At 41.1% G+C, this 72,089-nt stretch overlaps 1 protein-coding gene across 1 annotated transcript; it reads right to left on the minus strand.

The window, feature by feature from the left end:
- Positions 1 to 15,152: 15,152 nt before the first annotated feature.
- Positions 15,153 to 57,119, minus strand: T265_12464 (hypothetical protein; the record flags this gene model as incomplete). Its single annotated transcript, XM_009163880.1, has 6 exons — positions 15,153 to 15,267; positions 20,040 to 20,607; positions 28,131 to 29,285; positions 36,943 to 37,615; positions 45,596 to 46,858; positions 56,829 to 57,119. The coding sequence occupies 6 exons, from the start codon at positions 57,111 to 57,113 to the stop codon at positions 15,153 to 15,155; spliced, it is 4,059 nt and encodes a 1,352-aa protein (XP_009162144.1).
- Between the last annotated feature and the right edge of the window lie 14,970 nt (positions 57,120 to 72,089).

Here is a 72,089-nt window from a genome sequence, read left to right on the forward strand (position 1 = left end):
CCCAGGTATACTCAGCTCTAATCAGAACAGAAGGTCTTCAAAGACTGAAGACCTTAAGGAACAACTCAATTTGATCAAATCGTGAGCTCACTTCCCGCAATTATTAGCTCGCATTGGTGATCGATGATTTTCTGAGTGAAAAGTCAACACAAAAGTCAGGGGATCAGTTTGCCTCAATGCTTTCTGGATACCTAAATTCCGTCAAAATTAGACCCACTGACGGAGCGAATGCATTATCCACCTCCGGCTGATGACTCAAAGGTTGGTGCGTAGGGCGTCACATGATAGGCGCAAGAAACTAGGAAGAAAAGTGGACACATTTACCAAGATGATGCATCAGCCATCCGACAAACATGATAAGCTCCGACAGATGCGATGGAGTTCATGTTCATACGATGTGTCCTTTGGTTTCCTGTCCAACCTTTACAAAATCCCATTTTTCTGCATCCATGACTAGCCAAATTACCTGTGTGTGTCGAAAGGTTTTTTGGGGAATAATTTTAAGTGGAAAACATAAGTGGAAAACAAAAGTGCAGCCGGCTTGCTCCACTTAGATTAGAGTAGCTGGTCAGATGACATAGTCCATAGGGCCAGAGGGGGACGGAAAGACCTATGGTGCTTCATCCCCAGTTAATTAACTTTATTCTTGCTAAAACTGAGTTTGTGCACCATACCACTAAGCTCGAAAATTCACCGTGAATACTGTGAAAAGTTACATTGGTTTGCAATACAAAAACCACCAGTAATCCCTTTTTAGGCATTCCAAACAAAACTATACAAGCGCACACAAACGAAGCAAAGTCCTTGGTAGCATCCCCAGGAAATTGGTAACTCTAATTCGAAAGGGATTCAGCATAAAGCGTGGTGGGAATAAAGGGGCCGTTGAGGAATTCATACAACAGATCTTTGAGAAAAAGGACAGAAATTTTACGCAGATCAGTTCAGTGTTGGGGTGTGTTAACTTGATGCACACGACCAGAAGAATATTTGTTACTGCTTTCCTTCGGTCCATTGACATTTAGGTGGGTTGTGTATATTAATCACAGGCAAACATGAAACTCTACTCCATATTTATGACAAACGGACACCTGGTTTTATTAAGTTTCATTGTGAGGATCAGGACTATATTCAACTTCGCTTTAATGAAACATTGGCTGATCACCCCCTTACCTACATTTCGTCATGAGGGTTAATAGATTTCCCACACTCCTTGGCACAATCCTAATCTACTTTCATAGTTGTCAGTTGTTGGTTGTCAGTTCAACGTCACTAGATGTACAACGTCAATTCAGACAAGTGGTGGACCGTACTCGTCGACGGGGACAGCTAAATCACTAGCAATGAAAGTTGTGTGCGCGATTGTGTGTACACCCAACACACCACTCGTCTTCCAGAAAACATGGTATCTAAGCTTATCGGCGTGCCATAAAATTCTGCACAGTTGCCACGTGTGTATCTGGGAGACAGGCACAGAATTAAAACCCACATTCTCCAAGCGATGTAAGCAAATGTCGCTTCAGGCGGATACCTGAAGGAATGAACAAAAGACCCGATGATTAGCAACAACATATGGCGTGCCTCTTTATGGCTCAAGTAGACAGGTAAACACTACTCCATACCTCGTCGCAAAACGGGCGTCAAACTGTGAGTGAGGCAGTGGTAGATTATGCCCCAGCAGGTAATTTGAAATTTCACGGTTTGTAGCCCCAAGAAAACAAGATAGAAGTAAACGGCTTTTCCACCCGCCAAATTTGTACGATTTATTTTCTGAATGTCTTATGTCAGTGTGTCACACCAGCCACAAATCTCGATGGAGTTCGGAAGGCCCAATTTACCACCGATCATATCACAGAAGGCAAAGTTTATAGTCCCGTAAACTGACAAATGATAGAATGTTGAAATAATCTCTAAGCCAGGTGTTTCTGGTTTAAGGCAGTTTGTTGTTATTTTGGCATTTCCTGTTGGTTCATGTTTAATTTGAAAAAGATGCATTCGATAAGACCCTCCTCATCCACCATCATACACTCCTTTATTCTTTCACGGAACCAGCGTAGTGGTAACGTAGCGATATACCATGACTGCGTGATTCTACTTGCGGAACTTTGCGAAAACTGGGTTGGCTTTCACCAGGCCACCTGTACGTCGGAACGGTGAAATTCCACGCATCAAACATCTGGGGGACGTTAGGTAAAAGCGACTTGGTCTGTATAGGTGAATCCAAAAAAGAGAAAACTTTTAGGCCATTTTCGAGGGTTGACACGACTATGAAAGCTGCCTTAGGCAAGTGGAAGATGTCGTACACCTAACCTTACTATCAGCCTGAGGGCTTCATTTCCTGCGAGTAGTTAAAAAAGGACAGCTTCTAAGTGGCTCCTCAGAAAAGTTCGCAGGAACCACAATCAACCACTAGTGACCGGTTGCTACCTTACGGCCCTAAGTCACTCCGAAACGCGCATCCAAGCTGACCAGCTCACCTCTGTGGGGATTTCTGTTCGATTTATTAACTCACGTAGGCCTATCGGACTGCCCATGAGTAGTCAAGTGATTTTGTACAATTTGCATCCACATCACATTCCTTCGGAAATACTTTTTTCTGTTCCGAAACTGTCACAAGCTGTGACAAAAGGAGACCTACCATCACATTCTAGCTTTAGTCCAACTGAAGCTCATCAGCAGTGCATTTTTAGCTCTGAATCGACCGCTTACCAAACAGCCGGCCTTCCATTTAAGAGTGTTATCAACACTGCACTAGAAGCCACACATGTCAGCCTACAAACAAGTTAATCTTTGTGGATGGTGATGTAAAGCAGTCCACTTAAGACGTTCTTGAGTGTATGCACAAATCACACCAATCTCCCCACCTCCACAACAAGTTTTACAGGAACGCTGTACACAAGTCCACTTCAGTTGAGAAATGATCTCTCTCGAAATCTGTATCGTTTCTAGTTTTGCATACAAAGGGGCCTATTGTAACGATAAAGGTTAGTTGAAATAAGTTTAGCTAAAAGTTATGCACATCCTAGTGAGAAACTTTCTGAATTCAGGGGACAGAATATTTAAGCTTTAACCTAATCCCCTAGAGAGTTTGAACGTTAGCGTGTTAAGTTCATGACTGCACTACTCAAAAAATGAAGTCGAGTGGCCCAGTAGATGATCTAGTAGGCCGAATAACCACCCACTCTGAATCTAACCACCTAATGTTTGAACGTTAGCGTGTTAAGTTCATGACTGCACTACACTACTCAAAAAGTCGAGTGGCCCAGTAGATGATCTAGTAGGCCGAATAACCACCCACTCTGAATCTAACCACCTAATAAGCGGCTTAATTTTTTCGCTGAGATTAATCCGTTAGCACTTCGGTTAGCGAGGTATCAAACTTATCACTATTCTGGTTAAGATGAAACCATATAGTGTTGTTCACTGATCTCAAGGATCAATGAAGCTTCAATCCTGCTGATCACCCAGTGGATGATCTAGTAGGCCGATTAACCACCCACTCTAAATCTAAACACCTAATAAGCGGCTTAAGTTTTTCGCTGATATTAATCTGTTAGTACATCGGTTAGCGAGGCATCAAACTTATCACTATTCTGGTTAAGATAAAACCATATAGTGTTGTTCACTGATCTCGAGGATCAATGAAGCTTCAATCCTGCTGATCACAAGGGAACCCCAACCCACTTCATTACTTGGTTATGGCTTTAGAGTCATCCACAACTGGATAGACCCACTCCTCAAAGTACTCAAGTGAACTAGGTGTTCAGTGATGTGGATACCTGTCAGATCAACTTCTCAGTTGAGGGCCAAGAAACTGGGCGGGATTCCGTTATCAAATTAATGAATGTATAGTTCGCGTGAATTTTCATTGCTGAATTTAGATGTACCAAGCCAGTATTAGGTCCTTTGAATGTAAAAAGGCTTCCGGATAGGAACACAGTATGCAGATCGTTTTTAAAACCAAAGTATTGTAAAGATGTGTACAATGTGCACTAATAAAGCTGGCAGAAAGTTAGATCGGAATCACACAAAACTAGCCTCTCCGTAGGCTGCTGAAACATAGCGAGCTGCGTCCCACTTTTTTTCCGCGGCTTCTGTCACCAGTCTCTTGCCTTGCTTGGCACGTTTCCTGGTACTGTGCTGCCAGAGTTCGTTATTCTCCTGTTTGGTACTCACTTCAGAGCTTTCTTCGTCAGTGACCTGTAGGTTTTCCGCACCGGTCACACCAGAGTCTGCTACAACCAGGTCTGTTGACGCAGTTGCTCCGTGCTCACTTTTCGGGTTGAAAAGCTGCTCACCGCGATGCTCTGACTTCTTTCTACTGAAGTCGACATGTTGGGATTTGGATTTGGGAAACCGACCGTTATACACACCGAGGTCCGCTTGTTTTATATCGTAGTAAGTGTGAGACTGCAGCTGATACTTTGCTGATCCATTACCGTAGTGGATTCCATCCATATTTTGAACGCTTTTAGTCATCGACCGGTAGTTTGGTGCTTTGAGAGGGCGTGAACTGTAAGTCATTAGCTTTTCAGCCATCAATTCATCCACGTTTGAGACTGTGTTTGATGGGGCACAGAGCTGAGAATAAGTGTTGTGCCTCATGTTCATTGCCTGTGGCTGTGATCGAGAATGTTTGTGGGATATCTGTATGCCTGACCCTGGAGTGGTTGACATAGCGGCCAACGTATTCATGTGTGTCAACTGAATACGATCGGACTGTTGGTGCCTCAGTTCTGCAACTGGTGATCCCATCATTGCCAACGGGCTCATCATTGTATGAGGTGACAGTCGGTAAACTGGTAAGTATCGATTGGGAACCTCAGTGGTGACGAGACCCAGGTAGTCCAACGTTTGGTAATCATCTATGGAGGGAAAACAAGGGAAAAACTTATGATACACATCATTTTCACATTAGGAATGCAGATGACAGCATTAAACAGGCTATGTAAGGTAGCCCATGTCAAAAGAATGTCTAAACACGCTGGTCGCAAAAAAACATACATTGGTCCTTCAACCACTGTACTGCATATTAACATGTATCAAACGTGTTCACATAAGTACTTAGAATACTGTGAGCTGGGATTTCTTCCCTCGAGTAACGTCAAAGCAGAGCAGGACTGAAGAGCTGTTTCATCCTTATTAGGTTTTATCAGCACTGCGTGCAACGCGAATCTCTCCAGGAAGATTCGAACTCGTGACCTCACACTTAGCAGTAGCAGACCATACCGCTAATTTATGCCTTTCCCATGTGCTATCGAACGGCACATTTCTATCACAGGTAATGCACAGTGAAATATGGAACCAGTGTGTTACTGAGCACAATGTAGCCGCCTGCATTGTCAGACTTAAAAGCCATGTTTATTCATCGGGCAAATATAATATGAGTTAAGTTCTCATGAAGAGAAAATCTGAGAAGTGCATCCGAAAGAATGAGCTGATGTGCGTCGATAAGTGTAATAAGTCTTCTGGTTCAGATGTAAGCAAGAACATGAGGAGATCCGAAAATTTTATATCCATATGTCTGTGAGAAAAACAATCCGCAGGATATTGTACAACAAAGTAAAAGCACGGCTAAACGAATGCCCTACCCAGCACGTCCTGGATACCATCAGAAAAATAGTGTGATAAGCCAACGCGAGCTTCACCATTCCTTGTGGCAACTTGTGGTGAATAAGATATGTTTCAGTTCCAGGAAATTATAACAGTACGCGCCCTCGATGTGTCAAAGGTTACAAACTCATAGGCTAATCTGTGATCACGCATGTAACAAACTAGACAGCAGTAGTAGAGATTTGCAAGAAAATTTGGTCTTTGTAAATCTGACTGGTTTTTGCCTAAAATATTTTGAGACTAACTTTGTTCTGTGTCCCATAACAAATAATGCTTCAGAAGTAGTAGATCAAACGTCCCAAGTGATAGTAAAACAAAACGTTTTTTTTTCATCAAAGTTCGATTTTCACAACAAAAAAAATGCAGTGCTTTAGAATTTTCCGCCTGATTTTTCGATGAGTATTGCTTAAGTTGTACGGTTATTTTGATTAATATTACTGTATCTTATAGCCCCAAAGTAGTTTGGCTAATTTGATTTCCGATTACACGACGCGTGGGTTGTGGAAGCGACGTTTTACTTTCGGTGGGAGGAGAAATTCACGGATGAACGCAGAGTTGCACTATTGAACGTAGGGTTTTTAGTCCCTACCATGTTATCATCAAACTGTTTTTTATTCGCTAAATTTGGCTCCCTGATTTCTCGTCGGCATTAATGGCCTGCCTGTGTGGTAATCGTTTCTTAATTCTAAAAAAATCTACAAGTATCCAGTAGACTGACTGCTATTGATGTGCACATCAGCAAGTGATATCAACCGGCCAATGATAATACACTTTTTCCTATTCAAGGAAGCTAAGGGTTGTTACTGAAGTTCTTACTGACCAAGACAAAATCTCTAGAGATGTCCGTGGGTCGGTTAACTGTCAGCAGTGACATTTCACCTAAGGTAGGGGTTCACAACCACTCGGTGGGTTTTCCACAAGATTCAGCCCATCAAAAGATGGGCTTTCTCTACAGTTTCAGATGATTATCATGGAAGCAGACGTACTAGAGAAAGTGCAAGCCTCTGATCACATGGCCACTGGCTTCACAAAGGATGGTTGTGCAAACATTTGTTCCAGTAGCAGAAAGCAGAAAAGTGAATGGATAAACTATATTATCAGAAATTACTTCCAGTATACATGATAGCCCATCGTTTAAAAAACAAAAAAAACCGCCCGAATAACCAGTGGTTTTACCAAAATGAATCTAAAAATAACGCTTGGCCTGTAAAATGTGTGCACAAATTGATTGCCATCATGACTGGCTACCTACTGATTAGGAGCGCTTTGGTTTTGTCCACTGAAGTCTGTTTTAATCATAAATTCCTTTCGTTGAACAACAAGTTTGTAAAAGAGGAGGTTTTCACTAGCCTCTTCTGAACAACCTCCTACAACATCGACAACCACACTATGAGCCTGATTCAAGGATTCTCAATCAGAGGCATCCACTCAAACCTTCTGGCCAATAGACCATGAACAACCAACAGTTTGGGTCAATTCTCTAAAGAAGAAAAGCTAGTGTATCTGATTTTATCGGTTTCTATTGTGCCAATAGCTCTAAAGATCCTTATTAGTTGGGAGATCTGTCACCTTTGCCTGATTATCAAGATACCGAAACCCATTATCCACTTTGGTCCCTGGCAGTAATTCCGTGTCCCTTCCAGTCGCTAGAGTTCTACCACACAAAACCGGCCGAGAAATTTGAATAAAGCTTGCATGCCGCAAAAAGGTAAGCCATTTTTGGAAGCATTCTTCTTTCTTACCTTTTATCATTTTGTGAGGAAGTGAGCCAGTAGCAGCGATTAAAAGAACATCTCTTCCGAATGCCGGGAAAAGAGGGGCAATCGGAAGCCAAAGAGACACCAAATGAAGTTGACCCGCCAAGTAACCCATGATCACACTAGAATATAAGCTCACGCAACAAGTGGTTGAGACAAAACTATCCAGCAAGCAATCAAGGCAAACATTTGGCCTTCAGAAGCTGGAGAAATGCGGTGGAACGTCCATCCTTTCTTTCGGCCGGAGGCATCGGAATACCAAGGGCTTGCGCACAGGCAAGCCCTTGGCTTGCCTAAGCAACTAAGGATTACGTGGCAATCTTTAATCCAGGCGATAAATATAGGATCGCATCTGAGAACTATGGTGTGCATTCGAGTGAACGTTGGCCCGGATTTCGGTGCAGATTTCGCCCTGAGCCTAGAAGCGCGGTGCAGCCCTCTCACCCTAACAAAGAATGGTGAACAGTGCTCATCTCACAAAGTTTCGAACCGCCAGTAGTTTGAAAACAACCTTTCGGCTGATTAGCAGAGTCGTTAACTTGCAGGTTACTGTGTCACTCATCCTTCAGTCTCGGAATCCACATAAGGTGACCACATCGTGACTGGTGCAGCAAGTGAAGCCAGACTTCTTGCACTCTTTTCGTTTGTCGGATGTTGATAGCCAGCTCATTTTATGTTTCGAAAGGATAAGAGTAAATGAAATGCCCATCCATTTGAATGGATAAGATAGACTAAATTTGACAAGTTCGGTCTGGTATTGCTTCAAATGTTAACCCTTCAGTTTTCAGGAAGCAAAGCATCGAACATTCTTCAATCAAAGTGCTTTTCTGAACAGATGAAAATTTGAGCAAGGAAACTTTCCTGATTTAAGAGCTGAATGTATTTCTAACTGAGGTAATCGGCTTCCAGGCCATAGATGACCTTTGTTTCTGGATACAGTCAAACATCCTAGTGAAGGATGCGAATTTGGCAACCGACTTCTATTACTATGATTTCCCCCTGTAAAAGAGTTTTCGACTTGCTTAAAGCTACCATGGAATAATTACTGCATCCGCGTCAAGACTAATTTAAATTAGTTCTGATATGTCGAAAACGCAGTACTCGTCATTAGAATCTATTTAAGTCAGGGGTTCTCAGAACGGCGGTAGAAGGAATTTAAGTAGGGATTTCAGCTATGACGGATGGCATAAATTCGTAGGCGAATGTCCATGGTCGGTTTATTAGAATGTCGAATGCCATTTTGTTTCGCGTCCTCCACGCGAGGGGGTATTGTTGCGCCAGTTTTCAAAATACAGTCCAAATTTACTTTTGCCTAAAGTAGTTGACTTGTGTGTGCGAACAAACCTAGATGGTCTAGACCCAAACACTAGTAGTGGACTCGTAGTCGCAGCACAGCACACACCTCTGACGGTAGAGGTTTTTTTGACTAATCGCGTCCTCTTAGTTATAACTGGATGGTTAGGTTAGTTTGGTCGCAAATACTATTTGCCCAGGGTGGGCCTCGAGAACGCCACTGCGAGTTCAGTGCGTTACATGGCAGTAAGAACTCGTCAACACTAGCTGCACACCTTCTTGGCGCCAAGACACCACATTGTTTCCGAGAATGGCTATGCACTAGCCCTATCAAGACAAAAAATAGTCTTGGTATTAGCAACTTGAGCTTTCTATACAACTTATCTGGCGGAGGATATTCTTAGTGTAGTCAGTATGATTATTTGTTTATTTATGATTCTTCCCTTATTTTCAACCAGACTGTATTTCACAATTTGAGTAGCGTGAACTATTTTGAGTGAAAGCGATCTGATATCAGTCCGCTGGACACAGTCATCCTACCGGCTGTTTGGATTGATCCTTAAAGGCATGACACTAACCCGAACCTAATATCAATATTCTCCCGAATAGCGGTATATCTACGAAGAGTTCAAACGGTCAGTCATGCCCGACGGGAACCCTGTACAACAACCCGGAAAAGTGCTCTTCATCTGCAAGTGTCTTTTTAGTTGTGATGCTTTCAAATTGAATTAGTTGCTGATTCGTTTATATTTTATTGTCTATTTGTTTAATTTATGCTGAAGGTGGCAAAGGAGTCTTGCATAAGAAGCCAAGAGGGACGCTGGCAAAAAATGTTAATGGTCAGCTTTTTGATCATTTTAAAAAAAATAGTTTGTTGGCTCAGGTTTGGCAGCATATATTTTCTTACAAGCAGAGTAAGTAAGGCCTGAGATGCATAACATAGTTGATATTATCATCCTAGAGTAATATCAAATAATAAAATATGAAGTCACAATCTGATCAAGAAGCTTGAATGGAAAGTTTTATTCTATCCAGGTTAGCAGCCAGCATATATTCAGCAGGTATAAAAAATGCAGCTTTATCTTGCATAATATACCAGTGAAGATAAAGTTTACTCTACACAGTCCTTTTTTGTTGAGCCCAGTTGAGCGTTTGCACAATTGTCGGATACTTACTTGTCGGTATATCCAAAGCAATTTTCTATCACCAAGTAAAGAGCAGAAGTTGATAGAACGGTATACGGACATCTGTATAAACTTATTGTAACTTTTCCGGCAGAAGAAATATGAATTAATGCTGCAGCAGACCTCATATATTAGTTCAGCGCTGAGAAGATATAAGCACGCTACCTAATCAGTTTCTCGACAGTTTCCCCATGGGAAAATGAGTCGCAATATCTCGAAAAAAAACTGATGTGAGGCGAAGTAGATCGGATTAGCCTCCGATTGAGTCATTTTGTAAACAAAAAACAAATGTAACGGTACCTTAAGAATCAAAGCCATGTGGAACCATATTTATTACGCTTTGTTTGGGATCAGAGAATTATCCTAAAAACGAGGATTTTGTCAGCCATAAAAGAACAACGTATAATAGGTCCCAAGTTTGCGACCGATTTCCGAGGCGTTTTATTCACTGCGATTTAGGGGTGAACTTTTTGGTATACAGCTCCACTGGTGCCGCCTCACGAAAGAATTGACCTTTGATTGTCGCCTAGGGTGTTTATAACCATAGGACCTCTAGGAAGGGTTTTATAGAAAGGAGGCGGTTTTGTCCAAACCTTCATTTGCTTCCTTCGGACAGCGGTGTATGGTACTTTACAATGTGAACTGTTGCTATTGGTCTATCCCTTCTTATTGACGCGTTTATAATGTTCAATATCCTCAAGCCTGAAATCTCTACGGAATTCGGTCATCATATCTAGCTATGAGACTTCCTCAAATTCTTTAGAAATTCTGATGAATGTCTAGTTCATCAAACTGATTTTTACTTGACTTTTTAGCCTAGTTCTGTGTATCTACGTGCCACATGGACATTTGACCTGCCATACAACCAGAATTCCTGTCAGGCTAAAGGCCTCAGCAGCAGTTCATCAAATACTCTTCACAAGACATGTTTTACTTTTGTTGTAAAAATCATGAGTGATCCATCATAAATCTGTCAAAAAACGTTTGCAGCGAAATTACTTCTTTAAATGGCACATCTACTCTCGTTTTTTGCTGCAGAATTGACCGAACAGAATGCCTTCAGTAATTTGGTGACACTAACAGCACACGTGTGCAGCATGATCTATCTTAGAAAAGTGTGTAATTTTTCCCAGCATAACGTGCTACTTGTAAGGTTGATGAGATCTGTTTGACAGCCATGCTGTAAAGATGGGATTCGCCAAGGTAATGCGGAATGTGTGGGGAATACAGAACACGAAAGAATTTATCTACAGCGCACCGGTCTCTAGTGACCACTTTTCAATGATAACTGCGTTTCATTCAGCAAGCCATATTTCTGTTGCCATCTTTTCACCAGCCATAGCCACGGTGAATTCATCCCCATGTGAGCTGCTATACTGTTTTGTACTTTGTACTACTGCAAATACTACTGTAATACTACTGTAATACTGTGAATACTATCGTAAATAAGGCCTAGCGAAAACGACAGCTTCATTGCTAACCCCATATTCGTGCACAAACTTGAAAGCATAAGGCCTTGCGTCGACCTTTATATAGTAAAATCAAAGAAATAACCTCTACCAAAGAAAGAAAGAACCATTTATCCCAGTTTTTTTTCCAGGAAGTTGCATGTGCCTTTCTGAAGGAGCATCAGCAGAAATGGGCAGAACCAAAAAACGTCAAGAAATTTAATGGTCATGGTATACGGACACGATGTGTAAGGATGTTACTGTTTGAGAATGCATTAATATCCTATGGAAGTCGTTTGCTCAAAGCAACACCAAAGTATCGAGCTCTCCGCGGTGACCGATTTCAACCGTTAGCATTTACTTAGAAAAACTCTTTCTGGATCCTACTGGGTTAATTGTTTGAACAATTCATTAGAAGTATCAAAATTGTCTTTGCTCGCTTTTCTTGTCCAATAACAATTATTCTGAAATCATAGCACTCAAGTCAGGTTCTTCAATTCACAGTCCCAAGCACTAGTGCACATACTGTTGACTGATTTCCGACAGGGGTTTGCTTATTAACAGCGGCTGGACATCCACAAGCCAATGCTTGCTCATGAAATACAAACAGTTTGGGCTGAGCCAGATGCGCTAAAGCGGGTGAGCCATTAGAATCGATGCGAACCCGGAGGAACAAAATCGGCGGGATAGACTCGCATAGACGCGTTGAAATCCATTAGTTCACCCAGGCATAAAGGTATTACAGTGACCACTAAAAAGTATTTGACACTGGTTTTCAAGCCCCATCCTTCTCTGAACAGTACATCTCATAGTGTATGTATACATATGTATGTACGTACGAACTACTATCACCTGACATGCAAAGCAAATGTGGTAAAATCACTCAACTAGTGCCAATAAAAAGCACCTGAATTACTCATTTGGCAGTAAACTGCCAGTGGTTCTAATGAAGGTCTACTGGTTTCACCTAAGTAACTTACTAACAATACTCTCATCAGGACAGCGGGAAAGGCATTCCAGTGCTAGTGATGTGAGTTGAAATCCACTAAATTTCTTTGAAAGTCCTCCCGAATGATTGATGATATAGGTGCTAGTGACCCAATTTAATATGGAGCAACCAGGGGTGTCCATTCTTCCCTCTAGAACTTACTGACAAAAATGTACCAAATGCAGTTTTTTCCCTGCTTTCTAATTCCGTAGCCAGTAATCCGAACAAGCAGCTTATGCGAATTTAGTCTAGAAGAGAGAACAGAGTTTACATTTTCNTTAGGATTTCTTGCTGAACCTCTGGAATGTGAGGTGATGTGATGTGTTCCGGAGGTAGTGACTCAAGCGTTTCGCTCCTCTGTATTAGCGTGTTCTTACACAAACTACTCAAGCTTCTTGGGTACGTTAAATCAAATTAAATCATAACCTCGACGTTCTCGGCGGGACCTTTAAGGTCAATGCAAATTGTATATCATGGCCAAAAAGATGAGTAGAATTGTCTTGTCGCTGCTGCCATTCTATGATTTGATGAAGCACCACATTTATTAAGTCACGGCTGTCAAAATCTACTGAATAAAAGCGACGCTTAGAGCAAATTCCATGCGTTCAATAATATATTCGCTATTGCAATTAAACCAGACCTTATCACTGAGATAGAATTTACAATTCACTCGTCGGTGCTAGGCATGGACAAGATAGTTTTGCAGGCACAGAGTCAGACAGGCAGACAGACGGGTGTATATAAGTAACAGGCGTGTACCATATAATTGTGATTATAAGTGTACATACAAATCTCTCTGTTCATTCATAAGGTTTTTTGAACTTTCCTTCTGATGGTCCCGCTTTTATGAGACAGCAGGCTAACAGAATGCCAGAAATCTGGTGGGAGCGTAATGCCTGCCTAGTGGTCGTTAGATTTTTTGCTAGGCGGTCAGACTAGTGAAGGTAACAGCTACCACCACGGCACTTTCACACATTTTATCATAGAAAGAGAAACGCAAAACTGAGATCGAGGCGCCTGCAACTAGAAACGGCCTGACAACTCGCTTGGAGATAATAAAATCCCCATTTTTTAACATGGTAACCGCAAAAAAATGCAGCTGAAAAAGAATAAGCAAAATTAGGGACAAAACCGTGCAAAGGCCTGGAGGGACGCAGTCATCCGCTAGATAAGGTGAGTTTTTTAAGTTCCAAGATATCTCGGTATGTGCTCCAACTCAATGTAGGAAAGATGAGTACACTAAGATACTCGCAACCGTGGACCTTGACAAATTGGTGCTTGGTACTGGGATGCTCAAACTCTTCGGATAACATAAAGTGACCGATGACAAGAAAATAACTTATAAACATCCTACAGTGTTCAGTGTCAGGCAGGTCACGTTTTTCCAAAAAGGGACTGATTTTCTTATATAAGATATCTGAGAGAAATGTCTTAATATGTATGGAAAAGCTCCAATTTTACAATCCCCAAAAATGGTCGTTGGTTTGTTCGCTGAGCTGGACAGTTTGATTGCAAACGTCCCATCACCAATCAAGGTGACGCCATCAGTGCGTTGTTACGGAGCGTAGCGGTGAGTTGCTGGTGGTGCGTTGAGTAGTTCTGCGTGTTTAATAATATACGTGCTGCTAACCGGGACTGATCATCGATCACGATTAGTTGATAGGTTAGGCGATTTCACTGTTGCTCTGCTTTAGTGTGTACTGATTCGTCGATGCACATGTGACCTTTGGGTCTGGTATTCCCCGCCCTCGTACTCTGGTCGATGCTGGAGTGAACTCTGTCCTCGACTCTTCTGAGTTATGGCTTGTGACCATCGTCGATTGGCCCCAAGGAGTCCCTTGTTTCCGTTATTCTGTTCTCCTTGAGTATTCCGGTTGAGATGTCGGTCCGCTGTACGTGGTGGTGCGGAAATTAAATCCAGCTCGGTGTATCGATTGATTGAACCGCCGTGGAGTACTGTGCTCCCAGAAATTCCCTTGTGTCTCGTGTCTCCTGCCAGAATTTTTTTGGGTTTTCTACATCCCGTGTACCAGAGTTTTCAGTTACATAAATTTCTCTCCAATGTATCTATGTGGATACAAGCCTTCCCAGGATAAACGCTTGGTAGATTTTTATATTTGTCGTGACTGTGGTATGAAAAAGCACACCTTTCGTAGGTAAAAACTTTAATCCATGTGAATCATTAGCAAAGCTAGTCCAGTAGGATACAAAGTGGTTGACACCAAAATAATAAAAGCAGACACATGTCCTGTTTTAAACCGATGTTTTACCCTGATTTTACTAACAGAAGAACAGCCGTAAGAGAAATAAGTTACATCTACGCAATCTGAATCAGTGTCACTCACCAAACAATCACCTAAAACTAACAACCAACACGACCGGTTAAATACCAGGAATAGAAAAATTCAGCGCTATTGAGAGTAAGTCTGTTCATCACTTTAATTGTTTTGTAATAAAAGGTAGGAATAAATGCGTTTTTTGACGATGGAGAACCCTTGTATCGGGGGTCATGGGCGATATTTGCTCTGGCTGTCACCTTCAGAAGCATAGGAAAAATTCCCTAATGGGAAACAAAACAGGCAAACGGAGCCTACCGAAATGGACGTTTAAATGAGTTATTCACTATCCAGCAATCCGCACTAGAACCATTTTTTTTACCGAATTTGCTGGTTTTCAAAATTCCGAAGGCTTATTTGAAAGATACATTTTAGCGCTCATCTAGTAAGGCTCAACTCGATCATTTTTAAAGACTCATGTGTGGTTGCATGTGAAAATTAGGCTATGTTATGTTGAATGTGGACAACAAAAAAGCCTCAGTCAGCATAATATTAAGTTGTCACTCCAGCAAATTTCTGCTAGGTAATCAGTTTTTTTAAAACACGCCAATGAACACAGCTATCATATCGAAAAAATTTACCTGGTCGAACTGAGATATGGTTGTGTAGTGGATGGATTGTTCCTGTGGTATTGTTTGCCGGTGATCCCATCTAAAAGAGAACGTAAAAGAATAATCCGACTACTTCTGTTGAGTCCATTTTGCGGTTAGAGTAATACACTTCTCGACATCTGCTTAATCCGGTATTGCGTTACTCTGTAATATTCCTCAGGGTGGTTACCTGATCTACATCTGATTTTACTAGAGGATAAACAGAATTTGCAACTCAAATAATACCGGAACTACGCAGGTACCAAAACAGGTAATTGGGGTCATACGGATTTGTTTTCGCTTTTTTGCCATTTCCACTGAGGGCATTTAGTGAGTCCATCACACCAGACAAACTGAAGTTCAAAGTTTCAGGTGTAAGAACATAGAAAAGCGAGTGTCAAGTTAACTGTGTCAGATAATCATTCCAACCTGATTTTTGGTGCACATTATCATCCAGTTACAAAGCTCTGAATTGCTGTCCGATTCTGCATCTTTACAAGGCACTTCATAATTTGTGATCCAAAAGTTTTCAGATAAAGCGCCTCGGTCTCCTTTAAAAGATAACTAGGTAACTCCTCGTAAAGCCCTTGAGAGAACTAAGTGGGGGACCTAAAGATAACTCAAAGTACAACTGTTTGAGTTTTAGGACTAGGTTTGACGAATTCAGATTTCTGTTGGCACGCTTGGAAATTTTCATCGGCTCATTCATAGGATTTCACTAAGAGAGTGAATGAAAGCACAGAGATATTTAGGTATGAAAAGGCATAATTCTTTTTAAACGGCTTTCTCTCCTGAGCAAAAAAACCGGTTTTATTTCCCGTTTTATCAAGTCTATCCAGACCAAAGGCACGACAATGGTAAACTTCACCGTTTCGCTTTCGGTTTTCAGTTTTGTTATACAGACGATTGACACCACTTTCTTCGGGTTTTGGCAAAACCCAATACACACTACACTGAAAGAACGGACTTATGAAGGCAGCAACATTTAACTTGGCCATCCAGATTGCTTTTATTTCGCTATACCATCTGTTTTGCTCGGAGCAGGATAATGGCTCGCAATTATGTATCTACATTAAACAGGAACTTCCGTGCTAAACATCATCCTGATGTCATTAGAGACAAACATATCCGTAAGACATAAACATTATATGACGGCCTTATGACATTAACTCATCTAAGCAATTGGTGAGGAACACGCCAACACCAACTGCCACTTGACCTTTGTTTCATTACTACCCTGACATTTTATTATGCTGATATATGTGCTTTGCGCACTGATACTCTCGTTGGTTACACTAGTACCGTTGCAAAACAGTAACTTTTGCGATTTGGGGAAGATGCAAACATTTGGTTTAAGCTTAAGCCATGCACTGACCTCAAAAATCCGGAATTTATCGGACACACTTGATCAGTTAGACAGAGTTATAAATAAAAACCAGAAACATCTGCACAATGTTTCCGAAATCCATACACCAGGTGCCTTGAATTTTCAAGACATAACTCACGTGACTTCCAAATTAGAAGCTACTTCAGTTTATGAATGCCAGCAAGCGTGACCGAATACCGCGCTAGTTGTTTAGTCAAACTAACTAGTTCCAAAAGTGCCTGATTACGTATCCGAATGGAATGGGTGAAACAAAGCAAGGTTTCAGCGCAAAAGGCTTACCGACCATAACTAGTCGGTTATGATACGCTCTCAGTCTATATAGCGAACAAAGTGAAATTCATCAGAGATGCTGAAGAAAATCTATTTTGAAAAGACGAAGTGTACAAGATACAAACATTGGCAACCTCTGAGTCTTCGCGGTTTTGGTAAAGCAGGGAACTTGAAGGAACATCGTGGTTTACTGAATCACAACCCAGTAACTGTCCAATCTCAGGCTGTGAAGAAGCTGACACCTGAATAAGCCAAATGCATCATGAACAGCAGCCTACTCATTTAATGCACTTCTCTCTTCGAGATTCTTGCGGTTCATGTGGTAATTGAGTTACAATCTCGATTAGATCCTGGATACAGAGGCGAGATTTCATCCGTTAGACATTAGGTGAGTAAAATTTACACCAGCAAACATTTGTTGTGATGTGAAAGTGAAAGCCGAAGGGACAGAGGATTAACCTTGACGACTTCTTCAAATATTGCAAGGGGTATTTGGCATTCGATTTTGTGGACCATGGTCAGTACCGATGGCTGAAAAGCAACCAGCACTTCTGTGGGATTATAAAGCGGAGAAGATGCCTGATCGGTTAAGTGACTGAGATTATCACAACTTGTTTCCCTACTTCAAACAGAGATTAATTAGGCTGGAGACCTGCGATGGGACTCAACTTGCAAGTGGAAAGGACATTGTTGTATTTTCATAGGAAAGGAATTTCAACAGTAATTTACCTGGAAGAGTGGCCTGCGGTTCGAATAGATAGCAGCCTCTTTATGGCAAAAACAAACCACAGTTTTCAAAAGGGAATTCGACCCTGTCTTAAATTGATACCTATCGAGTTTGATATCTTTAGCTGTGTGGTAACTTTGGTAGTTTCAACGTATTGTTTCCTAGTACCATTCTTCGACCAAGTACGGAGTTCTGAAAATCCTTATGGGGCCGAAAATTGGACGCTTCGTTGTAAAACGAAAATGGAGTATCGCCTCCTTAAGAAATTTGATCAAGCTGCTCAAAATGGGGCCAACTTTTTTGCCAGGTTACTGACCGTTTCTCACGCTTGACCGGTTAGGTGCTTGCTATAACTGCTAGAGAGAAGATGTAAAGTTTGGAGAGATAGAATTTAACTGAAGCTTCTTACTCAAAAATTGTACTCCGGTCTAACCTACCACCGAGTAGTTCGTTCCCACATTTTGGACGGAGTTGTTCAAAAAGTGCTTTTTGTAAAGTAATACCTTATCTTGAAGAAAACTATGAAATACACGTGAAACCTGCCCGCAAGTTTTGTGCTCGTATATAAAACTCTCAAAACCATCTAACCAGCTTCAGTTCATGCATCGTCTTATCGACGGGGCCAGTAGGCAACACGATGTCCCTAGACCTTGACCGAATGTGGTATGACAGAACACCAAAAAACAACAATTGTTCTGGTTGGTGATCAGGTGGCTGTTGATCTGTTCGCCGAGATTGGCAATTGGCTTGCAAACGTTTCGTCACCATACAAGGAGACATCCTCAGTGCGCAGTTGGGTGGGTACTTCTTCCTTGCCTGAGTGCGTTTATATAGGGACGCAAACCACAACGCAAAAAAGGTCACAAGCGGACCAATAGATTCACCAAATTCGTTACACTTCAAGTAGCCAATCACGTCAGAAGATAACAGAGAGAATTCGAATGCTATATAAACGCGCTCACGCAAGTAAGAAGTACCCACCCAACTGCGCACTGACGGTGTCTCTTCGTATGGTGACGAAAAGTTTGCAAGCCAGTTGCCAAGCTCGGGGAACAGATCAACAGCCATCTGATCAACAACCGATAAACTCACCCGAGCTACCAATATTTCAACACATTACCAACAATAATTATACTTTGCGAACATGGTTTATTATCAGATACTCATTTGCACACAAATTCGGTGTCGACAAGTGGCTCAGCTGAATCCAGCTAAATCTCTCGTTCACGATGATAGGAGAGTCTTCAGTGTGTTGCGTCTGAACAACATGTTTGCCTGGATAACACCGCTTAACTTCTACAGAACCGTTCCGTAACGCTCAACTATCCAAAACGCCCAATAGGGACTGAGAAACTATGCTTGCTGAGCAACTGAATGACGATCCTAAAGCGCTTACTACCCTTGATTCGAACGGCAATACACAAAGTGCTGACGAACCTGCACAAAGTAAAACAATTTCGCTGGTCGCTGTTGTGTTTTGAAAGACAAAGCACATACACCGACGTATAAGAATGTGTTTAAAACTAGGATGAGATAGCAAAAGGTGAAGTACGAGCCAATATAAAAACTAAGATACATCTACAGTCTAGACGAATAGAAATAAATCGTTCCAGGAATATCATGAAATATAGTCCCTCTAACACTGGTTTTTGTTCAGCTTCGACCGAATTCGTAACAGAGTGTATATAAGCAGATCCCGGTAACTTTGAAATGTACGTTTAATGCACTTAACTTATGCAATACAGTGAACTATTACCTACTGCCTAATTAATCATCCGTAAGTCATCACCCGTTCAAGATAAATGGGGCCTCGTGGAAATGGAAGCTAATATATAGTTGGAATTAACTCACTCTACTAAATGTATCTGGCCAAATGATTTCAAATTTAGATCGCCATTTCCAAGGAATTAAAAAAGGTGTATAATCCCCAAAAATGTCTGATCTATTACCGGCCAGGACAACTTGGGGAAGACTTCCTACCCCTGCAATCCCTATTTACTGGTTGACTGTCACAATGAACGTACTGTGACTGAAACAATACTTACACGTTATTCACCTTCATACATTTCCTTAGAAACACGTTTGCATTGACCAATAGCCTAGCCCAGGGTAAACATTGCAACTATTTTATCTAGTGAAGTTGTTGGAAGTGAAGCAAATTTATCGAGTTAACTAAATGAAAAGTCAGAATTATTCGTATGGACCACCAATTCGAAAGGATACCATCCAGACAGATGAGAACTCCAGGTGTTTTCCAAGGTGTTCCTTCAAGTACGACACATCGTCTCATTCCTCATTGATTATAAGTGCTGGACTAAAAACAAATTTTCGTTGCCAGTGTGTGGATCGAGAAAGATTATCACAAACCTTCTAAACTTGTGTAAAGCAACCGTTCTAACCAGGAATCGTGTGATCAGCTAAGTATATAATCAAAGTTCTAAAGTCTTACTGGATATATAAGGAATCTACAGTTTTTATTAGCCTAATCATACAGTCCAATATAACCATTTCAATGAAAAACGATCCCTGTATCAGTACACTTTGTCGGCGACTTACCGTGGGATGGAATTTGGCCGGCACTCCACAATCAATGGTGGAGCCGGAAATCAAAGGCCATCTTCGCAGAGTGTCAACTGTTCGTGGTGGCATTTGGTAGGCACTGTTAGTCAAGCAGCTGGACTGATACGCCCCGTGCGTCTCGGTGCTTTTTTCCAAACTGGATTCAAAAGTTGTCTCAAGATTCCTCTGTTCGGTTCGGCATTCGTTGATGGAATCTTTGAGCTGCTCCTTCACTGATGAATCACTTGTCCCATCGGAGTGTTGAGGGTTACTGGGTGACTGTAAATCAGTGTAGCTCAGTGGATTACTCATTTTCCTTGCAGACCAGTCCGGTTCGCCAATTTCCGGATTGCTTTCTACAGAGAAAACATTCATACGGTACTTTGCGAGACAAAACGATGAGTACGAGAATGCATTACAGTAGTTTACCCAACTACTCTGAAATTGCTGACTCTTCACTACGTTTATCATGTTGTGAGTATTCGGCTAGTCTCTTTGGTGTTAGGGGAATCAGACCCCCCTTCTGTTTGAAAATATATCTGACCTTAAGCGCAAATGGTGCCCTAGGAACAAGGCAAGCACTCGGTTACGTAAAACGCTACGTAAAGTTACCAGTGGTATGAGAGTACCCAGTTTGCAGTTTGTATGTTGTGAAACCACATTATAGCCTTTCTCAACAACAACATCCTCTCCAGAATAAGCGACTTTCATCTGACCCATCATAATTACTCGGTCGCGGTTTTGGTAAATTTTATAAACTTCGATGCCCCAAGCATCCGTCCAGCTGAAACACGAGGTATTCTCTGTGGGGTAGATTCAGTTAAAGAACATCCTGAATGAATGATTAAGCCGATATTCATTTGAGTTACCCGCCACCATCAAATTCATTTTCCAGTGTATCTCGCCACCCGGTAATCAGTTTATTTGGCCCAGTCACTGCAAGTTCAATTCCTGTCTACTGAGCGTCAACTCCTGGTTATATTGGATAGTCTTCTTGTTTTTTTGCCTTTCAAGCTGGAACGGAAAGTGACCTAATCCAGGACCATCGTGAAACGCCGGAATGTAGTATGTCTCTTTCAATTTAGTAAAAATCCGGAGGTCTGTGAAATACGCGCTGCTAGTGATTCACACTAGTGAGGAAACAACGGTGCACTTCTTCTCGGGCCTTAAGCATGGAATCGCCCCACTTACGGGATAAAAAATCTTGGTAAAAAATTCCAAATCCCCTCACACCATTAACAGAAACAAAAGGTCCATTTATCGTTGTCGCCACAGGTTCAACTTACCATTCAGCAAATCTTTGACAAAAAAGCATGTAAAATCCAAATTGGTTCTGTCTTCTCTGAAAAATTTAAACTAAGTCCAGTACATTCTACCGGAGATATGATACAAATGAATTTTTCACCAGTTGCTTTAGGTTAAAGCCAACATGTTTGCTTCTGTTCAGCCAACTTTGTGACTGAACGAGACATTAGGTTTTCCCATGGCTTTAATCCGGCATATCTTTGTTCACTTTTTTAATGAATAGCTCTGTAGCCGTCGGAGTCTCAAACTCGACTTCCCCACAGAAAAAAAACAGTTGAAACGGTATTTCCGCTGTCACACAAAACACAATAGGTAGTTCACATTACCCCTGCTGGATGGACAGACACATCAGTGGTGGGAACCGGTAAAGCTGTTGAATAGTTCCTCCGGGGCCAGCTTTTCTTACAGGTCGACCAAATGTCACCCATTGTCAGAATGGTTGGGCTTATTTGCAGACAAAAAAACCGATGGTGCACTCGTGTTTGTGCATTTATTTCTGCGGCTAAGACGATGCCAAAAGGAACTTGGGAGTCAGAGCAACTGAATGGGCTTCTCACACAGCAACCAAGGGTTTCCTGACTAACGCTCTCCCATCACCATCACCACCACCGCCACAAGCATTGACAGTAACAGTAGCGTGCGCAGCCACCATTACCAATGCCTCCTATCCCACAATAGTCCGCAAGCTGTTGTGCGTCACTGTACATGAACCGACCGCATGAGTCACAACTGTGAATTGGTGGACTGCCGAATGTGGCCAAGCACAAGTTGTCACAAAGAGCGAAGCGTAACTAACAGCACGTTTGTGTGCTACCAGAATTCGACCAAAATCACTGGATTTATGAGCCAAAATCACTTTTTGACACACTGGATCTACTACATCTTGCCTTTAGCTTGCATCTTCCTGAATGTGGTTAAGAAACAAATAAAAGAACACAAAGTGCAAGTTCTCATCGAGTCGGTTCATATGCTAAGTGGAGGACGGTTAGACTGTGTCAAAGATTGTGAGAGATGACACGCCCCACAGAATGTCCTCGCATGTCAAAAGTAGCTCTCAGAACAGGTCGAGGGCGACTGTTGAAGAGCTTAGAAGAACATTTTATGCAATCAGCTACCTTATCTTTTTCCTTAACATCAGTCAAGAATTTGCCGCATACGGTGAGGAGCTGTTGGTCTGACATGAGTAAAGATTGTAAGCCACAGACGAATAGGATTTGGGATGCTCTGTATCAAGCAAAGATTGTCTTGAACCACTGCCGGATCCCATAGAATCTCAGTTAAACTTAGAATGAGTCAGTTACCGAACCCATGACTTGGGCCAAGACGTTTAAACCTGGAGGTAAGTGGTATCGTCGGTTTCCAACGATGAAATTTTTCTCCCATAAAAAATTAATTTTTCCTTAGGCAATGTAAAATGATATTAGTCCAAAAATGTTTCTTTGGACGCATACAAAACAGAGGGCTCTGATCCGGTAAATTCTCTACTCAGTACGCTAGATGACACCATATTGGGTTATGTGATAGGTGTTGTTCCGGGTTGTGTTAGGCTAGATCTTCAGTACAGATTATACGATGCCAATCAGGTATTAGCAACTAATTGGTAGAACACTCATTCCCTACCCCGAAGGTTGCTTGTCCAACATTCGTGCGCTCACTGTTGACAGATCACAATAAGTACGGATGGGCTGCATGGTGCTTCTTGACCTTTGGCACTGGTTGAGCTGAATTGTGGAATGAGAGTTAAAAATGTCAGCCTTTTTGTTAGCTTGGAGGTAAACAGACCTCCGTCACCAACATGGGGCTTCAACAAGGAGGACATAGTATTTCGATGCCGTTTTGAAATGCCCGTAAAACCTCAAACTAAGACCATGGAGAAAAGCCAAACTTTACGCCTGGTCTTAGGGTTTAGTCAGTCTTTTCTGGGAACCAAAATATCTCTCCTGCAGTTTTAACCAACTAGTTTCTCTGAGGAGTGACAATGACGAAGAAATTCTGTCATGATGAGTTGTCTCGCTGGTGTTAACTTTGATCATGGGGCTTACACTTGAGATAGCGCCATAAGACAAAACTTACTGGGTGCGAAAAAGTCAACCAAATGCTGACAAGCCTAAATTGGACGATCAATGAGCTCTAAAAAATGGTAATCGGGTCTCTGATGCAGCTACTGCAACTCTGATGTAAGACTAGGATTTTCTCTAACGAGAAGACATCTAATTCCCACGAAGTTTAGGCATCATCACTGTTTATTACCAAATGCCACTCACATCCATGGTCGTAATCACCAACGTCAGCAACAGGCCACAGAGGCGCAGTGGGTAGCAGCAATACTAACTGCCAAATGGTCGACACCGATAACAATGTTAAACTTTGGCACCCTACAGTTACCCGACCATGTCAGTCATTTGGAAAAAAGCTCCAAACTGAGAAGTAAACAAAGCAGGACACAGTGGGGCCTTGTTCTAGCCTGAAACAGACATCTGATGGTGGTTAACTATTTTGAATTTTCCATCATGCCCTATGGAATTTGAAAACATTTGAAGACGTTTAAAAGAGAAAAATATAGTCCGAAATTAGTGCCACCTTGACTGAAGGGAATGTCTGTCGTACCTTCTCTGTTTTCAGCCACTAACCGTGAGATGCGCAACGCTGATAGGTCACAACAAGGATTAAATGACTGTAAAGTGCATTCCAAAATGTTGTTGGATCAAATTTCCTAAAAAATTGATCCCTATCGCAACTATAAGCATAGCTTACAGTTAAAGAACATTTTTCCAACTAATTTCTTCGCTTATTATTTTATGTATTTCAACTGCCATTAGCACATATTAGATCACATAAAGTGGGATTCAACATGACTTAATAGTCTTCAGGAGGTTCTGATATCTCGGCTGACACGTCTTCTAATAGATAACAAATTCTTTGTCAAAAATTCGTGAAACATTGTACAGCTGGTTCATTTTTTGGAAATCACCAGAGTTATACTTCTCACGGAATTTTACAGATGTCGGAACGGGTGACCTGGTGGCTGGTAGCTGGACAAGGTATCATCAGTACTTGCCTGATTTGTGTCATCGTTCACAAGAAGAAAGATGAGCGTTTCACTCTCAGCGTTTGCACGTCTACTTTATGAATGATTTGCTGTAGGTAACTAAGAAGAACTCCCAATAAGTGAACAAAACAATAATCATCGCCGAGAAGTATCGCGGTTTTCGAAACCATAATTATCGACGGTATAAATACAGAGAAATTTTGTTTGAGGCTATGAATAACCCCCACACCAGCCGGCTGCAAAATGCTAACATCACTTCAGTTTTTTGGATTAGTATTGACAGCTTTAATCCTCAAAAAATAAACGTGTCTTGTTAGCTGGCGACTTTATCTTTCAGATCTGATCAGTCGTGTAATCATAACATGAATGATAGCCCAGTCCTCTTATCCGTTTAGGTCTAGCGGGATTTCGGGTTTTGATGGGAAGAACCTGATAAGCTAAGTTTTTGCATAATGATCAAAGTTGAGCACTTTCATTGCCTTGAGCCATGGGTCCGAAAAATTGAGAGCGGTTTCAGCTCACTGTGATGGAGGTAGGATCATCATTCACTGTTCGCTGAACTGAACAAATGTGAGCGCTAAATAAAGTGGACACTATTTGTGTTTCAGCACTTCTGTTCAGTAAGCTTTAGGTGAGATTATTTACAGCTTTGCACAACATCCATGCCCTAACTTAATCCAAGAAGCTCTCTGAGGATTTTTATCTAGCATCCTGCACCCAGCTGGCCATTTATTTTGAGCAGCTAGTAAGTTAGTTGTGAAGTTTTGGTCAAATTACTAAGTAGAGTAATGGTATGATTTCCATCCAGTCGTTCTGTGAGAGCAAAGTGGGTTAGAATAACCCTTCAGTAGTAAAGTACGTAAAATAGGCTTAGATCATTTCATTGCGGCAAAGTAGTGATGGGAGCCTATAGCATGATAGGGACTGGAAACCAGTAGTATGTACAGTACCCATCCTGCAGGAAACCATTCATCAGTCCAATCACGAAAAAACGCACTTTGTGCATGAGGCAAATTTTCTAACAAAGCTAACATTTTACGCTTTTAAAGGTCATCCTAGAAGAGCAGTGTAAACTTTAGGAATTGTGCTGGGCGGAAGAGCTACCAGTGTTCGACAAATACACTGATGTGTATACCGATTTGGTTTCCATGAAAGACTCTCCTTAATCCCAGCTAGAAAGCTTGTTTTTGCTATTTTTCAATTGAATATCCTTCATAAAGGTCATCACATATTTCAGTTGGTGTCACAGTACAGTCTGTAAATGGTGTACGTGCCAACAAGGTTGCTGAAAACTCTTTGACAGCCCAATAGAGGTTTCGCCTCCTTCGGGAGCATTGGAAGGATGCAGTTCCAAAATTTCCACCAAACTTATGTTTTATTAAGCCCAATTCTAGCCTGGCATAGGAAAGCTCTCTTCCTTGGCACGTTTTATAATTTGTGAAATTTCTCACAACCATTCTGGTTGGTTTATTTCAAGCAACTCATACATCATGGTCATCTTCCATATTGGATGAGAGTTTTGATTGAAAGTGCCCGCCCTTTCAATGACCCACACTCACTAATTTTTGGGAGTCTCTAAAGAAGTATGCTAGCAGATTAGTATGCTTAGCTTTTGATTATCATTCAACATAAATGTGATCCAGTCGCGTGTTAGTTCTCTACCCAGTGTTCCAAAGTACTGGCATCAGACAAGAAGAATGATTTATTTTTTGACAAAACATACTACTCTAAAACATTGGCAGGCACGACTCGTTTCACTTTCTCTGGAGCTCATCATGAAAGGCGCAGCCTTCGAGTTTTCGTCAAACGTATATCCTACTCGAACCCGAGATGCCCGGGGAACTAATTTAGTTTGATCAAAAAGTCTTCTCTGAATCCCAGCTGAATCCCATCCGTATAGTACTCTTCAACCAGATTGGTTGGCAATTAACTGTGTTTTGGAAATGGCGTATAATTCGGACTCAGGTAGAGCACAATTATGATGAAGTCTGCCTGAAGAAGGAAAAACCGGCAGTGCACAGTCAAAGACTTTTCAACAATCGTATGCTTGATGGGTTTTCGACAAGAAGACCTATTCCGATAGAACGAATATTGTATCAACTGAGGCATGAACTGAACATTCGGTTGAAGAGAAGCATTAATGGGGGAGTCAGCTGGATCAATTTGAGTCTTCAGTTAGAGCTGACTTATTCCACTGATGACGGTATTTCGCCAGATTGATGTACTTCCAGGAGGAGAAGTGCTTCAATTTAAAATAGAAAGAGAATCTACTTTAGGAATCCAAACATGATAAGTTGCTTTAGGCCTTGTATCAAGGTGTAATCTCATAAAGTGATGAAACATCGGGGTAAGTGATAGTAACGACACTCAGTGTCGTTCCTTTCCTATGATGATATGACTGATTAAACTTGATACAGCAGCTCATTCTCGTTGTGAATATATATATTTAAAATTAGGAAACTTTAGAGTGAGATCAACTTTTTGTCAAATATAATCAGAACGAGTTCTAAAATAGAGATTTTGGCATGCAGATACATTTTTGTTGTGGCATTTAAGTTGAAGGTCTTCCACTGTTGTTAGCTTCTTCCTATCTTCGATATTCCGGAAAGACTAAATGCAGGAATTCCTCAAGTGGGCAGCTGGTAGATCTTACACACTGGCGGTGTAGTTAGGTTCTATAGTGTTTTTACATCTTTTTTGGTCAAAAGCAAATCCAAATCGATGTTTTAACATTTCACCATTCACTGAAGCCTACTGAAAGCTCAAATTTCGGACCAAAGCCTTTTCAGTATACTGTCCTGGAGTAGTATGCTAGACAGTGGTTGTTTTTTGCCAAACTCTTCACATCCAATTGCCATAATAGGCCTATTTGGTCGTAGGTGGGAATAGCATGAAATAAGCTTTTCTTAAGTTGCACTATAAAGTCTGCTACTATACAACTTTTGTCGGCTTTATGACAAAAGATCACAACCAAATGCGGATCAGTGTAGAGGTCATACGACAAAATATTTTTGCCCCATTTTGTAGGTGGACCGTTTGTTTGCCCTCCATCAATAGGCATGTGAACTGATGTGCACGCACAGGCGGTTAAAGGCGAAATAAGTCACAAGTTTATATTTCGTTCAAGTAGATGTGTGCTTTTATTGAAGGTTTGCTGGTCNGTAGGTTTGATGTATGATTCGTTACGTAAAGAGGGTATTATCCTCGCGTTAGCATTTTTCTAATCACCTGATCGAACCACGTGCTTAGCGAGTGTGCCAAAACATTTGGAACTTGCTCTTCCCTCAGGTATGTTGCTGTGCCCCAGAAAATTAACGTTAGGTAAAATCGAACATATTTGTCTAGGCAATTAACAATCTGTTCGGTGTATTGATTATTTATCTCACATACGTCCTAATTAGCCGTTCCTAAACCAGTTAAATGTAAATACTATCCTGTTAATTTTTCAACTATTTTAATCTTCTTCAGTAGAAAAACAAGCTTTCAAAAAATGAAACAGCGAGTTTCAATCTTTCATCGGGAAAATAGTATTTCCCTGATGGTACCTTAAATGAAAACGAGACTGAAACTATTATGGGGACCAGAAAAGATATGAAGTACGGTTAAATTAATGTGGTATTTTTTTACCAAAACTGAACTTACCGATCTCTTTCTCCCGGGAGAAATATCCAAGGGAACGGTGCCGAATCAAACACACCAAAAGAATAGTTGCCGCAAGCACGGAAATGAAAAGCACCGAAAGACAAATAATGATAATTTCGTTGATCGAATAGCGTCCAGTTGCTCTGCTGGTTGCAAGCATGCCATACGCCATTGAACCAGAGCTTGTCCCCACAGTGTGACCGCTTGCCGCGGATGACAATAGTTCGTTCCTTCGACTCTGTACAGCTTTCTCTTTTCTTCTCAGAACCGAGTCTGAAATTTGCCCGCTATGGCTGTCATTCTCCATCGCGTCAACTTCCCCATCCAGCCTATTGTTGATCAAAATTTTTAGATTGCTGAAAAGTGTACACTTTTGTTTGGGATGTTTGCCTTGATCACACGCTTCCAGTGTCAACATGTGAAAACTGGGGCCAACAAGAGCAGGGGACACATCTACTCTGGTGTCGCCAGCTAAATTAACTGTGACGTTCTTCGTCAGTGAGTCATGATCAGACATTGATGTCCCTCTGAACAGACCGGATAGATAAAGCAGACCGGTGGTACTGTCAAGTCCAAACAAACCGTTTGTGTTTCCGGACCGAATGCTGTAGGTGATTAGTGCGTTTTCGCCATCATCTGCGTCAGTGGCCTGAATGTAGGCTAACTTGTGTCCCAACGTTTCATCAACAGCTACAGCAAGAGTATTCGCGGTTGAGTTTGGGTTGACAAAAACGGGCCAATTATCGTTCTCGTCGTCAATTAGTACAGTCACCTTGCAGGTTCCTGTAAGTTGCAGAGAGGATAGCGACTTGCTGTTCGATGAATGAACGCTTGTATCCTTCGCCAAAACAGTAAACACATAACGTGCCTGTTTTTCTCGATCGAGTGCTTGCCGGCAACGTATTACGCCAGTCATCTTGTCTACCCGAAAGTTTGTTGCGTCCGATTCATCCCCAACAAAGTAGTGGATAGGGCCGTAAATATCACTGTCCAAATCAGTTGCAGTGACCTGACCAACTTGTGTTGCTCTAGGTTGATTTTCCGCGAGATGAAATGTGTATTCCGCAGATCCAAACTGCGGCGCATTGTCATTCACATCTAAAACGGTAATCTGAAATGTGAAAAGAATAAACCCCAAAACTAAATTATCCCAAGTACTTTTAAGATAAAGCATGTTGAAAGACAACAACAAATGCAGCGCCGAAATCCGTTGGTCAAACAGAGTTACTTTGACGATTTTGTTTCACAACTAATCACACATTACTTTTGACATCCTCAACATTTTGTCACTGCTATCAGCTACAGTTTGTCGACAATGAGCAGCAGTTCTTTTGGAGAAGCTCACTTAAGTAACAGGCCATGCCCCTGAAGAGGCTAAAACAAGGTAAATCTGATGGTGCAGATTTCCCCTCCCCGAGAGAAAACACGCATCTATGTGACACAGTAGGCCTCAATGCGGCTAATATCACCCCGGTAAATTAAACCGCAACATCAAGCATAGCAGATCATCAGGTTCATACAACAGTTTTTCCGTGCATTACATTCTTGAGTCTAACGTGTAAAGTGTCATCAGCGAACCCAAACTCGTGCGGGTACAAAGCAGATTAGCAGACCCTGCTCAAGCCAAGTGAAGATAAAAGAGACTGCACTTGGATTGATCAGAGTAGTAGTACAGAAATTTAATTGTTATGAGCTGTTAGAAAAGCAGACCCGAGAAATAGGTGAGTAACCAAAGGTTCTCGCTAAAATCTTATCAAACATGATTGCACATTTGTCCTTTGGACGTAGTTGTTTTCAGCAGGTCTTTACCACTGCTATTCATCAACTACATTTCGGTACATATTATTTTGGACTCGGGAGAATATAATACTCACCAGTTTACTGGATCTCCTTGAACAGCTCACGACCGGTTATTATCAGTAGACGCAATCCTTAGCTCCAGTCAAATTGAAATTCTACTTGAATCTAAATTGGACGCAATTGGCTTGGTAATTTGCAAGGTAAGTTGATACTAACCGAAAACTCAGTTGAATTCCAGTTGAGGCAGACTTTCTGGTGCGCGCGGAGTTGAAGGATATCACAAACGATAAGTTCAGTTGAATTTTAGTCGAATCTGTCGTGAAAATCAAATTGGTCTACAGGTAAGTGTATTTGGCCAATGTTTCTCCTGAATTTCTTTGATTCTTGCAGAGCGAATCGCATTCTCGTAAAGCCTGAAAGAGCGCTTAAAACGTTTAGATCATCTCACTTAATGTTCTGTGTAAGGAAGCCTCTTCAGCATACTTCTGTAACTCACATTTTCCGGTTTACTTTGATTTGCACAATTTTTGGCAACAAAATCTGGACTAAGTGTTTGGAAACGGAGATGTAACTGAACAGATGTTCCCAAATTTTGGCAAACTTAGAATCGTATCTCTCAATTTTATTGCAGTTCACTGAGCAATTTTCGATGCATTGCCTGGATTATTTTCGTTTTGAATATATCAGACACCCAATATCTCATTTGTTGATGCGCAGTTTAAGTTGCTTGTTCATCTTCTCTGATAAATAACTTTCAAAACCTAGAGCATTTTAGGTTCGATGTATCTGTGAATCGAAACTGACTAAATATGTGACATGAACGGCGCATAGTTGAGGACAAATGTGCCAAGGGGTATGCGTCTGGCAAACTTTACTTTTAAGAGGTTTAGCCACAGGTTCAGTCGTCCGTCTTAAGAGCATCTTTTACTTTTGTCATTGCACCGGAAATATTTTTCAAAAAAGAAAATTGTGTTTGTTATGAGAGTGCTTATCGTTATAGTGATGCTAGAAGAATTAAAAGACAAACGCATGCGGTTTTGTAAAGCAATCGAAGAACGAGATAGCACTCTCGCTTTATGATTTTGGCTTAGAAAAACTTAAATCCTCAGAACTTGTAATTATAAACCGTGCCAAAGAGACAGAATACGTTTGGGACTATTCTGACTATTCGCTAGTAATCAGATCTCAAACAAATTCTGAGGAAAAACAATAAAATTTATTCAGATATTACAATAATCCATCGCATGACACTTCGTGACAGTGCTTTGAGTGGACGTTTGCCGTTCTGTGTGATTCTGCTTGGCGGAAGGTCTACAAATTAATCAAGAAATGGAACTCAGCCTTTATACAAAGTAGTCTTTTGTATTTTGACTTAATTCAGGATGGTTGGTGAGTGTCCATACCTCGACAGTTTAATGGGTCGAGGTTTTTCCAAACGCGCTGTTACGTACGGAGAGAGAACCCACTTACGTGAACGACGTACTTCCAGCCCCGAAACCTGGTGATTATTGAAAATGTTTGCAACTAAGGAATCGGAGCAGGTTATATGACACCACAATATCCAACGTGTGTCTTCGGATGCACATTTACCACTGTCAGATGAGTTTTGTTGTGGCAAACGCAGGGAAATTGGATCGCTGTAACTCAGTGTAACACAGTCTCTGTCCAAAACGCCTCACTTATAAAAGCAGGATAACTGCGAATGCATATGGAAAGGAAAATGTTGACTAAAAGTAGCTAAGTACGTGCGCTCTTCCAAACTCTTTAGTAAAAATGTTTTTGTTTGTTAGTTTCGGCCAAAAAAGCTCGCTGTGCAGACGAAACCATTACACTTGTTTTCCCCAGGGATGGAACTGCATCGGGTTTTCTTCTCCACCCAAGCAGAAAGGAGCAACAATCAGATATATCAGACAATTATTTGCTCTTCACACCACTGCTGTAAGCGCTACAGTCGCTAGTTAGGCCTGTGGTAAATGAATATAGTCTGAATGTGTAGTTTCATGGAACTGAGGGACAGAAAATATCGAGTAATTATCCACATAGGTTGTAGATTTATCGATACCAAGAGACAGCTGTTGTTGACTTTTCCAATCAATGCGACATTTTCTGGAGCGTCGGAATTTCGGAGCACGATTATTTGTTGTCTTATGTGATACTGGCGTTTATGGGAAAATGCTTAGAGTTAACAATGACCATTCGATCTGATCGTGGCCGAAAAAAGAAACGTCAGTTTCGCCATCCCAGTGATCTCTGTTTTTGTTTGCATCTGAAGCTGCGAGAAATGGTCACAACAGTTCAACTCATTTGTTTCAGTTAGCACACGCCACTTGCTTTCTGAAATGATCCCACTTACTAGAATAGACGCTTTTTTGAAAATTCGTGGATGCTTGAAGGTGGAATCATGCTAGTTTCTTTAAGACTTTGTTCGGTCCGTATAATTATGGTGATCAATAACAGTATGAGGTCTTGCCCTGCACAGACGTTTACGTCACCATAAAACGGTGAATGCCATCGGGGAATTCAAGTCTAAACGGAGCAACATTTTGTGCAGCAAGGGGTATTTGGATGCTCAGGATACTTATCTTCAACCGCGGTCCTTTTTAATGAGCAACTCATTGGTTACTAATTTGTTACCTCTCACAATCGGGAAAAATTTCAGCTTACTATGAAAGTTTGAGTTATACTGCCAGCAAATAAATAAAGTAGCCCTAAGGATGGAGTTTTCTGTTCCACTATCAGAAATCAGTCAACTACGGGAGGAGAGATTGCCGTTGCACGAAGGACAAGTATGTCTACAAAAAATATTTGACTGGAAGATGGAGACACGACTATACTAGTGGTTAGGCATTCTCCAGGAACCGCTTGGTTTCTAGGCTTATTCCGGTCAAAATAGTCCGCCACCTACATTTCGGTTTCACAACCACCATTTCAGAAGTCACATTTGCAGGGCTAAGTCAGATAAGTGGCTTTACTGGCAAATAATGTCATGTGTAGAGACACGTCCTAGCATTTGTACTCACCCTTGAGCTTACACGTTCGTACATTTCCGGATATTCTTAGTAGGGATGTGAGAAAATAGGATAAATATTGTCGTATCAGTAGCCTTTAGTCTGGTATTTTAAGGCACATCAAGACTGAACAGTGCTTTACGTTCCATGTTTTTTCCGTCGGTTATTCGAAAGGATCATTCTGTGAGTAAAAACCATCTATGCCAAATGCCCTTTAAGCGCCGGACCTTCGTTTCTTCCCTGTTAGTTTTAGCTCAAATAAATATAACTGAATCTTTCTTTGATGATGCTTCTTTTTGCCTGAAAGTACTGATAAGACCGCCTCATGTTTAAGTTGGCATGTCAATCGAGATATCACATTGTCTATACCGGACGAAATGATGCCAAGTTTTCTGCCAAAGAGCTTTCGAAAAAACTTAAGATTAGTGTATTCCTTCTAGACAATGCTCCAGGTTAATCGCCCGTAATCTTATGTTTAGCCAGACTTATGAAAAAGGGTGCATAACAAAAATTCTCTGTTATGCATTCCTTGCCCAAAACGAGCGAAGAACTTTTATTCCATCTCAGACAAATGACCTTTTGGATGTGTGAACAGTGCTATCGGAACTAGATCGATGCGTTTACAGTTTTTACCAACCGAAGTTGAAAAGTGTTGCGTGAAATGTGCCTCAGTATTTCCTCCAAATCAACCATCATAATTAGCACAATTATGTCTACTTAGCAGTATCGACCGTCCAAGACCGACTACAACTTTTTATGTGGTAAGGACAAAACAGCAGCTTGTGGAGTGTACCGCACCATGGAACATCAATTCTACAGCAGGTTGTATGCCTATGAGCTGGAAGAACGTTAGAAAATGTAGAAGAGATATCTTTCTTAGTCATATTTCTACAGTGTAAGCAGTGCGTGGTCTCATATAACACAACTTAGAGATATATAAATTCGACGCAGCATGTCAAAAGTCAACAAGAGTGTTTATTTATTCATGCAAATTTATGTGCAGACTATGAATGAATTATACAAGAGGCTTATCATTTAACTGAAAGCAATCCTATTCACCTGAGGTAGGATTGTGTATCCCAAAATAGTTTCAAGGAGCTTCAAAAATCGTTCGTAATGCGAACAATACAGAAACCTTGCGGATTAATTCACTCATGTGCAAAACAAGAAGGGTACATTCAAGAAGTAATGCGAACTTGCTTTTACTAAAACGAGGCTGAGAAGGCATTTTTACACGACTCTTATTGACCTAGTTGATAACAGCACTCATTTTCGCCTCACTCATAAAATGTTGACAGAATCAAAAGGTACAGTTACGTTGAATTTGACGTTCAAAAATCAGAGATTAATGGGAACTAGAGAACTAAGCCTAATGCATCAGTAGGAGGATACTGAGAAATTTTTGTTCTCCTTACGCGTACCATTATTCCAAGAAGATGTTGCAAAATTCGGACTAAAAAATAAATTGGTTTCCTTGGATTATATCCCGTTGAATAGTACGGACACGAGTCACAGTTAGGTCTTTGTCAAACGCGAACCTAGTTTGCAAATAAGTGCACAAAATCCACTCGAAATGTAGTGCTTTTTGCATAAATAATGTGATTACTCAAGAAAACCCCAAATAAAGGCCACTGAGAACTTTGCAACCCTTATGTGAAGTTTGCAATTTTTCAAATTGATCTTGAAAATTCTCAATTCATTGGTCTAGTCATTCAGGTAGTTCGACGTAGAATCAAGGAAAAAGTGGCTTGCGCAAATATTCAAGCAGTTTGTGTTCAGATTGACCTGTTCCGCTGTGATTCAAATGATTGACAAATTAGCAGTCAGAAAATAATAAATCAACTGTCTTTGAACAGTAAGCATGTTTGTGAGTGGTGCACTCCTTAACCTGGGAAACAAATGGATATAATTTTCGAAAAGCTTGGGAACCAGCGGCAGATTTTCATAATGGAAACTGCTTAGAAGGTTGCTGGACGACGTTTCACCTTTGACACAAAAACTTCGTTGGACCGAGTAACTACGTTACAAGATTAATCGAGATTTGAGGCGAAAGTAGAACCAACCAGCTAAGTCATACTATGTCTGTATTAAGTGTCGGCAAAGGGTCTGTTTCTTCGGTTTTGGTTCACTTGAGGATTCTCTAGAATGTTGTTTGCACTTTTCGTTCGTCTGAATGGATGAGATAGTGCTACGATAGTTGTAACAGAGAAGGGTCCTGTGAAGTTCGGTCAGGTTGGGATTTCGACTCGCTCTTTTTGCTAATGATTCTACGTGCACTGACAACCACACGCAGTCAGTGTCAACTCGGCTTGGCTAAGAGAGCTCTCCATAGGCTCGCTAATTCCACACCCTCGATTCTATTATTGCTATGATGCGTGGTAATTTCCACCGCTTCGGGTATCAGCCACCGTGGTGTGAACCGCAGTCCCCGTCTTAAAACTTTCACATTCTCCAGATTTATTACATGTCCTGTGTCTAACGCATGTACCGCCATCGCTGAGTCTTTGACCAGCGCTTAGTATCATTCCGCATTCCTTGGCAGTTTGTTTTTCCTACTTTTATGCACACTTATTTTGGCGTGCAGTTTCCAGGCAGCTGGCCCATGTGAGCCTTATTGCAATTGCTGTATTTACTTTCATATACACTGTAGCAAGTCCATTCAAGCGGGAGAACATTCCAAATAGCAACAAAACTGAACGTAGATTTTCTCTCTCCCGGAAAACTACTCCAATATTGTTCGACAATCTTTGAACAACCTCCAATGTTCCTGCTTTACGTGCTTTACAGCCAATCCATCCCTTACTGGGTCCTGTTACCGGTTCCAATATCTTCCTCAACTGTCGCAAAATCAAAGTACTTGAGGTTTGTTGGTACTCTCGATCTGAGCTGCTGTTCGGTAGATCTCTTCTGTGCAAAGCGCTGTGACTCGACTGATGAGACAATACTGCCGTACACGACCTTTTGGAGTGATGAGGAGTGCTTTACGACAGTCCTTGTGCCTGTTGGTTTCTGGCATTTTCACCGCTCTTATGTGTCATACGGTTCAGGACGATTTATGTGTCCAAAGTGGATTATATCTCCATGCTAAGCTTGATGTGAGCAAGTAAACTGTTGAGATAGTCGTGGTGGTTGTTCACGTCATCACGTCCAATTACAAGAAATATATCGTCAAGATGACGTCAAAAAGCCATTTGGCTGTTGTAATGAAAAGCTGAGGAAGATAATTCTAAGAAATGCTATCTCTTTCTCTGTTGGTTGAAACGCATTTCTGTCCCATAAAACTGACAAAATGAAATTCACAACATAGGTCAGATTTGCAGATGCTTGGACGCTGTTGGGGAACAATCTGTGCTTATTTCAAACTTTGTGTGAAGCGGAAACTTCAAAGAGATCAAGTACACCATGAAACATGGCTGTTTCTTCTGGATTGACCATTACAAGTTGGAGCTTGAAACTTACAGTTTCTCAGAATGTTCCAGGTTTGTTTTCGTCCCCAAAGGACTGCAGATTAGGTGGAATTTTACCTTTCTCACAGTGAAATGGATGCGCATCACCTCATGGATCACACTGCGACATCTACTAGCCTCCTCGGATAGGCCAACACCCGCCAAAAGTTCAGGATATATACTCAACAACAGGCTTGACTTCACATTTGACGTTCATTTGGTTTGTCTATTTATCGTTCCTTGGTATAAATCCTTGGAAACTCGCATCATACAGCCAGCTCTTATGTAGTTGGTTTTCTCCTTGCAAAAATCCGGTCCACAAAAACCTCATGGTTTTGCGCTGTTTGACAAAACGAAGATCGAATTCTTGGTAAAATCTGCTAGTTTTTGGTGGTGGACATTGTCTTAGTGAAACACTTAGCATTACGTGATGTTCAGTTTTAAAACCTTAATCCATCATAAGTTTTTCTGGGTTTATACCTTTGTACACTAAAATTGAATTTAATCATCTCAACCTCCGCTAGTAATTTGGGCCGCGAAAACTTAGAGTTATGCGGTAAACGTAAGTCACAGAAACCTGTTCAGCATGGTAAATTTCGAAAATACAACTCACCTTTACCGTGCTTGTCGAAGTGAGGGGTGGAATGCCATGATCGATTGCTAAAGCATACAGCGTGTAATGATCAACCGCCTCTCGATCGAACGAGACAGTTGTAGTTATTGTTCCGGTTTTTTGATCAATCTTAAATGTAGTCGCATTCATCCCATCCTCAATCAGTTGATAGAACACATCTGCATTGGCACCAGTATCCGAATCAACCGCCGTAAAATAAGGATGGTGATAAAGTAGGTTTGAGTGAACGGAAGACTGGGCGCTTTCCATTCGCTGCAGTTGCGTCCCCGGTGACATGTTCTCCCAAACTTGCATGTGGAATGTGTTATGAACGAATCTGGGCGGATTGTCATTTTCGTCCAACACGTAAACAGAAAAGTTGCGTTCCGTCAAATGACCTGCCGTATCGATGCAGCTTATTGGGACTAGCTGTACAGGAGTTACCTCTCTATCAAGCTCAATGGCGGTTTGCAGATGATACGTTACAGCCCCCGTCATCATCAGTATAGAGTTCTGTTGGTTCGATGTTTGTAACAGTGAAAAGTTTGGGGTTTTCAGCCGACATTCGACATGATCGGTTCCCTCAAAATCAGGATCGTAAGCCTAAAATAGTACAAAGGCTCTGTATCAAATAAAGTGCAATACTGCATCTGCTTTAACTGAGTGAAGAACAGTGAATATAAACCTGTGTGGTCTGTCAAAATTTTTTGACTGATTGTCATACGCAAATACCCTCTTTCCTGGCTATTTTTCTTGGTCATTTCAAAAAAATAAAACAGAAGTAGGATCCGAAATTTTGATTGGTGAATTTATTTTTACAGACCGATCTTATCATTGTATTAGAATCACCTAGTCTCCTCACTGCTATATGTTTCGGGACCCCTCACTGTGACCAGGGCTTTCGAAATCAAAACATCTGATGACCAGCTAACGATAGGTTTTCCTTTTTCGCAAATCGGGAGTTAAGCGCATGTTTACTGAGAAGATTCTCAGAAGCGAACAATTGTTCAAAACCTTCCATGGCTATAGTTTGGTCTACAGACTGTTTTAGAAAAAACGTGCGCATTTTGGGATGATAGACAACAAGTCATTGTCTAGGTGGGAGAACGCATAGTTTAATTACGTGTCGTGCATGAATCAGTCAACAATGGCCCTGCAGTTTACCAACAGACTTGATTCGCGAAATACGGACCTAATAAATTGATCCCGCAGAGTGAACCTGAATGCGGTAAACGATAAAGAAATTTTGAATTTTTCAGACCTGACTACAGGTAAGTTGGATAAAGTACGTACTAACCAATTAACAATAGCGAGTAGCCTACAACACGGTTTCAATGACTAATCTGTGACTAATACGTGACGAGGCGTAACCAGCTTAGGCTAACTTAATAGGTGCTGGAATTCCTGATATTCGTTTAATACTGTAAAGTTACTTTCAAAGTCATCTTTTGCTAGAAGGCACAGAAAAGCTCTCTTTCATTCTTGGTGGGCGTGATCAGCCGGGCTCACTCCCGAAATGCCGGAGCAGATTGAAAACACATAGCACAGTTGAACAATTCAGCTGAGTTGAAATTGCTAAACAAACTGCTGGTCACTTTTGCGGCTCACACGCAATTTTACAGAACACTGTGCAATTCAATGAAGGCTGTCCTAACATGTCAGATTCACCAATGAAACCTCAAAATCCTCTTTTCATCTGCAAGTCTCATTAAATATTATTTAGCAGCTGGATAAAGAAGAGCACAGCCTTCGAGGACGTTTGCTTTTTGAAAATCCATCGTAACTTCGTATATTTGTATGGTAATAAATCATTCTACAGAGGAAATTCTTCCCAATTCCGAATGCTTCAGCCTTCTCAATAAGACACAGTGAGTAGACACGAATGCCACAAGCATTACAGCGTTATTGCTGTTTTTTAGCAATCTGAAAAATCATGAATTTTATGTTTCAGCCGGTGCTGATAAGTACCATCACCAAAGCAAGGCACCTTCAAAGTAAAAAAATGGGCTAAAAAACCAAGTGGTGGATTGACACCAAGTTTCTAGAGGTTATAAAAATGCTCAAATCAGGCACGTAAACGCCTGTACTCTAAATAATCATTGAAGCAAAACTCGCTAGTGAATGTGCGTTTACTCCGGCAACTGGTTCGCAGGATGCACAATGCAATCGGTGATGCCGAGAAGCCCATTTGGGTGTTCCCCTGCTCGCTTCCCTTATATCTCTTCCGAGAAGCCCTATCCATTTTCTCGGCCCATGATTATCTCAAATGACTTTGTGCAGAGTAAAATAGTACCGTTCCAACCCAGTAAAGTTTTCCGTACCGTACCGGTAGCCTCGCGATTTCGAACGAATGTCCAGCCCATTCATCTCCCCATCAAAAATTTGGTTTATTTGTCTACATCCGGAAAGCAAAAGGATAATCATTGCATTTTTCTGCTTAACCAACATTCTTGAAGAGATTTTTACAAATTTCGCCTCTATCACATGCCCATTCTAGTGGTTTGAACCCTTCGGGTAGAAGTGATGCTGTTTGGAACAGAAAACTCCAGCTTATCTCCATTCGCTTTCACTGATGTGTTTTGTACATTCTGTAGCCTCCCAGCTAAACCTGAGTAGAGCAGAAATCAACCAGTTATTTTTTAGTCTACCAGTGGATTTTACTTGCTTGTTTACCTGAACTCTCTATCTACAACTGCTATGGTTTCGACAGCATTGTGAATTACTACGGTACATGTTACATATCGTAAAGTTATAAATCTCCATGGCGATCCCTGATAGGACCAACTGGGTTCGGTCACTGGGTGCTACAGTTGTCTTCTGTGTTTTCAGACGAGTTGAAGTACATCCAGAGCATTTATCTATCAATCTTAAAGAAGTGATATTTTGCGTGTTGGCCTGGAGATGAAGCCACCTAGGCAGTCGCTACTAGAAATTTGGAAACTTATTCTATTTAAATTTCAAGGAGAATAAGTTGGGACAGACCAAAAAGTGATAGCTTTTTCTATGTGAGCCACGCGATCTTTTATTTCTCTCTGCTAACTCAAATCTTCTGTAAAGGATGGTTCAATTCAACGTGTATCTGGCCTATGTCAGATACTACCCATCACCCAAGCCCCTGATTTGCATTGTTGTTGCTTGCCTATATCCTGGAGTTCAAGCCTTTTATCAGCATTAGAATACTTTCAAAATTTTTCACCAAACTGTGTGTTGTCCATTTCATAACATTTGTCAAATCAGCAACCCGCTGAACGGAAAGTGTAGCAGTTGTACAAACATGAAACTGTGTTCGAATTACAGCGGTATTGTGTTCAAATACAGAAACAAAACACCAAAACTTGCATTGAATCATTCGGGTCTGGCACATCAATTCTGATTTAAAAACCTAAAAAGTATGATTGTTAAAGCTTGGTTACCAACATTCTGTGCACTCTGTTCATACTTTTCGAAGTTAAGGGCTGTTTCTGTTTCAGGATAGCACATTCTTAATTTTGTGATTACATTCTTTGCATTCTTTCATGTTATCTGTGTACTTTAGCATGGCTCCTTTAAATTATCTTCCCATTTCACTGGTCTAAATAGTATTGTGTTCATGGTGTTTTTTCCACAGTGCTTCAATTTGATAAGACCCACAAAGCGAGATTACAATGAACCTAAAAGTGGTTTTGCCATTATAAGGGTACAAATCAATTTGCAAAGGTCACAACAAATAGATGAGTGTGTTCTTAAGTATTTTGTGACTAATAGTGTGTTGAAAACTTGTTGGAGCTTATTCAAGTAAGATGACCACTAGAGAGGAAAATATTGGTAGCGTAGATAGTCGTTGGCTTGCCCGCTGAGCTGGACAGTTTGATTGCGAACGTTTCATCACCAATCAAGGTGACATCATCAGTGCGTTATTCGGGAGCGTAGTGGTGCGTAGCGGTGGATTAGTGGTTGTGCTTTGAGTAGTGTCATCTGTGTGTTAATATACGTGCTGCTAGCCGGGGATGACCTTTGATCTTGATTGGTTGTTTGGTCGGGCGGTTCCATTGGTTGCTCCGTTATCCTGTGTCCTCATTCACTAATGCCCACGTGACCTTTGAGCTTGGCATCCCATGCTGTCGTAATCTGGTCGATGCTGGAGTGACCTTTGTCCTTCCGATTCCCAGCTTGTGACTTTTATTGATTTGACTCCAAAGGGTTCCTTGTTTCTTTGTTTGTGAATCCAATATTCGGTCCTCTTTGAATGTTCCGGTTGGTATGTTAGGGCGTAAATTGGATCCAGTTCGATGCACCGGTTGATCGAATCTGCTGTGGAGTACATGCTTCCAGAAATTCTCTTCCGCGTCTCGTATCTCCGTATGCCGAAATTTATGCGTTTTCCAGATTGAATTTGTGGCCTGTATGGATATCAAGGACAGGGGTTCGTGTCTACAGACGGCCGAGTTGTGCTCCGCGCGTGGGCATCGGCGAATGAGGACACAGGATAACGGAGCAACCAATGGAACCGCCCGACCAAACAACCAATCAAGATCAAAGGTCATCCCCGGCTAGCAGCACGTATATTAACACACAGATGACACTACTCAAAGCACAACCACTAATCCACCGCTACGCACCACTACGCTCCCCAATAACGCACTGATGATGTCACCTCGATTGGTGCTGAAACCTTTGCCCAGCTCAGCGGACAAGACAACGATCAAGATAACCACTAACAGACCTTGTATAGATTAGGAACAAGGCCTTTTCTCATCAAAAGTTACCATGGCTCCATAGTGTCATATCGGCACGCGTGCTTGTGTGTCGAAAACAGTTCGCGATTGACCCTGAAATGCTTCAAAATAGGTAAACTAACTGCCTTTGGACGACTTTCGTGTTTCTTACAAATGCTACGAGTATGCGATTTTGAAATATCTTTAATGGAGGCTCCGTTCTACAGGGAGTCATTGTGTCGAAGATTGAGAACTTGTTTCATCCTTACTGGACGTCGTCAACACTGCATCCAAAGAACTTATCGGTCAGGAGTTACTGATCAGGCGTCCGATAGGATATGACTTAATCAACCCTGCAATCAGCGGATTCAAAGCACGTGATCACTTGTTAACTGGCTTCCGGTACTGAATTCGGTGAGAATGAAGTCGGAAGTAGCGTTGCGTGGAGCATCTAATTTCGGTGTAAATCGTCAGAGTCTTCGCAAAGCGTCCTTCTGCATATACATGAAGTTCAGTTTTAGTCCATTGAAGCTGATCAATCAAGACCAAGTCATATTTTTCCGCGTACAGAGCAATATGTAGATGTTGTATCATCTGCAGACTTCTTAACCAATTCGTCTAATATGCTCATGAATTTCAAAAGAGACAATATATTAAGACAGCTCGCGGCGTACCCTGACACTATCACTTCCCAGGGTGATCCACCTCACTCTATCTATGAGATTTTCTGTAGTGACTACAGGACTTATGTAGGCAACTGAGAGTGCGTACTTTCAAACACGAGAGGCTTGGTCGATTATTGCCTCAAAGCACGTCATAGTGTAAGAGCAACCATAAAGGTATTCAATCATTGCTTTGCACATTCTAGCAGACAGTCACACGGTCTTGATTGATCAGAGTGAGCGAATGCAAACGGTACTTTCGGTGTGTGCAGAACGACACTATTTGAGGACTCAGGCGATTAAAACCCCACCTGCGTTCTGCCCATGTCAGCTGTCTGTTCAGGACTAATCAATGATCAGACCATACAGGCGACTTGACTTTAGCCTCAAAACGCCGACGTGGGAGTGTATCCTTGACCAATCAACTTACATCCTTGTAACGCCCTTGCAACGGTAGCCGTCAACTTGGCTTCCTTTTCTTGTTACTTTGAAATCGTGATAATTCCACTCCTGAGGGAATACACCTGTGGTGACCGAGACGTCAAGCAAAAAACTTGGTGAATTAGCTTTGAATTTTTCCTCTACAATACAACTTCTCTGTTTTCGGCATCGAATGACTTCGCCTACAGTGAGGGGATTCATACTCTAGTTTTGTTGCTTTCACATCACCTACAGTTGCGTTGTGAACGCTAAAAGTCTAACTACTGGTGGTTCTTAGTCTATTTTGGATCGACTTAAGTGAATTTGACTGATTCAGAAAAATTACGTAAAATTCACTCAAGCCCAAGCACTTTTCTTAAGACCAAAGTGAAAATGGGGTGCGTATTAGAATTTGTAAAACAAGATGAAAAAATTACAATAGCAAGTCATTTTAACTAGAGAATTTCCGTCAACCAGCTAGTGGTTTTCCCTAGTGCACCTCCTGGTTTCTGAACATTTTGAGCAAAGCATCAACCTCCTTGACAGCGTTTGGTGAAAGTTCTTCATCAGGGTTTGGTAGATCTCAGAACCTCGTGAGGGATGATAACCGAATAGTTAAAGATCTTGCTCGTTAACCAGTTATCAAGACCGCATTGGCACAAGGGTTATGCGGCGTATTCTCAATTGAAAGCTAGAGGTGAATTCATCGTAAACTTCAAAAAGTCAAGACAAGGTTATCCCGAAAAGGTTCCACATGCTTTCCTATTTAGGTATGCATTAATAAAGTCGTCATTTCGAGCTTCTAGGCTATTACTATGTTTCCTCATGAGCCCCAATAGAAGCAGAGTACTGACATCATGCGGCTTCATGAGCTACAGATCTTATAGAAAGTGTAGATCTATGATTTTTTTAACGAATTCTGGCGTTCCTACAACAGTAGGCCTCGGCAAGACATTAGACGGTTGACATACAAGCGACCTTAATTCGGATGTGCAACTCGGTCACCGGGTCTTAATGTGTGAACTTGACATCCAAACTAACCACTCTGTGTTGAGAAAAAGTGTACGGTTGGGATAATGCACTTGCATCCTGCGGAAAATACACAAAATTACGGGTTTTTAGGTCGACAGAGAACTGCACAGTAGGCTGATACGAGTATCTTTTAGTGCGAGGTGAGTAAAAGAATCTGAGAAGCATTTGACAAAGATGATGACAGATCGATAGTGTTTGGCGTGAAAAGACAGGCATCGGCTGTCTAACTCCACCAGCGAAGTTGCAGCGAAACAAGTTGAAGATTTCCCCTTTGTGCGAGTCAGTAAACTGTCGGTCCATTAATCCTGTCACACGCTAAAATGTGTTCGCTTCAACCCGTTTGTATACTCCACCGTCACAATCCAAATGGCTGCAACTTCAGTGTGCGAGTGCAGTTTCCCAACCGCACCCCTTTAGCGACACTGAGGGTTTTTTATTCTAATGACGCCTACAAATTATGACAAGTTTAACACTCAAACTGGGGTTGTCAAACTGATATCTTGACGAAGCGTATTGTGGGGTGCCAAAGATCGATGTGAAAATGCCAGGTTGTGCAGGAAAAAGTGTAGATTCCTCTGTGGACAATTTGTGTTTCCTTTTCCGACAGCCTAAACCGGAATCAACATTTTGATAGTCATATTAGAAACAAATGTTTCTTAGAAAATTCTTACTCAGGACTGAAAAATTCTGCTACATGTTCTTATCCAAACCGACTGCAGTATTTCGTTACATGGAACTATTTTATTCCATTGTTCTTCAAATTAGGCAGACACCCCATCTCAAACACAGTACATTTGCTTACTGTGGGTTTTGGGTTTGCCCCTAGTGACAGACAGGTCACATCAACCTTGGAAATGTGGACACTCCTAAAAGATGATTGTTGTTGATCATATGGTCCTGAGGAACTGTCTTGAGTGACGAATGAGTGACAGTCACATGTGCTTCTCTAGCACTCCTGGTGTGCGAGCAAAATACCTCGTTTATAGTAGTGCTCATGAGGTCTTCCTGAAATAATCTGATGTCGAGAAAAGTCCAGCGAATTCCTGTTCCACTCGTGCATCTAAATTGTTCAGACAAATAAATGCCATCGATTCCAGGGTCGGAAAACAAGGGTATGTAGGGAAGACTTTGCTTGGACGTTTGCGCCCCAGATGCATCTGCTTAGGTTCACACTCTAATCCAGGAGGATGATTATGGCGACATTGATTGCGGTGATGATCAAAACGACACGATAACACTAATTTTCAAGATTATGCTATTGAATTCTTTGAATGAAAAAAACAAGGAGGAAATATGCTCACACAACTCTGTGAATAAACCATACTTTCCATAAGACTGATGAGTACTTAGATGGTTCGAACACTTAAATATCATGGGTATTTTATTCGTTGGCTTTTTAATCGCATGTATGCAATGGGATCTGATTAGACGTAAAGGGTCTCTAGGTAACTGTAACCAGTTCCTCCAAAAATATTGCCAAGAAAATTAATATGCCCACAGGTTCTGGGCGTTCTGCTTGGCTGGTTGTAACCAGCCATGCTATTTTGCTAATTAAACTTGCTGCTCACTCATTGACAAGCTGTGTGTGGAACCTAATTCAGTCTTCGTATCGGAATAAACATGAAATAGTTACATTCCACTATAATGCTTCGTCGCCGAATACTTTCAATATTTAAAGGAATTGGGGATAACTGGTATATGCTTATCAATGCTTATCACTAATGGACGTTCTAAGTAAATCCCTAATTTTGAATTCTTAAGAATCCAGTCCTTACCTGAAGAGTGGCCACTGCGGTCCCAATTGGTTTGTTCTCAGTGACAGATAAAAAGTTGAAGTTCCCGGTTGGACCAGACACACCATGAGCCTTCTGTTCTATGTCTTCTGTCACCTCACGAATTTCAATAATTGGTGCTTCGTCGTTTTCATCACTGACTGTAATGACGACAGCAGCCTCGCTTGAACGACTGTACGGCCGTACAGCTTCATCCTCAACGACTACATGAAAACGAAATTTTATCGCTGTACTGGAAGCCAGATTAGAAGATAAAAATATAGCGCCCGGTGAGGAAAGTCCCTGGACTCCGTTTCTTTGCTCCTGCCTAAAAATCTCCTGATTGCCTTTGTCTCGATCAACATCCAAGGGCCTTCGAACAACAATATGGCCGTTAGACCGTATATCGAAATACTGTTTGGCGTAGATTTCGGTCGGTAGCCACGCATGCTCCCTACTGAAACCAAAATGGAATGCACCGTTTATTCCCGCGTCAGCGTCTGTCGCGTTCAGAACCAGAACGGTAGTACCTACTGGGGTTGTTTCTGGAATTGGCGTGTTTGGAGTAAATATTGGCTGGACAAACAGAGGGGTGTTATCGTTGACATCCTCGATGTGCACGTCAATGACAAGAGTGGAAGTGAATCTAGATTCTTCCGGGGGAATATGACCATCATCGGGGTTGCCACGATCTATGGCTTTCAAAATGTACTGATAGGCCTCGCGCTCCTCTCGATCGACTTGTTTCGTTGCGCAAAGATAAATTCCCTCCATAGCATGGTCAACGAGGCTAAAGGTTCCGGGATTCTTGTCAGAACGTGTTGTAGGAACAAGCTCGTAGATGAGGCGGCCATTTAATCCCGAATCTAAATCGACTGCAGGAGGTAAAGTACGACGTTCACCAACAGGATCACCGTCACGAAAGACAACCTGGAAACGTTTTAAATGACCTGGCCAGTAAGGCGCATTGTCATTGATATCATCTATCAGCAGTCGTACGGTTAAATGCGCCTGGGGATTATCCGTCTTTGATGACTTCACCCCGGTTCCCTTTGTCTGAATAGCCCTGCTGAAGACTGACAATTTCAGAGTTATGGTGCAGTGTGAGGATGAAGTCATTGACGAATGTGACCCTTGCGAAGTAAGCTTAGAGACATACTTTACGCTATAGATGCTGTCCAAAGGGGAACCAACTGATTGTGAACCAAGGCATAGTTGTTCACGATCAATTCGTCTCGCCACAAGCACTCTGCCATCTTTTGTGACCTGTTGAAAAAAAAACAAAGAGGCGAACAAAAAATCAACGATACACGTTATAGTTCTAGAGTGAGGATCACAGAATCCTTCAATAAGGATTACTCAATCTGGTTATTTTTTCTGGTTCAGTTTGGCAATGATACTGTTTGGCTTTTTTGGAATTACTACACGTATTCAAGGTCTCTGGTTGACAAAAGCGTTCAACTTAGTCAATAACTCCTAGAAAACCATAAAAAAATCTACTTGATCAACATATAATTCATATCATATCACAAAACATACAACATGAAAATAGTTGAAACCAAATCGAATCAAAGTGATGAGAACATGAAAAATACAATTCTATCGCTTTTGAGTTTTTAGCATAAACGTATCAATTTATATGGATACGAACTCAAGTGGTGAGAAAATCACTTTAAACTGAAAGCATTCGACATGCTCTGCTGACTATCGTTCTCAACCTGCCCACTTGTCAAGGACAAATTACGTGGTATGCACTTTTATGTTCAGACGGCTCCATTAAAGAATAAAGACAAACTGAACTCTCTAGCAAGCGTCATTTTTCCAAAACTTGCACAGTAATTCACCTTCGGGCATAGCATGCTACCGACTGACGAAAAGTATCCTTGGGTGCAGACGATTTTTGAATGAGCTTCAATCTTCACGACTAGGAGTAAGTCGCACCCCTTTGCCAATGTCCGGAGACTCGGTTGCTTCACTCTGGTCATTTGTGAAGTTCATTGACCTGTTTCATTTTTTGATTAAAATGTTCAAGAAGAATTAATTTCGGACCTGTTGAAAAGCACCAGTTCTGTTGCATTGTCATGACTCGGATGTCGCCGAAACACTTCAGGTTCACCGACCTTTGTTCGTCAGATTAAACGTCTCTCTTCTGGTTGACAGCACTAATTCGCACGATGAATTGGTGAATTTATGTGAAATTATCAAAGCTGTTCGTGTTACTCATTGGGCACTTTCTCCCTCATCGAACTCTCCATAGAAATCTTAGTTGTTGTTAACTTTGCGCTGCGTACTTTGCATAAAAGCATAATGATAGGCAACATAATCAAGCAGGACAAGCCTCATTCTAAAATTCTTCACGTCGCGGACCAGATATTGCTCAGCATCAGTTTCTCTGATAAGGCAGAACGTGTAGAGACACACGTGTCACAGGAACGGGTAACTATTCAACCTGAACTGGCATCTGAGTGACTGTAAATCTGGATCCAATAATTCCTATGGGTTCTAATGAGTTGGCCCTGACAAAAGCAGAGGTGCGTGACCAGAGAGTGGGTTAAGCTGTGAGTGTGAAACGATAATGGAACTTGGCACCTGTTACCCGACAGAAGAGACGCAAATATTCTTTTCAGTAAATGTGCATTGCCCAATGAGAGTCCTGAATTTGGTGCCTCTTCATCTGGCCATCTGCGGAGTAGGGTTGCTACGATGTATGCAGAATATCTCGATCGAGCAGCAAAGACAGTCCGCAGTGTGTACAATATGTTGCCTTTTAGTCGAGCTTCTCCACGTACGAACGTATTATGGATGAATAAAGTGGGGCCTGAAAGATTCCTAATCTTACTTTTATTTTCACTCAGATGCGTAAGTGCAGACGTAATAATTCAGGTATGTTCAATATATGTTGCTCTGCAGGTGGTCTGGAACTGGATAGATTAACACAAACGCCAACGCCGAAATTCGAGTACATTGCTTTGCTCCTTTGGTTCGGACTGATGGGGTAGATATATCTATATTCTATATATATATATATATATTCTATATACATGTTCTGTATTCTATAGATACATCCATATTCTGCAAACACACGCCTAATCATCAAAAACGCAATGCCTTGGCCACTGACGAGTACGTGTAAGTGCTTTACTGATTTGGGTGAAGTTTTAGGAATTTACCCATTAATTGGCTTTATTTACCTATTTGTTTACTGTTGTTTCATCAAGCCTATAAACAATGATTTTTCAGACAAACCAAAGCGTTTTTCTCATAGGCTTCCAATCAGAGTTAACAGGTGACTTTTTTGTTGTATATTCCAGCTACTAATTTTTTATAAAACAAGAAACGGAAATAATGGATAAAATTTATAATATAGTGTCCTACGTGCAAGATCTAGCCTAAACTATATTTCCATTGAGCCTAAAAACGAAGGAACTTAGCTTACACACTCAGCGACCATGTCAAACTCAGCTGCCGGGCTTCACGCCTGTTCTGTTTTTATCTTTGGTTTTCACCGTCATTCCGGGGCTGTCGATATGGTCCCACATCTCAGCAATCAAGAGCTTCTCTATGTTGTGCTCGCTTTATACCAGTGCGCAAATTATCAAGGATTTTGTTTATCATCCTAAATACTGAATAAAACTATACGGTTTTTTTTACATCCTATTGATGTAATGTATTGCTATCGTGTGGTCTGGCACGCAAAAGTGGAATTAAATCGCAATCGCATTCTTACTTGACGCAGTCTGCCGAATAAGTGTCGAATCCACATTCGTACACTCAGGGATATTGAGGCTCTAGAAAGCTTCCTATGAAAAGCTAGTGTAAAGAAGATGATAAGATTGCCGCACTTGAGTCGGCACGAACACGAATTTCATCACCATCTTTATATTGGTGGTGAATGCTTTACACACTGAATCGGCTTCTTCCGTTGGTTGGTACTTGGCAAACCAAATAATTTCGCTCTGATAAGATTTCATCGCGGTGAGCAATATGAACAAGCTGGATTTTCCGTTGTCACTGGTGTCATTCAGTTAAGAACCTGAGAGGAGCACGCGGTCGATGACACGCCACCATTTGAAAATAATTTTAGTCGCTTTCATTTCTCATTAAGCCCTCTCCGAATGTCTCTTATCTCCATACTAGCATCCATAATTTCCGTCAAGTTGGCTGTTTATATGAAATCGAAATTCAGAGTGGTCATATAACAGTGCTTCAAGAACTTTCAAATTTCTCCTCTTTTACACATCCCTCCAATTTAAAAAGCAAAACATCTAGGACTTGGTGCTTTTTTGCAGTTACCCGGGAACCCTTGGCACGAGGCGATTAAAATTGGAGAAGAAAAACCATAAAATATGGAAGTACTCTAATTTCACCGTAAGGTCAAGGACGAAAGTTGTCTTACATTCCTGGAGTTCGGTGAATTACTCTTCATAAGTAAATGTGGACATTAGTCAACCAGATGAAAAAGAGTAAATTATAATGGACATACGTTTATGCAGCTGAAACCCTCTGTCTATTTCAGTGGCTGTTGACCGGGTGGTCATTGAGCCGTTTGCGGAACTTTGCAGTAAGCCTGCTCAGCTGCTGTGTGGATGCTTCTCCGTAGGCCCGCGGAAACAAACATGTGGACAGACATGTGGAAAGACAGCTATCCAAACGAATGTCCGAACACGTTCCGTACAAAAGCCTGCTAATAACATTATAATTTTAACCTACTAGCCCGAGACGGCACAGCATATCAACGTTGCAACGGACGGGGAAATGTATTCATAAGAATCCATCAACGTTGCAGGAAACTCAATTTTATTCTCAGAAATGGCACTCACTTGGCCAGACTGTCGTTGCTGTCAGCCAAAGCATAGTCAAGCACTGTCTCAATTTCGACAACAATTGTAAGCCTCTAACGTCGCTTTTTAGCCTGGCGAAACTTTTTTCTCCTTTTTGATATTTTCTACATATGTTCCACATCTGTCTCCGCCAGATTCTGTATTCACCTCAGTAAATGTTTAAGTAAATTCTTCCACTGTAGAAAAGCATGCTTCCTGGGTGACAAGCAATGACCCGGCACTAGTCAGATCAGGCCCGATTTGACAAGGAACAATATTATTTTAGTGACGCAATCGTCGTTTCGACAATAACATGTGTTTTCCGTGGGCTGTGTAGAAAGAGGCTTTGTGAAAAAGTTTACACGAAAAACGATCCATAAATCAACTTTAATCTCACCGTTTCCAAAAGCAATGACTAATTTGAAAGGGACAGTACAAAGACAACCTCCATTCGTCGGCATCTTAAGGAAGCAACCAGAGACCGTCCGCGTAGTGTTTTTATTTGGTGGCCATAAGTATCAAAATAGGGGCGCAGGTTAAAACTGGAAATGCAAATGTCTGAATTTATTGTGGAAAAAACGCAAACTTTTTCTCAAGGATCTCGGAAAGCATCAGTCTGGTGACATCACGACTCCCGTTGGGCTCACCGACTTGTTCAAACAGACCGTGTGACGTTTTGCGACCATGGTGATTTCAACCGAAAGTAAGAGAACGTCACACGTTACGAACAAAATATTGTGCCCAAATTCACGGGCGAACGAAAATATGACATTCAAAGCTACCCTGTTTCGGAATAAGTTACTAACCAAATGAATTAACTGAGACCAACAACGCATCCACTAATGCGCTGGGTTCATAACAGCTTTTAGGTCACGCGTAATGCACTACTCATTAGGCTGATGAAAGTTCTTCGACAACCCACGACCGGTTTCGCCCTTCTCGTGGCTCATCAGGTAGGCTCAGTCCTTGAGTTTCGGTCAACCTTATATTCTACTTGAAACAAAATTGCATGAACTTAGCCTAATACACTCATTTGCAAACAAATTTGGTTTTGCGAGAGAATCACCCGGAACCTAGCTGAATCTCTCGTTTGTGATGTTTCCAGGCAACTGAATGTTCTGCACCAGGCCGCTTTATTTTTCATTTGCTACGATATCCGAAATAGCGCGACATATGTATATTCGTAATGCACTACTACTGCTCCCAGAGGGTGGTACAGCTGAACGGTTAGCATTTATTATTACTATTTATCAAAAGCTTCGAGTACTGGAACTTGAATTAGTTAAAAATACATCAGTTCATTTCTTGAACCATCAATAACACTTAGGAACATCCAGTTATGTAACATGCAGTCGCCTTGCCTAGCACCGGTGGATTTTAGATTCCTGCCTTGTTTCTTGAATTCCCCGGGACCGTTGCCTTTCATTTTCCCCTTGCTGTCAGGTCTCCAGACGCTTGTCCCGACTTTAGCGGATATACATTCATTTGCAAACCAATTTGTGTTTTCGAGAGGCCCACCTGGAACCCAGCTGAATCTCTCGGTTTTGATGTTTCTGGGCAACTGAATGCTCTGCACCAGGCCGCCTCGTGTTTCATACTCTATGATATTCGAGATATGGTGATACATAAATATTTTCAGCAATCTTATGAGTAGTGCATTACAAAATATACTTGTGTCGACTGTTTACGCCGCGTAAATGTTTAGCTGAAGCTTCGGTCCTACAAGATGCAACCGGTTTTATCCACCTTATGCATTTTCCAAGGTATACCTTATAAGGTACGATAAAACCCCACAGTTTTGTTTGGATGTTAAAGCAGTCACTTGTCTCCTATCCCCCTGCATAGAGGAAACCTTACGGCAGTTCAAAGTCAGCTCCGTGAGGGCAACTTCAGTATTTCCACTCCCACAACTCAAGAATTCGGGACCAAAAAATAAAGGGATAGTAAACCAACAAGTGAAATTAAACCCTATGTTTGTTTCGGATGTTCACAATTGTTTCTCTCTTCTACGTCTGTCTATTCCTAAAGGATAAAGCGCTCAAAATGTCGCGCAAGAGATCTAAACTTATGTGAAACCGGAGTTATTACGACATGAAAAATCTTGGAGCTGATCTATGGTTATACTATAGAACTAGGGTGATAGGGTTGATGGCGATAAATACAGCCTTCATTAGACTTGATGATCCTAACGCAACACGTCTTTTATTGTGCTGAATTCGCCCGACGTTTCCTTGAGGCTGCATTGAACAGTAAGTATCCAGCAGCATGTGTGTTTACTAGGACCACACTTTATCCTTTACCTAAAATAGAATGACTTGGCGTGGCTGATAATCAGTGTAAATAACAATTAGGTGGTCTCAACGGAGACATGCTTTTAATCTGTTCCAGATGTCGAAAAAACGGTCACTCGTTAATCAGGTTAAGCTGTCTGTCTGCAGTAGCTAGATCGACTAACTATTCAACCCAGCCGACTGGCTTTTTCAACTTTATACTTAACTGTTCCCCACACAGCAGAAAAAAGAAGGCATGTCCAAACTAGAGAGGCACTCTCAGGGTTTGAACATTTACGTATGGGAACGCTGACCCTATTACGCCAAGTCATGGAGTGATATACCGTTCAATTTGTATAACAAACTCATTGGTGAATCATTGCCCATTTCGGTAACTAATTCTATGGCTTCTACCGTTGCCCCTGTAAATGCGCGTTAGTTATCTTTTGACCATAACTATGACAAATGAATAAGCCACTGTGCGGATAGATGTTCCACACCGTTGTTTTGATGGTAGACGGGTGAGTGTATACAGCATAGCGGCTTTCGTTATCCACATTCTAGGTTCCCATGTGTGCTGATGTTTGTTTGTTTGTTTGTTCGTTTGAAAAGAACAAATGTTTGTGTTGTTTTCATGAGAAGGCGCAGCGACTTGACAGAATTGTAACGGACGGGAGCAGCCTAAGTGCCTTGAAGCTACAAACGATGATGCGATCTTTCGCCGCACGGGAAAAGGTTTTGCTGGGACCAGAAATGCCAACTAATTACTGCAGTGACAAAAATAACCTTGGATTATTCATTTTCATAGAACTATTTTCACGGAATCTTGGGACTGCTGCCCTCTTGGAGGTTCAGCTTTCATAGTCTCCCACGGTGCCTTACCCAAGCAATTATTAGCTATCGAACAACCATCATTCTTTTGGATACTGGGGGAAAGTTGGGTCTCATTTTGATAACTGACAAATTTCCAAACGAATAATCGGTAGGTGGTCAACAAAATACAGTTTACATTCAGTATATTTTCATCGTACATAACCTTGTTTTATTTTCTCGAGAGTTTCACATAAAAACCCTCGCCCTATTTATTATCGACGACATATGTACGATTTTTGTCGTAGAACCCACATGGTGTATGCAGCTCATTCCCAGTGTAGGACTAGTTGAGTGAGTTCACCCACTTGATAACTCAAGAAACCGACCTACTTCTACTCTAGAGTCTGTAATGACTTCAGACAACAGTGCTGTACTTTGGCACCACTTTGTAATTCGGCGCGAGATGCAACCACGTAAAGGATGGCGACATTTACTCTACAATTGATGATGTGGGAATCGAAAATAAGTGCACCTCTTGGTCTTCACCTAGGTTTATTTAGGGTATCAAAACTGGACCAAAAACTTGTCATGAACAGTGTTCCACAGGACCAAGCATGCTTTCAGAACAGAGGCTCCTTACTCTCATTTATACTTACATATATATGTTTATATGTGAATATATATATATACATATATAAATATGTATATATATATATGTAGTTTGGTTTTCAGTGTGGGTCACAATAAGCCATTTATTTTGAGTGAAACCTCAACCCACCGGTGGTAGTACTCTATCGCGGTAAGGCGTGCTTTGAATTGAAGAAGATATGCTCCTTATAGAAGGGAACAANGTTGTTGATCAGGGTGCTGTTGATCTGTTCGCCGAGCTTGGCAATTGGCTTCCAGACGTTTCGTCACCATACGAGGAGGCAACATCATCAACTGCGCACTGACGATGTCTCCTCGAATGGTGACGAAACGTTTGCAAGCCAATTGCCAAGCTCGGCGAACAGATCAACAGCCACCTGATCAACAACTAAGGAACAAAGCAGTGTCGTTCTTGTCAGGCCACATTTACTTTATTCTGGCCATTTATGGGAATATGAAGGAAACACTGGTTTGTTTTTGATCTCGTTATAAAAGAAGGAGAAAGAGCGTTGTCTAACGCTCAAGTTGGCACGGCAATTTTACGGTCAAGTTCTCGATGTAAATACATAAGTGTGTAAGTTCGGAGTTTTGTCGACTGTGCACTTCACATGACTTGTGATATTCACCTCGCTCAATTTATCCGACTAAATACGGCCTGGTAACTTGATACGCCAACAAGATTTCATTTTCTGATAGCTTCTTTTGCTTGGATACATTGAACGAGCTAGATATTCTGGAAGCGACACCAAAAAACGTGACTATCCCGCATCGTTTACTGAACAGCCTATGGTGGAACGGTAAGGTCATGAGAAAACGCTGTTTGAAGTAACTACCCAACGGTTTTCCGTCCGCATGAATCGCAACACAAAGATGAGCTAGATCAGCTACACGGATTCAGCCTTCAGATTAGCCTCCACCAGCAGGCTTGTGCAACCGGTCTGTCCACTTCAAACAAATCGGGGTGAAACACGATCATTCGAAAAGCATGTACGATTACGCCATTTGCTGCTGCTATAGTCTACAATCAACTTCAGTATTGTCGCAATATCAGGTCCATGAAATAGAGAATCTCATCCTATAATGTTGGTTCAAAGTTGTTTTGTCGCATCAGCAGTATATTACTTAATTTACAGCCGGGCACTTGACTGGTGAAGTATCTAAGATCCAAAGGTTTCTGTCTTGTTGAATATAACAGAAAAGAGTTTTATAAACGACTGTTCCACCTGGTGAGCGCAACGTCCCTCTTTAATGAGAGTAAGGACATATTCAAGTTTTATTGATATTGGCTTTGTATATTGATTCCAAAATATTTTTCCACGTCTTTCTTTTCTTCACCAGAAGTACATCCGTTGAAACCTTCGCCGGACTTTCCATCCAGTAACTATGAGTCCCGTGTTGACTGACGCCGAAGGATCAAGTGTCCTCCACTGACAAAAATACAGAGGTGATGAGGGAATTGGTAACATCCAATGAAATGCTCATCTTCTTCGGTCTGACCGTTTACATCTGAAGTCGTTCCCCCAAACGTCATGGCTAGAAGTCGAACGACAAAATGAACGAGAGGTCGCACTGACTTCAGATAGCACGCATGGAAAGTCCTCATTTTCCACTAGTGGCTCAAGCGTGCGCACAAGTACTATCCCGTAATGTCGAACAGTAGGTTCAGGAGGACGTATCAACTATATTAACATCAGTGTCAGTGGAAAACGATGTTTCTGTTTTCGTAACTTACTGAATTGTTTTTTTTCACGACCACCAGCAATGTGGATGCAGCGAGGCATATGAATTCACTAAATCTGTATCCTACATACAAGTTTAGTCGCATTAATTTATTCAAGTATGAGGGACAGTATAACTTTGACCGAGAAGTATAGCTGCAGTTTCCTCATAAAAAAAGCAAATGTCTTCTTCCGATGTTGCAATAATTTGCTTCATTATTAGCATACTCTTGGCCGTTGAGATAAGAAGCATTCCAAGTTTAACGACGGCCCCGTCCTCATGAATAATATAAATATTGGTACACCACAGGCACTGGTGACCTGGAGGAAGGTGGAGGACATCGGGTAGGCAAGTGACTGATATAATACCTTATGAAGAAACATTCAGATGCTTGCCATTTCAGTGTCTAATATTTGAATCAAATGTGGAGTGATGGTCCCCTGTGAAGTGTAAGCCACACCCTGTGACCCGGGAAATACGATGCACTGGACAACGACCCTGAAGTTTTTTCTCGTCCAACTATCGACGGGTTGAATAAAGTCAGAAGACATGCAAACAAACGGACAAACGGGTAGGGATTGATCTAGATTTTGATCACCGATTGGACTAGCTGGTAGGAAAATCGAAGTATCTACGGTTTTCCTAAAGTTTCCAATCTCAAACATTCCAGATAACAGTTTAAAAGGTTTTTTATCATACATACAATAAAGTGTGCAAGATGGCAAGTTGCTTTTTTGGCAGAGCACTCTACTCTTTGCTTCTTGGTGGAGAAAGAAAATACCCCGTCCAAGAAAAAGAATTATCCCCAGCATACAGCAGCTTTGACTACTTAGGTGCATTTAACGTGAGTCAGTAATAACACATTGAAAATAACCACTATTGTTTTATCTGAAAAATTAAAGACCGACTGTACTGAAAAATCTTATCACCTTTGTGGAAAAGATAATCACACCTTCAGCCACTAACCTCTACGGCATTCACACCCATTTGTCCGGAATTCAAGACACTAAATTCAAACAGTTCTCTCCAATCATCCTTTTTGGACTGGATATCGGTCTGGCTTTTTCCGAACAGCAAACTTTGAGACTTGTACAACAATAAATCTTCCATCAGGTTTCCAATTTGGGAACCGATCGGCAGTTCCTCTTGTATTCGGTACTCATGTTCCAAATGCTGAAGATTTTGATGCTGCCCAGATGATCTCCGTGTGTAGACTGACAGTAGACACCATAAGGTGGTAATCCAACTCATACTTAATCCTGATGAAAAAGAGAGAATGAGAAGGTACTGCGTAATCGCTTGGTCAAAAGAAAAAAGGTCAATCTTGGGCCAGTTAAACAGATTGCTAGTTATTCTTGATAATACATTTTGCCTTATCAGACGAGACACTGCCCAAACTTAAATGTTCACAGTTTGGATAATGGAAATATTCACAGCCATCTGGAAGAGAGTTGAATATCCTCTGTTGGCTGTAGGTTGTTGATCAGCCTTCTCGCGAAAGAGTATTCAAGAAGAAAACGGTGCCGTCCGCCCTGGTGTGCTTTGGCGTTGTCTGTCTTTTTCAGTGATATCTTAGACAAAAGGTCCCTTTGACCATGAGGATGTCCATTTTTATGGGTGTACAACATTCTGGCTATCTGATCAAGTTTAAATGAGGTTCTTGAGTAATCTGTGAACGTGTATTGGTTACGAGCTTCCCCATGTATTTTCCTGTAATCTAAAGGAGCGCGAAATTCTAGTAACCATTGAACGTACATTGGCAACAAGGTACTATTGTCGAAATCTATTTGTTTATACAGGAAAGCAATAGAGCCTAGAGCATTGTTTAATTAGAAAGAATAAATCAGCAGATGTTTGAGGCGCGATTTGACGGAGTACAAACTGGATTAATCCAAACGGATGCATAATTCATTCTGTCAATAAAATTACAAATTTCACAATATCCTTTCTCTCAGAATTGACCTGTTAAGCAAATTGGTGTCAAAAATGTTAGAGTGGGACTTCTTGTTCCGATTCGGTTTCCGTGGCTAGCTGTATGGAAACTAATCATGAAGAAAGACTCAAATGACCACCTGATTAAAGGTCTCGATCACAACCTGCAGAGTAATGTGGTTACGCAATCAAATGCCTGTTGTGTTACACACATTATTCGCGAATTTAACCTTTCAAAAGATTAATTCTGTGGTGACTATCTCCAAAATATTCACCTATTAGGGTAAATAGTGTCGGTTGGGTTTGTGTCAAGATGTAAATTGAAGAAAGACCATAGGTATTTTCGCACATGAAATCAAAATAATCAAGCGCTCATTCTGATGCTTTTGTGCGGATTATAAAATAAGTCAGAAGAGGAAATTTATTGCCCTCCAGCAACTTCGGATGACCTTCCTTACGAGGTAAACAAACAATGTCATTCGATCAATGGGCACTGGTTGAATGGATATTCTATTCGGCAAGTCGATATCCCTAACTGTTAACCGAGAGACAGAAACGGTCAGGGAGTGTGCGGAGTGAGATGAAGTTGTGGTCTTCTCTATGACTTTCATCTGTCGGGTGTTGTCGGTGCGTTCTGGCCAGACAATAATTTATGCAGATTTATCAGGTGTGTTGATAGAGTCAGCAAAAACCACTTCCGCATTTGACGATAAGCTCATCTTTATTGTTCTAGCTCGGTCAGAAACAAACCTTTGAATTCTAACTGGGTGCAGATTCCAAAACATGTGAAGATAATGGGCCATTACTTGTATGTTGCTTTCAGCAAAGCAAACTCTTACTGTTTTGCATTTCTTGTGAATAGATCTTTCATATTAGTCTTTGGAAAGTCACGATTCATTTGATTATCTCGACGTACAGAATACTTAGGCTGCTTAGAGTGTCACTAACCGACCGATAAGGCCAGAACGCTTATTGGATGGCCGTTTGAGGCTTCAGAGGAACCAATATCGTCACCAGGTCTGAAATATTGGCCACTTTAGATAATGTAGATTACTTTTATTCTGCGTGCACTGTTGGGGTAGTGGTATTAAACTTGCCTCACATGTCAGATACCTGGTGTTTAAATTCCAGCACAGTCAGTGATCACTGCAGGTGAGCTCCAATATGAGCAAAAGTTGAGTCAAATCCTTGCCGGATTTGGTGTGACGCATTACAATAATTATATTGGGATAAGGGTAGGACTGCTAAAGCCAGAGTAATGTGAAGACATCCAGTTATTAATTAGTTACTCAGTTCACATAAGACCACATGACTTTGTTCATGATATGAAACCCGTTACGTTTCCAATTAATGTCTTCTGGCATTTTTAACAAAGCTTCTACTCAATTATGACTGCAATGCGATAAAAATGCTTAAACTTGAAACAAGGCGGCTCTATGATGTCAAGTTGTTCCATTGGATGTCTAAACTGCTCCCCGAAAGCAGAGTCCGCCGCTGATTCCGAAGAGTTGCACACTTTCCAGACCACCTTAGAATTACATTGGTTCTTTTTCAGTTTTTGATGAAAACCTTTTGTATTCTTATTGTGCCATTTTAATTTTTTTGGCGAGACGCCTTGAACTAAAGGTTCAAGCTGAGGGTTTTCGTCTTGGTTTTGGCTTGTATCGACGATCTCGACGACAAACGAGATAATATAGTCGTTCACTTTCCTCATCTTTATGAATGTGGTGAGATCACAAGAAAGCAAGATTTTATTTGTTTTAAAAACAGTTTTGTGTGTACAACGTTTGTCATATTTTCCATTCATTAACAAACACAAACCGAACTGAAAACTTGAACAAGAACGACATTTAAACCACTCCTTTCTGCTATGTGAAAGCGGTAAAGAACATTGGCAAGGCTTGATTTTCAGGCCAGAACAATTTAGATAAGTCATCAGTTCAGTCCACAGACGTCCCATAAATACCCCAAGTAGGCCGCTGCTGTTTTCTAAGGATGACTGTCCCCAATGGTCCATATTCATATACGTCAGTCATCCGATGTCTGCTTCCTTCTTTCCGTCTTACTGGCTCACAACCTTCAGGCAGAAAGTTTTCCAGTTGTGCTGCTTCATTCAAAAGAGTTTGGAAAAGCGAAAAGTTCGACTATCCTTGCATCCATTTCCGTCACCAAACAATACCCTGAGGTTGTGTATTTTGCGCATTTCCGCAAAAACGAACAAGATGATGTTATCTTGACACACCCATTCCCAGTCGTCTATTATTAACAGTAATGCTGCTACTTCTACTCTTGTGTATGCCCACAACTTCTAGCTAATAATCCTATGCTCTTTGTTTGATGTTAATAACTGAAATACAAGGGAGCTGTGGCCACTGTATTGTTGTGGTTAGCTGCCGGTAACGGTACATAAAACTCAGGACGAGGACCGTTGCAACTCAAGCAAGCGAGCAAGATTCCCCTATGTTACTCTTTGCGTTCACGTGCGCGTTTGCGCCTTCTAGTTGAAAGTTCCACATACACAAGCTCACCACATACACACGCATACAAACTTTAGTGCACATGTGGGCTGTTCACGCTTTGTGATAGTGTGTTTGCGCGCGCACCGAGCGTCACATTAATGGAAACGCAAGGACCATACCATCGAAACACAAACGTACAAACATAAACTATTTGAAGAATTGTCCCACACCGACGTTTGAGCACGATTGAGGGCGAAAGTGAGTGAAGCAAATCGCAATCGGGTCACGCAAGCTCGACAGCAATCCCTAAGAATTATTCCTTTAGTTTTCGACTACAAGGGTACTTGCTTTGATGGCAATTATGTGAAGACGGGCGGATACAGTAGGCTGTAGGACACAAGGATGCAAGAATGATTTTGTGGATGGGTGACTGAGAGTTTGGTTGCTGGCGGGTCATAAAACGGTTATCTCTGAGAAACACGCGAGATTGTTGGAAAGGTACTCAGGTTTGCTGCTTAATGAAATATTTGTTTTGCATCGGAGTGTTTGAATACGTGTCAGACAAGAAATCCACCAAAAATCTAACTTTAGTTCCAGGTGTGTGAAAGTGCCAATGAAGCATGTCTACTGACAAAAATGGCTTCGTAAATGATTCCAAGTATAAATTTGGACAGAAAAGAGTAATGCACTTTAGACTACGGGTGAAATTCATATTAGTGTGCTTATATTAATCTTACAGCTTCAATAATAGGCTTGAAACCTTGCGCTAAGGCACAAGAAAAATCCACGGTTTTGGTGAAAAATTTCTGTCATCAAACACCTCATTTTTTAAAATTCTTTTCCAACCGGGATGAGTACAATAATGACTGACCTCACAAAAGCAGTATTTTTGGCCTCAAGCGAGAAAAAGTGAGGGATAACTCAGATCTTTTGTGCCTTGAATCGGACGCCGACAACTAAATAAGTGGATTTTACAAATTCCTACCGATTTTAATCCGACAAGGCAAGCCAAAAAGTGACAAATAATTTTATCTATTCTACTTATTTAAGAGAAATCGGTTGTTCAAATATACCGCAGTCTTTGGTTTCTTGTCCTTTTAATGATTTGATTTTTATAATTCTACTCAAACAGGAACGGATGCCAAGCTCGCGACCGAAAAACGATACTTTTTACCACAGTAATGTCTCATGAAGAGATTTCGGGCTAGTGGTTTGTTAATGCCAGAAGGGAAAAGTTTAAAAAGGTTGAAGTCATTATTTGATAGGTCTTGGGGTTGAGTGGAAAGTTCCTATCTTTGTGTAAGACGTAACTCTGTTTATATAGGTTTTCTTTCAATAGTCAGGGAAAATACCTCGTGACACTCCTGTTCTCCTGAAAAACGAACCATTTCAGGAGAATGATGTGAAATTAAAACAATGCATAATAATAAATGGTACGCAGGAAGAGCAAACTTTTAGAAAATAAAAAATCTTGTGACAAAAATTTAAATAATTGTGTACGTCAGAAAAACTGCATTCATTTGCACACTAATTTGGCGTTTCGTCAAGAAAAAAACGCCTTACAAATAACGATATACGGTTAATCTAAAGCAGAAATGTTTTGAGAAAAAACTTGATACGTTTTTACACAAAACTTGTGGAGAAAACGTAAAAGTTCTGAGACGTTATCAAGCTGCTTGTGGGTTATTCATACCCTTAATGTCTTTCAGTGTTTTCAACACTTAAAGAGATCAGTTCAACTATGTATTTACCGTTTTCAATGGCTAACACTGTGGCTGTCAAAATCTCGTTTTGAAAATTCTCTCAGTTCACTGCCGCATGTTTCTAATCACACTTTAGAACTTTTGTTACCAAAATCGGCCTCGATCCCAGTTGTTTTTACGGTTAAATTGGCTTCCATGTCGAAAATCAAGCTGACTTTTCACTCTTGGACATTCATTTACAACTAGCTTCATAAGACATCAATTCCTACTTAGGTGGAATCAGCTCAGACATTCTTTAAAGATCAGAACGGTTTTTTTCCCTAATGTTATTTCTATCTAAATTCTTCTAAACCGGAAAACCAGCACGACAATTTACAACAGAGTTCGTAATCGGTTTAAATTAAAGTCTTTTTCGTTGGCATGAACTGAGTGAATATATCAGGGTGACAAGCAAACAACAGTAAAATATTAGACAATAAGAACCATTTGGAATAATGTGCAAAGCGCTAGGGACACACCGGTTTCTTTTTTCCCGGAGGAAGCATTTGAATTCTCAGACATCATTCTGGATAGCCGATTTTTTTCACCCGTTTTGAGTCTGTACGCACAAGTGTCCCATACGAGCATGTTGCTTGCTAAATGGGCAAAATGGTATTAGGGCCATTTCATCCATTCAACTGATAGCTGCCCCCGAGCTGTATTCAACGTGGGCAATCGCTACGTAATTAACCACGATGTGTCGAGGGTACAGCAGACGTGTGGATGATCATCATTAGTAAACGGTGATTTGTACACGGGAGAGGAAATAACTCACAGAAGAGTAAATTACAATTCCATTTGTTTTATGAATGAACATAAAATTTTCAAACAACTAGAAAAATCGTGGTCGAGTTTTTCATCACGCCATTCGAAGGAAAACTATTTTTAGGTTTCTGTAGTGGCAGAACTTTTCTTACTTTGTTCTCAAACACTTCATTATTTCTAACTGCCATGCGTTTGATTGTTGGAATACCTTCCGTGAATATACCGACTCAGTTATATGGAAATATAGTGGGAATGTAAGCAAAGAGTGTGAACAGCTTGAAATGGTCTTTTTTAACGTAGATAAACCGAAGCAAGGAACCGTGAAACATTGATACAAGCGGATGTGTGCTTTAATTAGAAGTGTATAGAAAGACAATTTTATAATACGGATGCGTGACGCAAGACAACAATTACCCACAGATCTGATTTTCGCATTTAAATTAGACTGGCTTTAGACCAGTTTTGTTTCACTTTACAAACCAACATGCTCTAGACAATTGGTGTAGACTAAATCTAAAGTAATCTTAAAGTTAGTGGGTAGCTGTTCTGAACGGTGCACTAAAAATGTGTCCTGGCTTACAAAACAGCTATTAAAATGAAGAATTAAGCAGGTAGCTCTCCAATAATTCATACACTGCGGTATGTACGCAGTGTAGCGATAAAATCAGCGACGAGAGTTACGTTAACCGTTTGTCCCTTTTCATGAATGAAGCCACTGCCAGACTCCCGGAAGTTCGAGAAATCGGTTTTTTCCTCCGCAATTTTGCATCAACACAGTGACCGATAAAATTCGGTGTATAAGTATTTCACACATTCTTACTCTGTCAAGTCAAGCCTGCGTAAAACTGACTGAATAAAGCTAACGACTTCGGAAAGCCGGATGATTGGTCTTGAGAAAACCTAATCCCTCTGCGACAGAAATCACTACAAAGAAGGAAGCCTCTTATCGGACGCGTGAATGTTTTCTTTAGGTGTAAATTACTAGATAGCCGACCGCGAACGACTATTTTAAAGCTTATTCTTGTGCACTGAAAATTCAGACGTCTTTTGGCGTTTAAATTTACAGCATTCGTCACAATAAGTCTGTGTCAGCTACTTTTAGGGTGCTCACACGCATTGCTTATACGCTCTGCGAATTTTCCAAGCCTACAGCATCAGTGAAAATCCTTCGCGCGTCGTCCTCTTTACTTTATCCTGCAATACACTAGTCCTACTGGTAGGACGATAAATACGAGTAGCTTTCTACTTTCTCCTTAACAAGGTTACCGGAAACTCAATACTACGACTTCATATGTAATGTCTGGGTGACAATTCGGCTAAGTTTAATTTGTCTATCTCCAGAGCACCAAATTGTTAGTTTGTTGGTCTTTCGGTGATTAGAACCGGTTCATAAATTCAACGAAGTTCAGGAATTCAACTCAAGAATCTACCGATTCAATATCCGTGTTATCCAACGTGTCCAACGTGATGACATTCACCAATGCCATTTCGGCACGTATGCCCATTCGCGTTTTCCAGCTGAGTAACTTCAGCTCGAAAGCAAACTCCAACACGGACACCTTGGATGGTTGGACCATCCAACTATCCAAACTTTAATGCATTGAATGCCTGACCAACTAAAGGGACGAGGAATTTTAGTCGACTAAATAAAATTTGATGAATTTGATCAATAGCATCTAGTGAGCCGAATGTAAACCCACACGAACTGCATGACGCAAGGAAGTTTGCTAGCTAATAACTTGACCAACTAAAGGGACGAGGAATTTTAATCGACTAAATAAAATTTGATGAATCTGATCAATAGAATCTAGTGAGCCGAATGAAAACCCACACGAACTGTATGACGCAAGGAAGTTTGCTAGCTAATAATGCCACGATTACCCTGAGTCCGCCAAAAACCAAACGCAACTGAGTACTTGCCAATTTGTCTGAGAAAATCTTCATTGACTCACCTGGACACTTCAGACGAACTGGTAAATGACGCAATGGGTTTTGTTGGTATGTGGACGAAAGGCATTCCCATCCACCGGGATTGGCCTGCATGGAAAGTTTCCCCTAATAGCTGAATTAAATTTATACGTCCATGTCAAACGCTTTCCTAACTGATTGAAAGTGAAGAAAACCTGGTGAATTTCCATTTGTTGGATTTTCAAAATCAATCCGAATGCCTTTAAGGTGGACCGTCGGCACAACAAGCAAACACACAGCGAAAATGACGGTCTTATGATTTCCCACCTGATTGCCCACGACACAAACAATTTATCGTGCGCATTGAAGTAAACTGGAAATCTAGATGGTAATTAATTTGGTTTCGCTGTGGATACACAACACTCGATGACGAATGAACTATATGACTGAAGGGAAAATGAACCAGTTCATCGGACCGTCTGACGTCTAACGATCTCAGCTGAAAAATGACTTTATATCATTTTACATGTGGTGTAGTTTTCACGCCAGCCTTCAAAAATGCAGTTTCAGACAAATCAGTTACTTCTACTAACTGACCACAGTCTACTCCATTTATCGACGATAAGACGGAAGGACCCGAAGAATACACATTTATAGAGATTAATGCAAAGGCTTGGCTTTGCTCTGAACAGGGCAGTGGCTCATCAAACGATTATGCTAACCACAAAAGCACACAGCACTTTACTGTAGTACTAACCAACATATCCCATGCAATGCCTGTGTGCAAACTCATACTCTGCTATAGTCTATTACACCAGATTATAAAATACATTGTTAACCCATGGCGTACTGTGCACTTTCATTCTAACTGAATATGTATGGGAAGACAAAATCAACCAAAGGAGAGGAAACTGGCGACTGCATGAAATACTTGTTGTTGAAAAATGCGGGCCACAGGATATTTTAATCTTGCGTGGGGATTTTTCTACCGGGGTTCTGCTTAAGATAATGCATGCATAGTTGACAAAATGCTTCCAGACTCGTCAATATGATTGGTGTAAACAGAAGCTTAGGGTCACATGACAGAGGCTTGTCTCCCGCCACATGGAAACCGAAAAACTACCTTATACAGATGTAAATAGATAGCACACCTCCCTTATCACAAACCGGTCAGTATTCTGTTTGAGACTTTAGTTGTCACATTTGTAGTGAGTGAAATTGCCCCCATTACGTGTTTTCACGTTAAATTTACTTCATATGCATTACTCAGCTAAGACAGCTGAATCCAGTGCGCCTCAATCATGTAGAACACGTGGAGAGTTTCCGCCCAAGAAGTAACTAGCACATTCAGACCTAGGTGTCAAATCTTGTCATCATATCATTTACGATTACGGCGAACAGAGTAGAACTGGCCATTTGACGGCTCACAAAATTTCGTTTCTTGGCTATTATGTACTAATTCAATAGATCTTTCAAAAGTTAAGATGAATTCATCATCCTTGGTACCCGTGATTTTCCTGGACAAAAGCATCCCGGATTATACTTCGGGCAAATTTTGCTCGCCAAACCATAAAAAACTTGTGAGGTTCTTCAGCAAATCAATTGAAAAAGTTGTTTTGTCTTACAGCGTCTGATGGAGCACCATTAGAGCGATTTCACGAAATCTTCGGTGGGTCTATTAGCACCCCAGTTTTGTTTTATAGGCCGGTGGTTTCTCTCAATTGACGAAATTCTCATGAGATTTTAGAATCCTCCAATTGAACTATAACAGCTCGATTATATTTCATCCGTTTCGCAAGTAGACGCCTTACGAGTGCAAGCAGTTTATTGTTCCAAAGTATGAACCTAGAGAATCTTCGAATGAGTTAGGCACGTAAATGTTATCGGAGAAAGCAAGCTCTTCAACTATTTTTGGAGTTACAACTTATTATGAGGGAATAATAATCCATGAAATTGCACAGCAGGCATACTGACAAGATATGGTGTAACCGTCGACAGCCGGACCGAACGCACCGACGGAGGATTTGCATCAACAACAGTTTTTCTCACCTGAGCATGAAGGCGGAACTATAAACATAACATCCATTCTGCTACACAATTTTCGATTAACTATTTTTTCGGTGGACATTTTATTAATCCCAAATGTCATGGCACGCACACAGTGCACGCCCTGTAGTACCAGTTCAGTGTTAACAAGGATAAATACAGTCTGCCCAATCACTGATGGTTATCATTTATAAAAATCATCTGTAAATATTAGCTTTGATTGGTTTGATGAGTAACCACGCTGTTATCACTTTTTGGGATGCCTTTTAATGCTACATATTTTGTACTTGCTCACGAGCCAAATATATCTAAGTATCAAATACATGAGGATGTATTTGAGTTAACTGGTGAAAAAATATTGTAAGCCATAAGGCTACGCAACAAAACAAAGTTTAATCGAAAAAAAGCCTTTGTTAAGCTTTTCTAAGATAGCAGCTACTGTGTGCTTTTCATTTCTCGGGGTAAGCTGTGAAATTAAATGAAAGGCTTCCAAAGGTTTGGAAGGAGGGCTACTCACAAGTTTTTTGAAAACTACTCAGCAGCCCATGACCCGTTTTGCTCTTCTTCGGGCTCAACGGTTAGGGGTCATCCCCGTGTTTTTGTCAGTCTGATATTCCAGGTGAACCCAACTTGTAGAAAGTTTGCAAACTACACTAATTTGCACACTGATTTTGTCTCACTGGGTAACTCAAACGGGCGCTTCAACATTGTACCAAATTAATAGTAATTAAGTATCGATATCTCTTAGCATATAACGTTGATGCTCCCAGACTGATTAGTAGATAGTACTACACTGATGACCCAAGTATGACAATAAATTCCAGCCTACTGGTTTATAGATTTATTATGAAGTGATTGCGCATATTGGGCACACAGCCAATTTTCGGAAGAGGCTGAAAGAGAGAAAACTCAAAATGAATAAACTAATCCTACTACCAGACCACACATGGAAGCTGACCAACTTTCAAATGCAGCTTATTTTGAAAAAACCCACCAATAGCTTCCAGAAAATCACAAAATTTATCTGTCAACCCAAGAATTTGGTTGCAATGCAACCAAAACCAAATCAGTGACGAAATAATTTGCATATCATTCAAATACAGCAAGACATTAACCGCTTTTCCACTGTTGAAAAATTTTATGGAAGTTATTCAAGAGTTCCGTTTGAATGTCGAATAACGAGAGTGTACAACAGGGCATTTTCTGAGGAAATAATTAGTTTACCGACCAAGATAATATCATGCTTGCCGTCTATGTTTCTTTCGTCGTAAACTATATTTAGGACTTGCAGACTTCTACCGATCAAGGGTTATCCTAGATTACTTAGGGGCAATATACATAACTAATCTTAAACACCAGTGAAGAATAGCTACTGTCTTAGACAACTACACTCGTCCGCAAATCAGTTACTTTCCACGGGAAGGTCAACCGAGTTACTCATCTATGATGTTATTTAACTTGACGTGCTGCACAAAAGCTGCCTCATGTTTCAGTTAGTACGGTGTTCGAGGTAGCGCAGTATAGTTTCATAGAGAAAACTACTCGCAAGTCTGCTGAAGAGGCACCGGCAGCCCACGACCGGTCTTGCGACATGTAAGCGCCTACCCAGAGTTTTACTTGAACCCAAATTAGACTGATTTTTTACAGATACACTCACTTTCAAATCAATTTGTCTTTCACGGGAGGCGTAGCCTGACTCAGACAAAAAACCTACATTTGCTCATTGCTCACTCTACAACCTGCCAACTTGCACGCGTATGACTCTCAAGTTTTGTATGATACGAGTATAGGTTCTGTATTCTGACTGGTTTATCTTGTTTTTCGTGGGCCAAAAGACGATAGATTTATGGACACATTTCCACCAGTCCTTGCATAGAGACAGGTTACCAAGTGACCACTAAAAGCATTTTGGGGACTCGTCTTCCTTCAACCGTGGTGTCTCCTAAAGGCACTCTGGTTTGAACACTGCATCACATCACCGAATGTTTATATGTTTGAATAGGGACAAGGTATGTTTGGAAAGGTCCGATCACTAGCTCACATTCCTTCAATGCAAGATGATGTTGCCAGTTTGGCCCCTACTATCAAAGATTATAATTACCTGAAATTACAGAAATCGTTGCGCCAAGGAGTGTACATTGGAAATGGATCAGCGTTCCCAAAGCCACAGTCTCATTTGGCGAAAACCAAGCTAATGCAGGTCGGAAAGTTCAAAAGACCTAACTGTTTTGCAGCTGCGGTGCACTACATATTAGCCGCGGTGACAGAAGCAGTAATATGCCAAGTCAGGAATGTTAGACAGCGGAGTCCTCAGCCTTCATTGTTAGCCGCGGTGACAGAAGCAGTAATATGCAGATCAAATAATTTTTTTCAGCAAACTTGTGCACTAATTGTGGCCCGAAGAAAAATGGAGTGATTCGATCACAAAACAGCTAAATTTATACTTTCCCCATCTCTTGTTCCTAATAGTTATGATACGACCCAGAAAAGAGAAAAATCAGTTGAAGAGTTGGAAATGGGTTAGAGAAGGCCAGTGGTACATCCATAAAAATGTTTTACCCATGAGTTCTTATTTGCGTCACCTTTGGTGAGACTTTTGTGAGAATAAAAAATGAGTCATTTTTGTTTTCGCTTTTTGGCCGTTCTGCAATTTTTGGGTGGTTAAAATCAGTCAAATAAAAGCATCCTGCAAATTCCTGAGTTAGATTGTGTTGTTTGGCACATGCTCGTTGACTAAGTAATAAAATTTTTTCAGTTTGAAATAAGGTATGGTTCACACAACTAGCACACTTTTATTATTACGGAAACTTCGTTACTCGTGTGTTACCTGCGCCAGAACTTCTTTGTGGTGCAATGTACTGTGCGAAAAACAACTCAACACGCGTCATATCAAAGTTATTCCTCATTTTCTTCCATATTCTCTAGAACCATCTGTGTCCATTTATATAGAAGCCTCCTAGAACAAAGTGGAATTCAATATTTCTCATGAGTGAGATTTCCTGAAGTATTACTGTATATCGTTGCTAATTCCAGCTAACGGTTTTGGCGCAGTCCAGTGGAAATATTTTTTGTAATGTCATGAAGGAGTTTGAAAAGGTGAGAATTGGGCCAACAAAATCAACCCAGTGAGTTCAACAGTCGCGCGACAAACGAGAACGCTTATTCTTCGTATATTTCTTAGGGTAGATTTAAGGAAAAATTTGAAGGCTTAGCAACGGTACACTTTGTTACCCTTGTCTGTTGGTTAAGGGATTTAAGCAGTGGGACGAAGGTGAGCAAGGTAGTCGACGAGATGTGCGACCCTCTATCTAATTCACTAAACTAATTCACCCAAAGACATCTCAGTATTTTTCGGCAGTTAACTTTGATAAACGCCTGAGAACACATCAGTTCTATAATTTTTTAATCATTAATTTAGTGACGACTACAGAGTTCCGGGGAATAGCTAAGGAACTCCAAAGTTTTGCACACCACCTGAAAATGGAGAAATCCTCGGACTCCTTCCTTGATACCCGGAATCCTCACCTCGGTGTTTTAGGATATTTTCTGTAGAATTGCGTGAAAAGGCCCGAATGTGAAAACGTGACTTCTGGGAAATACTCTGTAGATGTCCGCTTATTTTCATAGATGAATTTGCTAACCCGTAATCGCTTTTAAGAGATTCGGTTGGCCGCAGAACCCTACTTACTCCATAAAATTAACCCAAAGCTGGCTACTGTATCTTTTCACAACAAAATGCTTCACCGCTTACAACACGTGGTTTTCTGATTCCCCACCAATAATCTGAAGGTTCTTCCAATTCACTCCTCCTTTTCAACCATCACTCACTGCGGAAAAGTTTTTGACTTGTTCACATCAGTTCCAGTTGAATTGCATCCATTGTAGCCTGATCAGGACCTTCAAGTGGGAAGCGAACAATGGATTCCCCATTCCACTGACATTTGGCAGATCAATCAAAGGGCATTGATGAATATCGTCTGCTATGTTTTGGATGCCCGTAAAATGCACACCTGCAAACATATCTACACCAAATACACACACGCATGAAATGCATATCTGGCATGCTTGAGAGTCTAACGTTTGTGCTACATGCATTTTAACCCTTTTGGAAGCAGGTAAGAGATCCCCAAATTCATGTTTGTGAGGAATAGGGCATCACTTTGGCCCTGCTACAAGTCAGAACAGTTGTTCTTAGAAATTCACAAATATAGTTTTGGAATAAACTCCGTTCATCGACGTACATATTTCCATCATTTATAGGTGATACATAAAAGGAATACGTCTTTTCGCTTACCGAATGCATGAAAATTTGTACAGCTCATACCATCTCTGTTTGATCGCAGGGTAGGGGCCTGACGTTTTATAAGGGAATCGTCTAATGTAACTTATTTCGCCTGAATGACGCCCTAAGACGAAGTGTACAAATGGCCAAAGTATATTTAAGTTAAACCAACAGTGCTGTCTACACGTACCACATACATTTTCTAAAATGTTCAGCTATAAGCGGCTTTTCGCCTTTTTCAATTATCAAAAATGCTGAGAGCCGAGAAGACAGCCTTGGACGTTGAATAAATGCAACACGGCAACCATGAAACAAGCTATCCTAAAGTGCATGATATGGGAACAAAAGCGTCTGCTAAACATTGCTTCAAAACACAAGCTTAGCAGTCGAACTACTATAATAGGGGTTAAATTGTATGAGAGGTATACACATTGCCAGAATATGTCAAAAAATCAGCTGGTTAGGAATAATGTTACCCTTTTTTGGTTTGACGGAAAATTAATTGGAACATCGTTGGAAATTTACGAAAAAATCCCCCTGATGTGTTAATAAAGATAAATGCGTTCTGCGCGATCACTGGTGGTCATCATTTATAAAAATTATCTGTAAATATTAGCTTTGATTGGTCTGACGAGTAACCACGCTGTTATCACTTTTTGGGATGCCTTTTAATGCTACATATTTTGTACTCGCTCGCAAGCGGTAACAGTACTCTGAGAAACATTTAGTTCTGTGGCTAGAATAATGGCCAAATCCGACATACATAGACGTTCATAGCTTTGGAGTTTATTTCCTGGAAATGAACAAATGAAGAAAATAAATCTTAACGACGCGTTACAAAATACATAAGCTTGACTTACCTAGTAGATTATTTAATAAACCAATCTGATCGGCCCACAGTCCAGATAGGATCCCGGGCTACACTGGCGAGGGAAGAATACGGAAACAAATTTAGATAGGGGGTGGTAAACTGTCACGAATGTTCCAATAATTCATAAACAGAATAGTGTACTGCAAATATTGGGAGTTCTCAGAACGACAGAAAGTGTCATCCCCATCATTAAATGCTCTACTCTACTTCTTGAAAGGTCGA

Source organism: Opisthorchis viverrini (genome assembly GCF_000715545.1).
Source record: "Opisthorchis viverrini unplaced genomic scaffold opera_v5_1, whole genome shotgun sequence".
Classification (NCBI taxonomy): Eukaryota; Metazoa; Platyhelminthes; class Trematoda; order Opisthorchiida; family Opisthorchiidae; genus Opisthorchis; species Opisthorchis viverrini.